The following is a 68,150-nucleotide window of genomic DNA, read 5'->3' as shown; positions in this document are numbered from 1 at the left end:
TCTGTCTCTAGGTCTGAAGTGGGTCTCTTGTAGACAGCCTATATATGGGTGTTTTTTTGGTATTCATTCAGCCAGTCTGTGTCTTTTGGTTGGAGCATTTAATCCATTTACATTTAAGGTAGTTATCAATATGTATATTCGTATTACTATTTTCTTGATTGTTTTGGGTTTGTTATTGTAGGTCTTTTCCTTCTCTTGTGTTTCCTGCCTAGAGAATTTCCTTTAGCACTTGCTGTAAAGCTTGTTTGGTGGTGCTGAATTCTCTTAGTTTTTGCTTGTCTGTGAAGATTTTAATTTCTCTGTTGAATCTGAATGAGATCCTTGCTGGGCAGAGTAATCTTGGTTGTAGGTTTTTCCCTTTCATCACTTTAAATATGTCTTGCCACTCCTTTCTGGCTTGCAGAGTTTCTGCTGAAAGATCAGCTGTTAACCTTATGGGAATTCCCTTGTATGTTATTTGTTGTTTTCCATTGCTGCTTTTAATATTTTGTTTGTTTTTAATTTTTCATAGTTTGATTTATAGGTGTCTTGCCATGTTTCTCCTTGGATTTATCCTGTATGGGACTCTCTGTGCTTCCTGGACTTGATTGACTTTTTCCTTTCCCATATTAGGGAAGTTTTCAACTATAGTCTCTTCAAATATTTTCTCAGTCCCTTTCTTTTTCTCTTCTTCTTCTGGGACCCCTATAGTTGAATGTTGATGGGTTTAATGTTATCCCACAGGTCTCTGAGACTGTCCTCAATTATTTTCATTCTTTTTTCTTTATTCTGCTCTGCAGTAGTTATTTCCACTATTTTATCTTCCAGGTCACTTATCCTTTCTTCTGCCTCAGTTATTCTACTATTGATTCCTTCTAGAGAATTTTTAATTTCATTTATTGTGTTGTTCTTCATTGTTTGTTTGCTCTTTCATTCTTCTAGGTCCTTGTTAAACGTTTCTTGTATTTTCTCATCCTATTTCCAAGATTTTGGATCATCTTTACTATCATTACTCTGAAGTCTTTTTCAGGTAGGCTGCCTATTTCCTCTTCATTTGTTTGGTCAGGTGGGTTTTTGCCTTGCTCCTTCATCTGCTGTGTGTTTCTCTGTCTTCTCATTTTGCTTAACTTACTATGTTTGGGGTCTTCTTTTTGCAGGCTGCAGGTTCATAGTTGCCGTTGTTTTTGGTGTCTGCCCCCAGTGGCTAAGGTTGGTTCAGTGAGTTCTGTAGGATTCCTGGTGGAGTGGACTGGTGCCTGTGTTCTGGTGGTTGAGGCTGGATCTTGTCTTCCTGGTGGGCAGGACCGCATCCGGTGGTGTGTTTTGGGTTGTCTGTGACCTTATTATGATTTAGGCAGCCTCTCTGCTAATGGGTCGGGTTGTGTTCCTGTCTTGCTAGTTGTTTGGCATAGGGTTTCTAACACTGTAGCTTGCTGGTCTTTGAGTGGAGCTGGGTCTTAGCATTGAGATGGAGATCTCTGGGGGAGCTTTCACTGTTTGATATTGCATGGAGCCGGGAGGTCTCTGGTGGTCCAATTCCTGGACTCAGCTCTCCCACCTGAGAGGAACAGGCCTCACACCCGGGTGAAACACCAGGACCCTGTCAGCCACCTGGCTCCTAAGAAAAGGGAGAAAAAAAAGAAAGAAAAAATAAATAAATAAAATAAAACAAAGTTATTAAAATAAAAAGTTTAAAAATTATTAAAAATTAAAAAAGTAAAAAAAAAGGAAAGAAGGAAGAGAGCAACCAAAACAAAAAACAAATCCACCAATGATAACAACTTCTAAAAATTATACTAGCAACAAAACAACAACAACAACAAAAAAGGACAGACAGAACCCTAGGTCAAATGGTAAAAGCAAAGCTATACAGACAAAATCACACAAAGAAGCATACACATACACACTCACAAAAAGAGAAAAAGAAAAAAAAAAAAAATATATATATATATATAAAAGTAAAGGAAAAGGAAGAGAGCAAACAAACCAATTAACAGATCTACCAATGATAAACTGTAAATACTGAACTAAGATAAACATAAAACCAGAAACAAATTAGATGCAGAAAGCAAACCCCAAGTCTACAGTTGCTCCCAAAGTCCACCCCCTCAATTTTGGGATGATTCGTTGTATGTTCAGGTATTCCACAGATGCAGGGTACATCAGGTTGATTGTGGAGATTTAATCTGCTGCTCCTGAGGCTGCTGGGAGAGATTTCCTTTTCTCTTTTTTGTTCGCACAGCTCCCGGGGTTCAGCTTTGGATTTGGACCCGCCTCTGCGTGTAGGTCGCCTGAGGGCGTCTGTTTTTCAATCAGACAGGACGGGGTTAAAGGAGCCACTGAATCGGGGGCTCTGGCTCACTCAAGCCGGCGGGGAGGGAGGGGTACGGATGTGGGGCGAGCCTGCGGCGGCAGAGGCCAGCGTGACATTGCACCAGCCCGAGGCACGCCGTGCGCTCTCCTGGGGAAGTTGTCCCTGGATCACGGGACTCTGGCAGTGGCGGGCTGCACAGGCTCCCAGGAGGGGAGGCGTGGATAGTGACCTGTGCTCGCACACAGGCCTTTTGGTGGCTGCAGCAGCGGCCTTAGCGTCCCATGCCCATCTCTGGGGTCCACACTGATAGCCGCGGCTCGAGCCTGTCTCTGGAGCTCGTTTAGGCAGTGCTCTGAATCCCCTCTCCTCACGGACCCGGAAACAATGGTCTTTGCCTCTTCGGCAGCTCCAAACTTTTTCCCAGACTCCCTCTCGGCTAGCCGTGGTGCACTAGCCCCTTCAGGCTGTGTTCACGGCGCCAACCCCAGTCCTCTCCCTGGGATCCGAGGTCCGACGCCGGAGCCTCAGCTCCCAGCCCCGCCCGCCCTGGCGGGTGAGCAGACAAGCCTCTCGGGCTGGTCGGCACCGATCCTCTGTGCGGGAATCTCTCTGCTTTGCCCTCCGCACCCCTGTTGCTGCGCTCTCCTCCGCGGCTCCAAAGCTCCCCCCTCCGCCACCCACAGTCTCCGCCCGCGAAGGGGCTTCTAGTGTGTGGAAACCTTTCCTCCTTCACGGCTCCCTCCCACTGGTGCAGGTCCTGTCCCTCTTCTTTTGTCTCTGTTTTTTCTTTTGCCCTAACCCAGGTACGTGGGGAGTTTCTTGCCTTTTGGGAGGTCTGAGGTCTTATGCCAGCGTTCAATACGCGTTCTGTAGGAGTTGTTCCACGTGTAGATGTATTTCTGATGTATTTGTGGGGAGGAAGGTGATCTCCATGTCTTACTCCTCCACCATCTTGAAGGACCACCCACGTAAGTTCTTTGTCCAAGTTTCTCCAAGGAATTCAAGGTGTGAATTGTAGGTGCTAACAATGACTAACACTTACTCTATGCCATATGCTGAACAAAGGGCTTTGGATGCATTATTTATTTACTACCGCACAACAATCTTTCTAGGTAAGTACTATTATTATTTCTGCCTTAAAGGCGAGCACATCAAAGCCTACAGGGGCTAAATCACTTGTTCAGTATCACAGGGCTCTTAGGGTAAAGTGTGCCCGAGTTTGACCCCATCTCTGTCTCTGATTCAGACCCCATAGCTGCTCTTAACCTTATTCTTTGTTCTTCAGACTGCAGGTCCCAGCTTACTATTGTGTCATGAGAACAATTTAGTGGGTGACAACTATAATTTTCAGAAATAAAGTAAAATAAAAATGAGCAGAGTACATTCCACATACTGTTTTTTGAGACTCCTGTGTGGACTGAGTCATGATGTTAAATGTAATGCTTAGTATGTGTTCGAGGCAAAGAAGTTTGAAAAGTACAGCCTCTCCGGGAAATCTTAATCAGGATTAAGAGATTTATTATTAGAAACAGAGATTTCTTATTTTTTTTTTTTAGTTGGTGGATGAAGAGGTTGAGGACCAGAAGGAAGGCAGGACGACTTTCTCTTTTTGGCACACCTTGCTGCATGTGGGATCTTAGTTCCCCAACCAGGGTTGGAACCCGTGCCCCCCGCAGTGGAAGCGTGGAGTCCTAACGACTGGACCACCAGGGAAGTCCCCCAGGACTACTTCTTAAAATGAGAAATATATGGAACTGGGACTTCAGTTTGGCTTCAGTTTTGACAGCAAACTCACTGTACTATCCTAAAGGCTATGGTGAATGTAAAGATATTAAAAGTGCTCCTTCCCACCCCTCCCCCACCCCGGCTTCCAGTCTAGAGGAACAGGTAATGTTAATGGGGAAAGAGATGATGCGTAAGAGGGGACTCTGAAGCATTATGAAGAGGCAGAGTACGTGTCACCTGAGTGACTTATTCTTTCGTGATTTGGGGTCTATTTGGAGAATGCTTTTTAAAATTTCATGGGAGGGAGTTAGGAAAAGAATATGTCTAAAAAGTCTTCTTGGGGGAGGCAATAATAAAGAGAAGGCTGTAAAACACTAATGTAGACCGGGGTAATTGGGAATGCAAAAACCTTAGAAGAAGTTATGGGTGGGGAGAGGTTGTGAATTAAAGGTCAAATTTAGTGTGTACAGAAAAAATTAGAAGAGACAGAAAGAAAGGAGCTAATAAGTCAATGGGCTTCAGGGAAAACATTCAGGGGAGTATAGCAAGTAAGACCCGGGGGATCTGTGGGGAGAGAAGAAATGAATGGAAGAGAAACAGGGAAAGGGGGTTAAAAAATATTAATGTGGATTTTGAGTAAAACCCCTTTGACGCTGGTCTAAAGAAGAAGTAAGGCTTAGAATTACACTTACTTAGTTTTGACTTTTGAACTTCAGTGGTGGCATTAAGAAGTCAAATCTTTGGGATGAATAATCTGTGCTTTTTAAATATTATGTAAAATGCTACAAAATGCTGTTATCATAGGTTCTCTGGCACCCTCCTGTAATACAACTAGCTAAGCCCATATTATTTAGAAGCCACAGCAATTGATTGTGTTTCTTTGAAAGCAGGATCTGAAGAGACTGGGCCTCGTGAACCCTGGACTTTATTTGGGTTATGGAGTTTATGTAATTATCTCAGAGTCATTTAGGCTGAATGGTCTGCAGGGTGTGTGGTTCATTTCTTTAGAGCTGCCTCAAAGACATTCAAGTGTATTTTGTGCAACTTTGAACACCTATCTGTATGAATGCCACTAGTCCAGAGAAGTCCAAAGATCTAGTGTCAGAGTATCTACAAGGGAACCGGGCATCCTCAGTTTTTTCTTGTCCTTAGGGGGGAGTCATGTCTTCTAATGGTGTAGAGAAATGATCCTTCAGAGATCTTGCTGCAAAATCAATGTCATTCTTGGGAAATGAGTTGAAGTCTACCTTGTTCCACTTACTAGCTTAAAATGATAGGATCTTCCTTTAAATGAATAGTAATATGGTCCATCTCCCACTGTCAGGGATGCACTCAAAATCATTCATTGTATTGTGAATAAAGTCTTTTTGTTATCAGAGAAGGTTTACTTCACTGTACTAAAGGATGAGGATGTTTGTTAAATGGACTACAAAACAATATGCCAAATTAGACTTCTCAAAAATAATGCCAGACCCCAAAGTCAGAAAGGCATAGGGCTTTTGCCTTAAATTAGGAGCATAGCTGTTTTAGTTCGTTTAATAAGGAATGCCTTACCAATGATAAATCCCTGAACTACCTGAATCAATTATATAAATTAAAGGAGCAGAATATAGCTAGAATTAAATGCAATTGAGTTCTTTCTTACTACCTTTAAAAAGTGTAAGAATATTTAACATGAGATCTAGCCTTTTAACAAATTGTTAAGTGTAGGATACAGTGTTGATAACTTAGACATGATGTTGTATACCCACCTCTCACCTCACATGACTGAAACTTTATACCTATCAAAAAACAACTCCCTGTTTCCCCCTCCCCCAGCCCCCAGCAGACACCAGTCTACTGTGCTTCCATGAGTTTTTTGAGACTATTTTAGATACCTCATGTACGTGGACTCCTTACTACCTTTAGGTTGGCATATGAGTGTTGGTATAGGAATGAGAGAGATAAGGGAGAAAAAGGAGCAAAATAATGGTCAAGGCCAGGCAGGGACTTCCCAGACATAGTTTGGAAATATTCCATATTGTGTAGTTAAAAATAAATAATGGTTTTTGTAAATTTCTTTTTCCCAGTTGTGCATCGTCTGATGTGATCATGACCTTGTCAGCAAGTTCTATTTTCATTGTGACTGGAAAATCTTTTACCTCATGCTCACTTTGGGGAAATTTTAGTCCTTATGGTTATAACTTCTTCTTTCACTAATTTGCCTTCTTCTCCTCTGTCTGAGAAGCTTCGTGGAAAGTTCAACTCATTTCTCTAAGAGTTTCCTCCTCAGGGCCATTCTAAAATTTCACTGTATTATATAAATTTTATTTTAGTAATTTCTATTTCCCTTACAATAAATATTGTTCTTTATTGCTTAGACCTATGTTGTGAAGCAATATAGCTGGCCCAACCTCAGTTCAGGTGGTACCAATATGATTGGAGTAGTGACAGAAGAATTCTGTCACTGGAACTGGAAAAAATAGCTGATATTTTAAAAATGGATTTTATGATATCCCCAGTTTCTCCTGATTCTATTAGGGAGTTACTATCAATTAAACTTTGCTTCGTTTTGAAACTTTTTCAAGAATTTCAGAAAGTATCTCAAAATGATTTAAGGGAATCTGTGAGGTACCACAAATGGGCCCAGAAATTAATGGATTAGCAATATAATAACCTCACTCTGATACTCTCACTATTTGCACATACCAGATTTGTGTAACACTGTCAATTATCCTATACTGGAGTAGTTAGGCAAGTGCATCAAGGTTAAGATTTACATTTAAAACTGGCTTCATTTTGGGGGGGAATGGGGACATTTATATGTAACTTTTGTACCTTCTTCTGCATTATGATACATAGTTAAGCTCTGTTCAATATATAATTAGTCCCATGCTTAGTGCTATAATAAAGAATATAGGAGTTGCAAAGAACTAAGTGGTTTTCTGCCAAGGAGAAAATTATCACTGAAAAGATAAGACAGCCCTCACATGAAACTGCTTCAGGGAATTAAAGAAACTTAGTTTCATAGCTAGCATACTCCTTTACATCACCCATGTGTCTTTTGGCAAAAACCTGAAACATGATGAGAAAATAAATTAACCTTCAGTTGTTCAATAGGCAGTATTTTTGTGACTGTCTACTGAATTAGACATGGTAGCCCCAGGAAGCATAGGAAATGAGGTGGGATAGAGAGTGGGTTGGGACGATGCTAGCTCTGTCCTACTGTGTGTCAGTGAAGTTTTGTATAAAGTGGGCTTTAGGATGTTTGCTGAAACCCACGTACGGGAAATGTTTGGTTTGAACTTGAGGTGAAATAAGCTGCCATGTCCTGGGCTTACTGGCTAGCCTCAGTAAGCCAGTCAGGAAGGAGCTATCTCCAGGAACCTCCCTGCCTCTCACCCACTGAAGAGGTCATACTTTTATTGCCCAACTAATACACCCCTTCTTGGCATCCTTAATCTTCTTCTTTTTTTTTTTTAATTTTGCCTTTTAAAAAATTTATTTATTTATTTATTTTTGTCTGTGTTGGGTCTTTGTTTCTGTGTGAGGGCTTTCTCTAGTTGTGGCAAGTGGGGGCCACTCCTCATCGCACTGCACGGGCCTCTCACTATCGCGGCCTCTCTTGTTTCAGAGCACAGGCTCCAGACACGCAGGCTCAGTAATTGTGGCTCACGGGGCCAGCTGCTCCGCGGCATGTGGGATCTTCCCAGACCAGGGCTCGAACCCGTGTCCCCTGCATTGGCAGGCAGATTCTCAACCACTGCGCCAACAGGGAAGCCCCCTTAATCTTCTTCTTACTCTTTGTCTATGGCCATACCACCCTGAATGTGCCCAATCTTGTCTAAATCTTCTTATTCTTTTATCTATGAGGAAACAAATATTAAAAATATAAGAAGTTTTCATAGCAAAAAGAAGAGACAAAGACAAAGTCCGTGACTTTTATACGCATCAGTGGAACCTGGTCGTATCTGAATAGCAGTGGTCTCTTGCAGGGCTGGCTCCGTGGGCAGGTGGCTGGCCCGTGCTGTCACACAGACCCCATACTCAGAAGGGACACACACTTGGTTTAATGCGCTGCTGTTGCCATCTTGAAATGCTTAATAATTATCTTTGAACTTGTGTTTTGTAAGTCAAGTTTGATGGGACAATGCAGCCTGCTCTTGAGCAGATGACCTGAACAGGAGAAAGAAGGAGCTTTATAATTGTGTACCTTTCCCCTGCTTTCCCTGCTTTCTGAATAAGAGGTCTTGCATTTTCATTTACATTGGGCTTCGCAAATTATGTAGCTGGTCTTGTCTCTGTAGATCTTTACAGTTTTTATTCTACTAATTATGAAATTAGTAGAAATTTTAGTAGAAAATTTAGTAGAAAATTAGTTGAAAATTTAGTAGAAAATTAGTAGAAGTTTTAGTAGAAAATTTAGTAGAAATTTAGTAGAAAATTTAGTAGAAATTTAGTAGAAAATTAGTAGAAATGAGTATGAAATTTTATTCTACTAATTATGAAATTTCGAGAGTTTTCTCCTGTAAGTGGTCATGTTCCTCTATTAAACTTGTATCGTAATGTTTTGTTGCAAACATTCTTGAGACTCATAGCTGGGAGTAAGTTTATTAGAATCATTGTCTTAGTCTGTTTGAGCTGCTATAACAAAGCTACCATAGACTGGGTGGCTGAAACAACAAACATTTATTTCTCACAGTTCTGGAGGCTGGGAAGTCCAAGATCAAGGCAAGATTCAGTGCCTGGTGAGAGCCCACTTCTGGTCCATAGACAGCCATCTTTCTGTAACTTCACATGGCATAAGGGGCAAGGGAGCTCTCTGGGGTCTCATTTATAAGGGCACTAAATTCCATTCTTGAGGACTCTGCCCTCATGCTTAACCACCTCCTAGAGGCCCCAGCTCCTAACACCTCACGTTGGGGATTAGGTTTCAACATCTGAAACATCACATTGTTTTCACTGTAATATGCAGCCATGGTAGCAAGGTTGTGGACAGAATTCTGCCATATACTTAAGAATTTATTAGCAAACCGACGAAAACAACCAAGGCACAAGAAGACCCCACTTTGTCGTTTTTGCCTCTCCGACAAGCACTCTGCAGGAAGGATTCGCTCTTACTTAGGCAACTGCAATAACATTCTGATGGCAGATCCAGCTAACCTTCTAGTTGGTTAGGAAACAGAATTCTCCATTCATTGGGAGGTTAGATGGCCTTTATCTAGAAGCATTAGGCTACTGGGTGCATCAGATTCTCTTCCTCTGTGCATTCAGAAAGGAGGTCCTTGTACGATCTCTCTAGCTTCATGTGTGTTTCTATGGGTTTACCTTGTCTGGGCTTTACTTATCTTTCTGAATCTGTAGGTATTATCTTTTGCCAAATTTGGAAAGTTTTTAGCTGTTATTTCTTCTAGTGCTTTTCCAGCTTTGCCCTCTTTTTTCCTCTCCTTGGATTTTCATGACACAAATGTTAGGTCTTTGATTATAGTCTCAACTGGTCTCTGAGACTCTTTTCACTTTTTCTCTATTTTCTCTCTGTGTTCATTGATTCTTTTCTCTGTCCCTTCTATTCTTCTACTGAGCTCATCCACTGAGTTTTTTTATTTCAGTTGTTATATTTTTTAGTTCTTAAATTTCTGTTTGTTTCTTTATATCTTCTATTTCTTTTCTGAGACTTCTAGTTTTTCATTTGTTTGCAGTGTGTGCCTAAACTGGTCATTGAAGCATTTTATGATGGCTGCTTTAAAATTATTTGTTAGATAACTCTAACATCTCTGTCATCTCAGTGTTGGCATCTAGTTTTTCATGGCATGCCTTTTTTCATTCAGTTCAAGATCTTCCTGTTTCTTTGTATGATGAGTGACTTTCGGTTGAGTCCTAGATATTTTTATAATATATTCTGAAACTCTGGATCTCATTTCATTTCTGCGTTAACTGACTTTCTATGACTCCACACCAGCAGGGGAGGGGTATGCTCTGCCTCATCAGGGTCAGGTAAAGGTGGAAGCCCAGTTTTCTCACATGGTCTCTGGTTGACGTCGAGTGTGTGTGTGTGTCTGTGGTTCCCCATTACTCCAGGCAGGGATGAGATATCTGGCTCCCCATGTGGTCTCTACTGGCACCATGGGTGGGTGACACTATCACTGCTGGGTCTAGCGAATGTCTCAACTCGTTAGTAACCCTCCCCTGATAGCACCTCAGCAGGGAGGGGCTGGGTGGGAGTAGACCCAGGCTCCCCACTTGGTCCCCATGGACACCACAGGGCCAGCTTCCCACAGGCTGGCTGAGAGGAGAGTCTCAGCTCCCTTTCTAGTCTTCTCTTACCCCGTCCTGGGGTCGGGGTGCGGAGGGGGGCACCTCGTTACAGCCTCTTGAGTGTGGAAGTCTGGGCTCCCCTTGGCTTGCGTGGGTAGAGCCATTATTGTCTAAAATGTTCAGTCTTGCTCTGAGACCCCGTTCCTGTTCCTTTGACCAGACAGGGTAGGCTTTTGTTGGGGCTTTTTTTGGTCTACTCTGGTTATCATTTCTGGGTTGCCAATATCTTCAGCTCCAAGTCTGAGACATAGGAGGCAAAAAGAAAACCCAGGGAATTTAACACCTTGTCATTCCTTGGGTCCCAGGGTCCCTGGCCAGTCTGCCTAATTCTCTCCACCTTTCAGCGTTTTCACTGGTTTGTTTTACATATATGTCCATTATATATGTAACATATGTCAATATATACTAGTTGTACTCAGCAGGAAGAATAGGGAAAAGTACCTCTAATCCATCTTCACTGAAGTCAAAGTCATCTATTATTGTTATTTTAAAAATCCTTTTAAAAGAGCAGTTTTAGGTTCACAACAAAATTGAGAGGAAAGTACCAAGATTTCCCATATACTCCCTCTCCCGCCCATGGGTAATATCCCCCATTATCAACATCACTCACCAGACTGTACATTTGTTACCAGGGATCCACTTACATTGACCCATTACTCAAAGTCCATAGTTTACCTGAGGTTTCACCCTTGGTGTTGTACATTCTGTGGGTTTGGACAAATGTGTAATGACTTGTATCCATAATTATAACATCATACCAAATATTTAAACCACCCTAAAAATCCTCTTTGCTCTGCCTGTTCATGCCCCCCTCCCTAACTGACCTTATTGTTTCCATAGTTTTGCCTTTTCTAGAATGTCATATAGTTGGGGTCATACAGTACATAGCCTTTGCAGATTGACTTCTTTCACTTAGTAATATGAACTTAAGTTTCCTTCATATCTTTTTTTATGGCCGGATAGCTCATTTCTTTTTAGTGCTGAATAATATTCCACTGTCTGGTTGTATCACCTTGTATTTATCCAGTCACTTACTGAAGGACATCTTGGTTGCTTCCCAGTTTTGGCAATTATAAATAAAACTGCTTTAAACATCCATGTGCAGGTTTTTGTGTAGACATGTTTTCAACTTCTGTGGGTAAATTTCAAGGGGAGTGATTGCTGGATCATATGATAAGAGTATGTTTAGTTTTGTAAGATCTTGCCAAACTGTCTTCCAAAGTGGCTGTACCACATTGCGTTCCCATCAGCAATATATAAGAGTTCCTGTTGTTCTACATCCTGGCTGGGTTGGTGTTGTCAGTGTTCTGGATTTTGGCCATCCTAATTGATGTGTACTGGTATCTCATTGTTTTAATTTGCATTTCCTGATGACATATGATGTGGAGCATCTTTTCATATGCTTATTTGCCATTTGTATGTCTTCTTTGGTTGCACATCTGTTAAGGTCTTTGATCCATTTTTTAATTAGGTCATTTGTTTTCTTATGTTGAGTTTTAAGAGTTTTTTGTATATTTTGGATAACAGTCCTTTATCAGATGTGTCTTTTGCAAATATTTTCTCTCAGCCTGTGGCTTGTCTTCTAATTCTCTTGACATTGTCTTTCACATACCAGAAGTTTTTAATTTTAATGGTCTAGCTTATCGATTATTTCTTTCATGGATTATGTCTTTGATGTTGTACCTAAAAAGTCATTGCCATACCCAAGGTCATCTAGGTTTTCTCCTATGTGATCTTCTAGGAGTTTTATAGTTTTGCATTTTATATTTAGGTCTATGATCCATTTCGAGTTAATTTTTGTGAAGGGTGTAAAGTCTGGGTCTAGATTCAATTTTTTGGCATGTGGATGTTCTGTTTTCCAGCACCATTTGTTGAAGAGACTATCTTTGCTACACTGTTCTGTTTTTGTTCCTTTGTCAAAGATCAGTTGACTATATTTATGTGGGTCTATTTCTGGGCGCTCTATTCTGTTCCATTGATCTATTTGTCTAGTCTTTTGCCAATACCACACTGTCTTGACTACTGTAGCTTCTAGTAAGTCTTAAAGTCAGGTGGTGGTCAGTCCTCCAACTCTGTCCTTCTTCAATACTGTGTTCACTATTCTGGGTCTTTTGCCTCTCCATGTAAACTTTTGGATCAGTTTGTCAATATTCATAAAATAATGGTATGATTTTGACTGAGATTGCATTGAATCTATAGATCAAGTTGGGGGCTTCACTGGTGGTGCAGTGGTTGAGAGTCCGCCCGCTGATGCAGGGGACATGGGTTCATGCCCTGGTCCGGGAAGATCCCACATGCTGCGGAGCAGCTGGGCCCGTGAGCCATGGCCGCTGAGCCTGCGTGTCCAGAGCCTGTGTTCCGCAACGGGAGAGGCCACAACAGTGAGAGGCCCGTGTACCGCAAAAAAAAAAAAAAAATATATATATATATATATATATAGATAGATAGATAGATGATATAGATATAGATCATATTGGGAAGAACTGGCATCTTGACAATATTGAGTCTTCCTTTCCATGAAAATGGGATATTTCTCCTTTTATTTACTTCTTTTTTGATTTCTTTCATCAGAGTTTTAGAGTTTTTCTCATGCAGATCTTGTACATATATTGTTAGATTTATACTAAATGTTTAATTTTAGCGTGTACTAAATGCTATTAAATTTCAGATTCCACTTGTTCATTGTTGGTATACAGGAAAGTGATTAATTTTTGTATATTAACTTGAATCCTGCAACCTTGCTATCATCACTTATTAGTTCTGGGTCTTTTGTTGTTGTTGTTGATTCTTTTGGGTTTTCTATACAGATAATCATGTCACCTGTGAACAAAAACAGTTTTATGTCTTCCTTCCCAATATGTATACCTTTCCCCCACTTTGTTGCCTTATGGCATTAGTAAGGACTTCCAGTATGATGTATGAAAGGAGTGGTGAGAGGGAATATTATTATTTTTTAAATCTACATTATCACATTTTTGTGTAGTTTTGTTTGTACTATTCTGATTTTAATAATATTACTGATCTTATAGACTAGGAAATGCTGAAGAGCACAGGGGAGCCAACATCATCATGCAACAGGGCACTGTCCTAGCCTCCACCCTGTTCAAAATTCTTACAGATAGCTGAGATGAATGCCTAAAGATAATGATATATTGGCATCTCAAAAAACTGGGAGTGATAGTTAATGCCTAGGATCATAAAATCAAGGTCCAGAAAACCTTGATAAAATTGTATTATAAAATATTACATTAGGAATTTTGTTTCTGAAAATAAATTATATAATATGGTATAAAGGGCAGAGCTGATCTAATATTGGTTCTTATGGAGTAAGCAACAAGCAAACAAAAACAGAAGGAGGGTAGCACTTTTATAATTAGAAATTAAATAAGAAGCAAAGGAAACCGATATTAATTCAGCCTGCAAATGGGGCCAAGCACTGGCAGAGGCATTTTGTAGGTGCCAAGGAATCTAACACAATCCTAGACTATATTAACAGGAGTTAGTAGCCAGAATATGGGAGGTAACTGCCACACTGTGTGCTGAGAGGTGTAGGTGATTTGTGGACATGGTGCCCAACTAATTGAAGATGACCAGCATGGTGACAGGTCACACGAAAGGTCACTGAAAAAGGTTTAATTTGAAAGATGTCAGGTAGAGAAAAATGAATTATTCTGTCTAGAACCAGAAGTTCAAGGTAGTATGTTCCCTGTCAATGTAAGTGTTTAAGCAGTGGCAAAATGGCCAGCTGTTAAGGATGAAAGAAACTGATCTGCTTTAGGTGAGCATTGGACTAGATGACCTCTAAGGTTCCTTCCAAGAATCTAGGTACGTCTTTAGGCCAAGTTAGAAAAAGAATGGCAGAGCATTCATGTCATGGGGGTTTATCCTCACCAAACTGAGCACAGCTGGTCTTCAGCTTTAATGAGATTCAGACAGTGAGAAAGAAAAGAGGTATTTCCAGTTAAGATAAATTCCAGCTATTATCTTAGGAAACAGGAAATTCAGGGTTTTACAGGAGAAATGTGTGCCAATAAAAGCTGGAGTTAGTTTCTAGGGGGACTATTATTCAAACAAAAGAGCCCTTGTTTTTGATTATGGAGTTCAAAAGTAATAGGATATGGGCATTATAAAAGAGAGGCACCTGCTGTGTATTAAAAAAAATTAATTTCCTATGTGGAAGTATTGTCTCCGAATTTAGTCATGAAGGAGAAGGAAAAAGACTCAAGTGCTGTGCTTAATTTTGTGTTAAAAATAAAAAAGTGATGGAGGTTGCCACCTAGTGACTGTTTTCTGCTTTTCAATTTTAGCTCTTGAACATGGGTCCTGTGGCAGTGATTTCGAACCTGTCTGTGCATTAGTGTCGCCTGGAAGTTTTCCTAAACTTTTTATTTCCAGGACCTACCTGAAGCCGAAATCAGAATCTTTGAGGTGGGGCTCTAGAGGTTCTGCTCTATTTTAAAGATCTTCAGATGACTCTACTGGACCTAGTCTACCACCAGTGTTCGGAATTAGCTGCCCTGAGGACATATTGTGTGTGGGATGAAGTGTCACAGAGCCAAAGTGACACCAAATACTGCACTTATTTAAAGTACAGTATTTACCTACGTGCTGTAACAACTTGGTTTCAGCAACATGCAGCTTGGTGTTGCACCTTTGTACCTGAAACTTAAGGTAGGCTTAGCATGGCTAGAGTTTACCCTACTACTAAATACAAAGATACACAATCAAAGATGTTTATTATAACACTGGTTTTAATAATGATTAACAAAAAACTGCTTCAGTGTTCATCAATAAAGTTTGGCTAAAAAATAACAGTAAATCCAAACATTGAAATTCTATATATACAGCCACTTAAAAAGAATGAGGTACTTCTCTGTATGCTGACACCCCAGATGTATTATGTGCAGAAAGCAAGCTGTTATTTCTAGGAAAGAAGTGATTCTGATGTAGGTGGTCTGGAACTGATCTCAGAAACACTGCATTAGTAAGTAGAGGCAGTAATAGTTGTGACACAAGGCCATGAACGGGGTCCAGGGATTTTCATTTTTAACGGGTTTCTCAAGTGATTTTGATACAAATCAATGTCTGAAATCACTAGCTGGTATCTTTCCAGTGACCCTCAAATCAGTCTCCTAGTTCTCCTCTAGGTTTGTGGACAGTCCAGATCTTCCTCTGTGTTAACCTGGCCCTGTGGGGATGCTTTCAGTCTATGATGAAGAGATACTGTGCCTTGTGGCTTGTCTCTATCAGCAAATGGTGAAAATATGATTTAAAGTGATGTTATAAGATGTCTTTCAAACACAGACCTTTAGACAGGCTCTTGCAAAATGGAATATTTTCCCAGTTTGTGGGTGGGGCTTCCTCAATTCACCCCAATGTGGAAAGTAATCTGGTGGCTGTCAAGCTGTGGTGAGCCATCAGGTCATGTACAAATCAGTCGTTCTAGCAGGATATGACCACAGCATATGTCTCTGTAAAAGACAGAACAGAAAGTGTGACAAGGAAACAAAGAAGGAACCGAAGGAGCAAAAGTCAAAAGTGCAAAAGGTCATAAAGGGCTGATTGGAGATGTGTTTGCTGTTTTATGTTTCCCAAAGGCTTGGGTTCTGGAAGATTGTCCCTTGTTATTTGAATTTTCAGCTAGTATAACTTGCGAGCAATAATCCATGAGTCTGCAGTGTTCTCCTACAAAGTCGCCTTTGTGCCCTGTCCAGTGTTAGATTGGTGAAAGGAACCAGCCCCTTACAGGGAGCGTCCCTCAGTTGGGCTCACGTGGTTTATAACAAGGGGTGGGAGATTGGAGGGATCAATGAAGATGGAGAATATGACTGTGAAAGCCTCTTCGGACCCTCAAGCCTCCCTGCAGCCAGTGGAAATGAGCCTTTACTCTGACTCTTCAACACTTGGTGTTAGGGATTACATAGTTGTTTTTGGTTTTTTTGGATGTGGACCATTTTTAAAATTCTTTATTGAATTTGTTACAATACTGCTTCTGTTTTATATTTTGGTTTTTTGGCTGCGAGGCATGTGGGATCTTAGCTCCCTTACCAGGGATAGAACCTGCACCCCCTGCATTGGGAGGCGAAGTCTTAAGGACTGGACTGCCAGGAAAGTCCCAAGGATTATATAGTTTGTTTTGTTTTGCTTTGTTTTTGTTTTTTTTAACATCATTTTTGGAGTATAATTGCTTTACAGTGTTGTGTTAGTTTCTGCTGTATAACAAAGTGAATCAGCTATATGTATACATATATCCCCATATACCCTCCCTCTTGCGTCTCCCTCCCACCCTCCTTATCCCACCCCTCTAGGTGATTGCAAAGCACTGAGCTGATCTCCCTGTGCTATGCGGCTGCTTCCCACTAGCTATCTATTTTACATTTGGTAGTGTATATATGTCCATGCCACTCTCTCACTTCGTCCCAGCTTACCCTTCCCCATCCCCATGTCCTCAAGTCCATTCCCTACATCTGTGTCTTTATTCCTGTCCTGCCCCTAGGTTCATCAGAACCACTTTTTTCTTTTTTTTTAGATTCCTTATATATGTGTTAGCATATGGTATTTGTTTTTCTCTTTCTGACGTACCTCACTCTGTATGACAGACTCAAGGTCCATCCACCTCACTACAAATACCTCAATTTCATTTCTTTTTATGGCTGAGTAATATTCCATTGTATATATGTGCCACATCTTCTTTATCCATTCACCTGTTGATGGACACTTAGGTTGCTTCCATGACCTGGCTATTGTAAGTGGTGCTGCAATGAACACTGTGGTACATGACTCTTTGAATTATGGTCTTCTCAAGGTATATGCCCAGTAGGGGGATTGCTGGGTCATATGGTAATTCTATTTTTAGTTTTTTAAGTAACCTCCATACTATTCTCCATAGTGGCTGTAACAATTTACATTCCCACCAACAATGCAAGTGGATTCCCTTTTCTCCACACCCTCTCCAGCAATTATTGTTTCTAGATTTTTTGATGATGGCCATTGTGACCCGAGTAAGGTGATACCTCATTGTAGTTTTGATTTGCATTTCTCTAATGATTAGTGATGTTGAACTCTTTTCATGTGTTTCTTGGCAATCTGTATACCTTCTTTGGAGAAATGCCTTCTGCCCATTTTTGTATTGGGTTGTTTGTTTTTTTGATATTGAGCTGCATGAGCTGCTTGTATATTTTGGAGATTAATCCTTTGTCAGCTGCTTCATTTGCAAATATTTTCTCCCATTCTGAGGGTTGTCTTTTAGTCTGGTTTATGGTTTCCTTTGCTATGCAAAACTTTTAAGTTTCATTAGGTCCCACTTGTTTATTTTTGTTTTTATTTCCATTTCTCTAGGAGGTGGGTCAAAAAGGGTCTTGCAGTGATTTATGTCATAGAGTGTTCTGCCTATGTTTTCCTCTAAGAGTTTGATAATGTCTGGCCTTACATGTAGGTCTTTAATCCATTTTGAGTTTATTTTTGTGTATGGTGTTAGGGAGTGTTCTCATTTCATTCTTTTACATGTAGCTGTCCAGTTTTCCCAGCACCACTTATTGAAGAGGCTGTCTTTTCCCCACTGTATATTCTTGCCTCCTTTATCAAAGATAAGGTGACCATATGTGCGTGGGTTTATCTGTGGGCTCCTATCCTGTTCCATTGATCTATATTTCTGTTTTTGTGCCAGTACCATACTCTCTTGATTATTGTAGCTTTGTAGTATAGTCTGAAGTCAGGTAACCTGATTCCTCCAGCTCCATTTTTCTTTCTCAAGATTGCTTTGGCTATTCAGGGTCGTTTGGGTTTCCATACAAATTGTGGAATTTTTTGTTCTAGTTCTGTGAAGAATGCCAGTGGTAGTTTGATAGGGATTGCATTAAATCTGTAGATTGCTTTGGGTAGTAGAGTCATTTTCACAATACTGATTCTTCCATTCCAGGAATGTGGTATATCTCTCCATCTGTTTGTACCATCTTTAATTTCTTTCGTCAGTGTTTTATAGTTTTCTGCATACAAGTCTTTTGTCTCCTTAGGTAGGTTTATTCCTAGGTATTTTATTCTTTTTGTTGCAATGGTAAATGGGAGTGTTTTCTTAATTTCACTTTCAGATTTTTCATCATTAGTGTATGGGAATGCAAGAGATTTCTGTGCATTAATTTTGTATCCTGCTACTTTACCAAATTCATTGATTAGCTCTAGTAGTTTTCTGGTAGCATCTTTAGGATTCTCTCTATAAAGTATCATGTCATCTGCAAACAGTGACATCTTTACTTCTTCTTTTCCGATTTGGATTCCTTTTACTTCTTTTTCTTCTCTGATTGCCTTGGCTAAAACGTCCCAAACTATGTTGAATAATAGTGGTGAGAGAGGGCAACCTTGTCTTGTTCCTGATCTTAGTGGAAATGGTTTCAGTTTTTCACCATTAAGGGTGATGTTGGCTGTGGGTTTGTCATATATGGCCTTTATTATGTTGAGGTAAGTTCCCTTTATGCCTACTTTCTGGAGGGTTTTTATCATAAATGGCTGTTGAATTTTGTCGTAAGCTTTGTCTGAATCTATTGAGATGATCATATGGTTTTTCTCCTTCAAGTTGTTAATATGGTGTATCACATTGATTGATTTGCATATATTAAAGAATCCTTGCATTCCTGGGATAAACTCCACTTGATCATTGTGTATGATCCATTTAATGTGCTGTTGGATTCTGTTTGCTAGTATTTTGTTGAGGATTTTTGCATCTTTGTTCATCAGTGATATTGGCCTGTAGTTTTCTTTCTTTGTGACATCTTTGTCTGGTTTTGGTATCAGGGTGACAGTGGCCTCGTAGAATGAGTTTGGGAGTGTTCCTCCCTCTGCTATATTTTGGAAGAGTTTGAGAAGGATAGGTGTTAGCTCTTCTCTAAATGTTTGATAGAATTCGCCTGTGGGCTTCCCTGGTGGCGCAGTGGTTGAGAGTCCGCCTGCTGATGCAGGGGACACGGGTTCGTGCCCTGGTCCGGGAAGATCCCACATGCTGCAGAGCGGCTGGGCCCATGAGCCGTGGCCGCTGAGCCTGAGCGTCTGGAGCCTGTGCTCCACAACGGGAGAGGCCACAACAGTGAGAGGCCCGCATAATGCAAAAAAAAAAAAAAAAAGAATTCGCCTGTGAAGCCATCTGGTCCTGGGCTTTTGTTTTTGGAAGATTTTTAATCACAGTTTCAATGTGATTTTTAATCACAGTTTGTAGGTCTTTTCCTTCTCTTATGTTTCCTGCATAGAGAAGTTCCTTTAGCATTTGTTGTAAAGCTGGATTGGTGGTGCTGAATTCTTTTAGCTTTAGCTTGTCTGTAAGGTTTTTATTTCTCCGTTAAATCTGAATGAGATCCTTGCTGGGTAGAGTAATCTTGGTTGTAGGTTTTTCCCCTTCATCACTTTAAGTATGTCCTGCCACTCCCTTCTGGCTTGCAGAGTTTCTGCTGAAAGATCAGCTGTTAACCTTATGGGGATTCACTTTTGTGTTATTTGTTGTTTTTCCCTTGCTGCTTTTAATATTTTTTCTTTGTACTTAATTTTTGATAGTTTGATTACTATGTGTCTTGGCATGTTTCTCCTTGGATTTATCCTGTATGGGACTCTCTGCGCTTCCTGGAGTTGATTAACTATTTCCTTTCCCTTGTTAGGGAAGCTTTCAATTATAATCTCTTCAAATATTTTCTCAGTCCCTTTCTTTTTCTCTTTTTCTTCTGGGACCCCTATAATTCGAATGTTGGTGCGTATAATGCTGTCCCAGAGGTCTCTGAGACTGTTCCCACTTCTTTTCATTCTTTTTTCTTTATTCTGCTCTGCAGGTGTTATTTCCACTATTTTGTCTTCCAGGTCACTTATCCGTTCTTCTGCCTCAGTTATTCTGCTGTTGATCCCTTCTAGAGAAGTTTTAATTTCATTTATTGTGTTGCTCATCACAGTTTGTTTGCTCTTTAGTTCTTCTAGGTCCTTTTTAAATGTTTCTTGTATTTTCTCCATTCCTTTTCCAAGATTTTAGATCACCTTTACTATCATTATTCTGAATTCTTTTTCAGGTACACTGCCTATTTCCTCTTCATTTGTTAGGTCTGTTGGGTTTTTACCTTGCTCTTTCATTTGCTGTGTGTTTCTCTGTCTTCTCATTTTGCTTATCTTACTGTTTTGGGGTCTCCTTTTCTCCTGCAGCAAGAGAGGCCACTGCGATGAGAAGCCCGCACGCTGCAACGAAGAGTAGCCACTGCTTGCTGCAACTAGAGAAAGCCCACGTGCAGCAACGAAGACCCAATTCAGCCAAAAATAAATAAATAAAAATAAATAAATAAATAAATAAATATATTTTAAAAAGGCTGAGTGAGGAGACAAGGTTGTCTCTTATGGATTATAGCAGTTGCCCTTAGGTTGTCCCTACATCCAGTCTTCTGCCTTCCAACTCCCCCTACCCAGTCTTTCTTAAGCTCTAAAATATATATAGTATAATTTAAAGTCATTGACTATCAAGCCCTCATTTGCCCATTAGAGCTCACTGTCAGCAGCCCTTCTGCATGTGTAATACCTCAAGGAAAATGGATTTTACTAATCTTTGCTCTTTCCTTCAGCTAGAGTTCATCTCTTTCCTCAGAACTCCTATAATCACTTTATGTTTCTATTATTGAACTTACCACAGTCTGCCTTGTATCTTTTCTATCCCTTCTTGACTAAATTACAGTCTTAATAAGAGCCAGGAGCATCTCTTTTCTTCTGATCCCCATGTAGTTTTGTAAAATGTGGTCCTTCAGTAAATGTTCTTCAACTGACCTGAATGTTATATCAAACAGGATCAGGTATCTTGACTGGCTGGAGTTGCCAAGAACAGTTTAATTATGGCTACAAAATCAAGGTAGATATTTACAAGCTGAGAAATCTAAAACAGTGAGGTTGGAGAGAGTAGCAGATGCGAAAATAAATTCCATAGCCTGGTGTGATCTTTTCTTTTTGGGCACAAGGTGGCAGACTGTGCCCATTTCAGTAATTGCATGCAAGGCAGCTTAGTGAGGCTGAAATTTTCTGCCCTATTTTGGAAATCTATGTTTACTTTAAAGAAAAAAAAAGTGAAGCTAGTGCAGCTTGATGGCTGAAACCTGGGTTTGGATGAAGCACAGACCCACTATCTGACTGCAGGCTGTGCTCCTGGATCTCTGGTCCTTCTGTTTGGGACTCACCCCTCCATGTCTGCATCATCCCTTAGCAATGTATCATGGATATTGAAACATTTAGAGTTTCCCTTAAATGGATGAAGGAAATCAAACATTGTCAGTGTTTTGAATAAATATGCATGAACACTGAGGCTTGGAAGGAGGAAACAAAATCTGACCAGAGAATTGAAATGTACAGTTTCCACACTAGGTAGCAGACTAGGACAGACAATCTTTGGAAGGTCCCACCCATAATCACCCAAAGAAAACATTAGTCTTTCTCTATCAGCTCATTTTTTTGTCTTGACAACAGCAAGTGTTTTTCATGTGATCAGACCATTCACATGTAAAGGTCTGATACAATCTAGATATAACTAGCAGGTTGATTTCAATTCATTTATCTGCAATTTAAATGCTAATATAGTTTTCTTCACTTCATTAATTGCCCTCAGTTGTATGTGTGTGTGTGTGTGTGTGTGTGTGTGTACACCAAAACTGTCTTTTAAAAAAGCAAAGTACCTGTACTAGGAACAGTTTATTTGGGAATTCTGATTGTGACTAATTTATTAGGTGATATGTTAAGTCTTTCTATTGATACTGGTTTCTGTTATACCCAGGAGATGGAGAAGAACTGAGGGGGAAAAAGTATTACTTGTGTGCAGGTTCTAAGAAGCATTTCTTTCAGGTTCTCTCTCTCTTTAGAGATATATATGTATGTGTATATATATATATATATATATATATATATATATACACATACATATATATGCTTACATATTCATATATGTGCATAAATATATACATACACTCTCCATGTGTATGTCTATATATACATACATTCATATATATAATGTATATTATGTATTATGTCTGTGTGACATACATATGGTAGTACAGTGAGTGTTTAAGAGCAGAGACACTGGAGCTTGACTGCCTGGATACAAATCCTAGCTTACTAGTTGGATCATTTTCTAACAGTTCTATGCCTCAGTTTTCTCATCTGTAAATGGGGATAATAATACTACTTGTGTAATAAGGTGTCTGTGCAGATTAGAGGATTTAACAGAGCATGGCACATGTGAACCATTATTATTTGAGTGTAACTGATTTATTCCATAGCTTATACTACAGCTTTTATTTAGTAAAAAAAAAAAAAAAAAGTACCTTCTATCTACCCAATGTGGGAGTTTAGATTTTTTGAAAGCACCATAATGTTGCATTGACATTGACTTGTATTCGTTTGTGTTATATAGATTATTCAACTCGATAATTAAGGTGCTGTACAGAAAGTGCCAGTCATGATTTCTATTTGGGAACTTTTGTCTCAAAGAGACAAGAGAAATAATATGCACCTTGATTACTGTATTCCCTATCTCTCTCTCTTTCTTCTTCTCTTAGCCCTTCTCCTTGAGAAGAATGTCAAAAATGGAGAGGTGTATTCATTAGGAATTCAACTCAGCTATCAATAACCACCAAAAGAACAGTTGCTTAACAAATCGAGAATTGTTGAAGGAAAGAAGCTGATGGGGCTGGTTGAGAGACATCTCTGTGATTCTTCTGTCCTTTTGTGTTAGAAAACCTACACTCCTCCAATCTCGTTTACTCGGGTCTTTTTCCCCACACCAAGTATGTCTGTGACCCTAGCTGGGTGTCCCCAAATTTAACTCAGTTCTGACACTATCTACCCAGAGATAGTGTCTGATCCCACAGATTAGGGGCTCAGTCCTACAAGACTGCCTCCCTCCCCCACTTCAGATGCCAATGGCAAGTCCACGTTGTCACTTGTGCTTCCAACCTATTGCCTGTTGATTGGAGGTTCCCAGTACCCCCTCCTTGGGTTCCATTAATTTGCTAGAGTGGCTCACAGAACTGAGGAAAACAGTTTATTACTGTTTACCAGTTTATTGTAAAATGATGTGATAAAAGATAGAGATGAGCATCCAGATGGAAGAGACATATAAGGCAAGTTCTGTGGGAAGGGATGCCGAGCTTTCATGCCCCTCTGGGCGAGCTATTCTCCTATGATGTGTTCACACAACCTGGATGCTCTCTGAGCTCCACATTTTGGGGATTTTTATGGAGGTTTCATCACATAGGCACAATCAACTATAAACTCCATTTCCAGCCCCTCTCCCCTCTCTGCAGAATAGGGGGTAGGGTTGAAAATTTCAAGCTTCTAATCGTGGCTGGGTCTTTCTGGTGCCCACTCAGAGTCACCTCATTAGAACAAAAGACACTGCTATCACCCAGGAGATCCAAAAGGATTTAGGAACTCTGTGTCAGGAACTGAGGTCAAAGGCCAAATATTAGAACAAAAGGTACTCCTAGTGCTCTTATCACTTAGGAAATTACAAGGGTTTTAGGAGTTCTGTGCCAGGAACTGGGAACAGATACATATATGTGTGTGTGTGTGTGTCTGTGTACATATACACACACACACATATATATATGTATATATATATATTTTTTTTTTTCCTATTATCTCACGCCCTTCCTTCATGGTCACAAAATGGCTGCTGCACCTCCAGGCATCATGTTGATGTTAAGCAAAGAAGAATAGGGTAAGAAAAAAAGGACAGGTGGTACTAACTGTATACACTCTCTTACCAAGAAGACAAAAAGCCTCCCAGAACTCCACTCCTCTCTCTGACCAGGAGACTAGGGTTAATTTCCAGAATGGTGTCACAAGGCTATTAGCTGGAAAAGCATCTACGCTGAAAGTCAGAAAAAAGAAATAGGGCTGAGATGATTTGGAATCAGCCGATGAGTAATATCTGCCAAAGTAAGTTTTTGTCTTGGTTTTGCACTTGTGCTTCTCCTTCTCAAATTCTCCCTGTTGCCCTCCCTCCACCCCATTCACATCTTTGTCTAGAAGGAGGTAGAACTGAGAAAAGTGATAACCTGGAGAGTTGCTTCAGGAAATAAAATTTGCTTTACTAGAAGTTATAAACGTGCAACAGAGGAAAGAGCATAGGAGGACATGAAGCAGGATATCTTTATTAGAGCAGAAGCAAAAGGAACTACTGGCTTGAGCAGAGTGGGATGTAGGGAGGCTCTCAAGCTTTACCCAGTGGATTAATTTCATAGCACTGCCTTTGCCAGAGGCCAAACTAATCTTGTTGCGTCTGAAATGAAGCACCACAGACGACAGACTTCCTTATAGATCATTTAATTACAGATTATCATATGACAGAGATTGTTTTTCATGTCTACAGAGCACACAACAAAGGAAAGGTTTTGTGACACTCACAACCTATTTTTAAGTGATATCTATTCAAATGTTACCTATTCCATGAATCCTTAATGAATTCTTTTTCCTTAAAAAAGCGTCATAACTTTGATTAGAATTTCATAAAGCATCATAACTTTGAATAGGATTTCATACTGTGACCATTAAAATAGCAACAGTTCTCCCCAGGAGGCCAGGTTTCTTGGCTTATTCAATTCCTGACTCTGTCCATCTGATCTACTATCAGGTGGCTCCCCTTTATACTGTTAAGTCACAGTTGACCAAGTATTCAAATCTTTATCCTGCTGGGAATTTCTAGTCACCATCGCTCTCACTGGAACTGCCACTGTCGGATGATTCACTACCGTCATGCTTTTTAGGGGGGCGAAACCTCCTATTGGAATGGGACTTTCTGTAACCCCAGGAACCTTTGCTTTGTGACACACCCTTGTTCTGCATAGAATTATTTTGTCTGTGGGGCACAGAATAAGTTTTCCTGCTGTGTGTTATTATGGTCCCTTCATTATTGGGATCATTATGGGAACCTATTTCATTTTTAATTTCATTATCAAGACCACGAGAAGGAATGAACTGGCCCTGACCTTTGCCCTTACTCGGAAATCTTTGTTTTTCATTTGAGGTCACTTGATTCCTTTTAGAATATTCAGTATCTTTTCTACTACTACCTTTGCCATTTTTCGGAATTTCATTAGCACTTTCAGCTCCATCACTACTGCCATCTTTTCTTTTGTCTTCTGTGGGTGCGTGAGGGTAATGAAACTCTATTTTCCCTTGATAAGCATTTTGGCTGCCCCCATCCACTCTGCTTCCTTCTTTTCCAGAGAGTTTCTTAAAATTGGTGCTACCTATGATGTTGTTGTTGCCCTCCACGAGGCTGACATCAGCAGCATTTGCCTTTGGGGCTGTTTCATCCCTGGTTCCAATGGTATTTCCGCCATTCCCTTCTTTCTCTGGGATCTCATTATAACCTGGTCCTCTTGCATCAGGATTAGTGGTCTCAGCTTCAGTTGGGCTGGGAAACTCTGTTTGAATATCTGTACCTTCTCGGTCAGGACGAATAGCATCTCCTTTACCAGAAATGTCCTTAAAAGGTGGACCATCTCCACTGAAAGGAGAGATATGATTGTCCTCCTGCCCTTGAAGATCTGCATAACCACTGCCTTCAAAATCACTGGAGACCTTTATGGCTTTGGGGAGCTGTTTTAGATAGTCCATGTTGTGTTGGATACGGTGGGTACTTTTGCTTTTTACTGGAATATTCTGGGCTTGGGAATCTCTTTGATGATTCTTCTTAATTTTTGAGGGGGCTTTAGCATAATTGGCACCTGCTGAAACTTTGCTTAAAACATTCCAGGGTTTGTTCTCTTTGTTTTCTTCCCTCAAGTGTTCAGTCCCTGGCTCCACTATGTGGTGCATGTTATTTCTGATGAGAGCTTTGCCACATTCTTCTTGGTCATGTAGTTTGCTAATAGCATTGTCTCCATCCTCAGTCCCATGATTCCCAGTCGATTCAGGATAAATGGACATCTTCAGGTCATTGTGGGCACTTTCTTTGTTACTAATCCTGTAGTCTTTATTCATTGCCTGTCTATTTTCCAGAAGATTTTGAGATTGAGTGCTTTTGTTATTTTCATTGGTTCCAGGGAGGGACAAGTCTTTCTCTTTTTCTTGGACAATGTTTTCTTTAGGCGCTGGCTCTTGATTTCTTCTCTTGCCAGAATGGGGAAGAGCAATATTGTCTTTGTTTTTTTCTTCCTGCTAAAGTGTAATTTTCAACATAAAGTGGTTATTTTATGTTAAATTTTTAAAATTTAATAATTCTTAGGCAATAATAATAAATTAAAACCCCCCGCCAGATACTTAATAAAAAGAGTCTTTTAACTCAATAGAGATTTGTTGGTAGAGATAATGCTGGAGTGGCCAAAGCAGGTTTCACAGAAAAAAGAAGAATGAGCAAGGCTTGAAGAGTGGGTAAGATTCAACTACATGTAAGGAAAATGGTGAGACTATCTTAAGAGTAAGTGGCATATTCAAATGTTTGGAAACAGGAAACATTTGAAAGATAATGTGAATAAAACTATAAGGCTGGAGTAGAGAAATCCTGAAGAGAATAATAAAGAAGAGAATCCAAATAAGTTTGGAAATATAGATTAGGGCCTGATTTTAAAGGAGGGCCTGACTTTAAAGAGGACAGAGTTTGGTCCTCATCTTGTGACTAGTGACACATTGCAAGTGAAATGAAGTTCATCTTTCAAACATGATTTTTCTTGCTCTCATTCTCTCTCTCTCTCTCTCTCTCCCTCCCCCCCACCCCCATTCTCTCTCTCTGCTTTTGCCCTAGTTTTCAAAGGTATAAATCTTTTCCTCTTCTCTTTTTTTCTCAACAGAAAATATACAGATAGAAGAACCTAGGTTCTGACATCCAAACAAAATATTTTGCAGCAGGTGTTGGCCACCCTAACTTTTGTCTGAAAAAGGATTCATTAATTTTATTTTTTTCCCTCTTTAGTCATGTAATAAATCAGATTTGATAGTCTGGGTCAATAGTTCTCAAATTTAGCATTTCTCATAACTATTTGGAAGGCTTACTAAAACAAAGACTGTTGGACCCAACGGCCAGCGTGTCTGATTCAGTGGGCTTGGGATGGGGCTCTGGAATCTGCATTTATGACAAGTTCCCAGCTAATGCTGATGCTGCTGGTCTGTGACCACCTTCTGAGAACCACTCTTCTGGATCCTAAGTTTAAGTAATGAGGTCCGGATGAGAAAAGTCCCTGAGAGAATAATGGGATGAAAAAGAGAAGGTGGAGAAGAAGGGTAGAGTGTTTATGCCTGTATCTCAATTTGTCCTTTTTTGGGGGGGGAATGGTCTATAAAATGCTGCTTCATAGGCTGCACCTTACCAACTCGAGGTACAGCCAAGGTGCAAGAAGCTTGAACAATGTGGTCAAGAAGAAAGAGGGGCTGAGATTGATTTTGCCCACACCGCTCACTGTTTCTCTGTGGCACAGGCTAGATATGGAAGCATCTGAGAATGGTTAGGAGCTTTCCAGAGGGAGTGAAGTGGCTCTAGAGGGAGCAAAGTAGATGGAGCCTATATACCAGGAACAAAAGTGAGTCCTACGCGAACAAAGAGGGGTCTACATTGTCCACGAGGGCCAGGAGAGCCTGAATCACCACTGCCCCAAGGCTGTACTGTTTGGTCCTAAGCTATTGTAGCCAGTGACTTCATCTTAGGATACCAGCAGGGCAAGCAGTACACAAGGGGTCGAGCAACATTGTCCCGTCCATGTCCGAGGATCCCATGTCTTCCTCTCCACTGTGGCTTGAGCCGTGTGTGTACCTATGGTATATGGTATATACTGGATGGTGTAAGCCACCCCCAACTCCCTCACATGCGTGCATGCCATCTTAGGGGGAGAAGGAGGATCTGAGCCTTTTTATCCAAAAGGGACTGAAGGGCTTCCTGAAAGAACTATTTCCATGATTAGATAAACTTAAGTTTAAACAGGTTGAATTTAAATTAATTTCTGCACACTCCCTACCCTTTCATTAGCCCACGGGTAGGAGATCTTAGCAACAGAACAATTATAGACAGAATAAATACCATACTCTCCCTCCACCTCAGACTTGTAGGGTGAGCTGAAATTTACAACACCGCTACATAGACCTCTGAACTGGCGGGTAACGTGAGATCAAAATAAGAGATATTTCTTGAGGAACTGGGACATGTAAGAAGGTGGGCTGGGCACCACACGTTCTAAACAATACCTGATGATTAATTGAATGGCAGAAGCAGCAGTCGTGCAGGGGTATGGAGGGTGGGCGTGAGGTGGTGTGACAGAGATCTTGTATTCAGTCAGGGTCTGCACAGACAGAGGGTCAGAGCTTTGTAGAACCTGGGACTCCAGGCCTAAGAATTTGGTTTTATTTTGCAAGGGATGAAGAGCTAGTGAAAGTGCATGATCAAGAGATTAACAAAATAAAAATCAGAGGGTTAGGAGAAATTGTGGTAAGAAAGGACAGCCAGGAGGATGCTGCCGTGTCCAGGAAGGAGATGTAATCGCTTGGATTAGGATTATGCCAAAGAAAAATGTCACAAAGAAAAATCGTCTACTGGTGCCCAAATAGAAGAAAGGTTAATAACTAGAACGTTGACATGTAAAAATGAAGACAAGAGAAAAAGAGAACTTTACTATGAGACGTGTTGATGTTGATGGGATATAGAACCTAAGCTCAAAAAGCAACATCCAGTTAGAGACAGAGTTGGGTGTCACAGCCTCCCCGCCCATGTCCTTTCCAGTTTCTGTGACCTATGGTCAGCTTGAACATCCTTGAACATTTTATGAGCTAATTGCTTGTTACTTTTCATGTCAGATCTTTTCATTTATGGATATTCTAATTTTTTCAAGTTTTTTTAAACCTGCAGCTAGTAACTAGTATCCCTTTTTTTCCTGATGCAGCAGTCCTTAGGGTTATTTCCTCTTTCATATAAAACCCTTTCAGGAAAGTCCAGGTTTTCTCCATATTCACTGGGTGCTTTCTCTTCTCCATGTTGACATGTGCAGATGGCTCTTAATAGGTCACTATGTTCAGATCCATCCTCAAATAGGAGTACTGTTCTACTTGGGAGACTGCCTGCTTTTATACATAAATTGTATTAATGTTGGAAGCTGTGGGGAATTGTTGACTCAGCTCACACTTGAACCTCAAGATAAAAATGGTTTACAGAAGTGCCCTCTGTTCTTACAAAGCTGGCTCATATGCAGTATACAAAAGTTCCAAAGTGTAGTATTTTTAAGATATAATTTGAAATGGCTTATTTGGGGGAGTTATCATTAGTCACTAATCTTTTGTATTGGCAGGTATATTCTGAAAATAGATAAGGTTTTCTCATGAGGAAAAGTATAATAGAAAAAACATTATAGTGAATTGTTTCTGAATAAAAAGTATTTTAAACATTTGACCTATTTTAAGACATTACATCTGGGAAATTTTTACACAGACATTTGTATTTTCCTTCGCAAGTAAGTTCATTTGCTCACTGCTATATATACACACTTTTGAGTTAAACAGGTGCATTATAATAATCCCTTCTTAATTTTTCCCCTCCCTGTTCTGAAGTGGGAAGTTTTGTTTTATATTTGGTGTTTTTACTGCTTTTAAAACAGTAACGTGTATACTAATGAATTGTGTACATTTCTTTAAAGACTGAAGAGTTTTTATAAGTAAAACATGAAACAGCTTTTAAATCGTGATGTGTGATGGTCAGTCGTTTTTGCACTGCTTATGTTAAATGACTTCCTGTGGCACTGTTGACGGTATGATGGTTGTACAGTCAACACATCAGTTGGCTGATCTGCTTTTCTGTCTCCATGCCTTAGCTCATATTATTCTTTTCATGGAGAACAGTCTCTCCCACACAAATGTTTGCTCAAATCCTACTCATCCTCCAAGGTCCAGTTCAATTATTTCCATTATGTAGCTTTCCCTGAACATCACACTAGGAACTAATCTTTTCTACTCCAAGCCCTAAAGCATGATTTTTTGGGTACCACTCACATAGCACTTTGCACATTCTGTCTCGGGTTATAATAATTTTTGTAAGCACCTTTTGTTTCTTTTCTAACTCTAAAATCCTGTAGAGAAAGAGTTAAGTCTTCTCCATCATTTTATCATAATATCTTGCACAATAGGAAGCTCTCAGCATGTATTTGTTACAACCAATAAGTTTAAAAGGCAGCTAGCCTTAGAGGTGCTAAGTCTTCGAGATGCGTATAAAGAATATTGAGCAGAACAGAATAACATTCTGAAGGAAAACTACCACTTTCATGGGGAATGAAGCCAGATTTGAAGAAAGTAAATAGTCCTTTTGCTGATGGCATTTTAAACTGTTTCTAGCTCTGTGGCCAGTGAATCTGCAAGAAAGGACTGAGTGAAAAGAATTATTGTTTTATTCCAGTGACAATGCCCTTATTCTTTCTCTTCCAAGCTTCCTGACACTGATGGCATCATCTGTGGAATGAATTTAAGGGACACTAAAATGTGCCACTTTTTAGGCCAAAATGATTTCTTTCTAATCCATTCCCCCCTGCCCCATTAGAGCATATGGTAGAATATGTCCAGAAAACCTCCTTGCAAAGGATCAAACTTTATTCAGAAGCAATAACATGAAAAACTCAATGGGTGTCCAGTATCCACCAGCACCACATCTGCTGTGGCAGGTCCTGAAGCAGGGCAGGGTTTGGGCCAGGGCATGCGGTAGCCCATCCGTGTCAGGAAGACACTGGGACACAGAGTTCCATAGCAGAGATGCTCCAGGAGCCTGGGACCGTGGGAAAAAGATAAAGGCACAAGCCATAGACAGAAACCCCAGAGAAGGCAAAAGTCAACTTTGTCTTCCCTACCTTTCTCCTAATGTTTCTCCAGAGTTTGGCTCATGGTAAAATCACTAGGATTCTGCTTACCTTCACATCAGTTTGATTTTTCCTCCCAGATGAGGTATAAACATACTTAAAAACATAATACCCATGTTTCTCATGGTGGCCCTTGTACATTATCTACAAAAACACAACATTATATTAAGGTGGGTTTATCTCTTACAAAGAAGTTTTCTAGCTCTCTTTTTGATAGTACAACGTATTTTTAACTTGGGTCAAGTCGTTTCTGCATCTAACAAGTGGTAGTACATCTGATAGCCACAGGACGGCGTGTGCCAGCCAGTCCTGAAGAGAGCAGTTTAAACGTTCCTTTCTTTTCTATCTCTAAGTCTGTTTTCCCTGAGGATGACTGTCAAACAGTTCTCTCCCCCGGGGTGTATCAATTTTATTACCAAATTTCAATGGAAATGGAGCACTTGGAAATATTTTCAGGTAGCAGGAGGCAGAGGGTTGAGGAGAAAGGCAGATTTTACAGTATTCATGCTGATGTCAAATTGGCAAAACTCACAGCCTCAACATTCAGGCTCTTAAGCTTGTGGTTTTTGCCTTTGCAGTTTTCAGCTGAGATAGAGAACGGAAGATTGTTTTTAGAACAGAATTTTCTGAGACTGCAAGAAGAAACCGTGGTAGGCAGAAGTAAGTTGCAATTTGGTGACACGAAAAGCTGAAGGTACTTATTTAACTTTCTGGTTGCATATGGAAAACTAACTCCATGTACACAGAATTTCCCCATGAAGACTTGTTAACTCACTTCGCTTTGTTTTCTCCCTCATTTATTTCTCTGTTCTCATGTACATGTGTGGGAAAATCTTGTTTGCTAATAACAATATCCCAGAATTTTTACTCATCCCTCTGAAGGAAGAAATCATTGAAGAGAAAGAATTCCCATTCAGAAGGCTCTTCTCTTTCCTATCACACATTGTGTGAATTAAAGTGCCAAAATTATGTTGTAGAATTTTCCATTTCCATTCTAGGTACACAAGAATATTTTGACAGTTAAAAATGTCTTCTTATTGACTTTTCTCTTTACAGAGTTGGAAGGGGTGTATTTGAGAAGAATAATTCTGTTTACCCTCTGTTCTTCCCCAGAGTCTTGCTTCATTTTCTCAGCCTGTGGTTGCAATGTCTGAAAGGAAACAAGAAATAAAACTTCACTAAACACTTCTTTCTTTCATTTCTTCAAAGAGTGAATGTTTCCTTTCTTTTTCTGTCACTGGGGTCTATTATTCAATGTGGAAAATCATTCTGACTCAAAGACGATGGGCACACACATCACATTTGTTTCTGTATTGAAGGAGGATGATGACCTTCCTCCCCCAGAGGGAGATAGTGCCGGCTCCACTGCGGAACCACGTTCAAGTGCGCGAGAACAGCTGAGTTGGGAGGGGTAGCACTCCAGGTGAAAAAGCTTGGTTGTCATTGGTATCTGCTGAAAAAGTTTTCCCTGGCACACTGGGAGTGTTTAATATCAGTGAACCCAAATCAGAGTTGAGTGATGTGGATTGTATGTGCATTGATTGTGTAAATTCAGTCCTTGCTATTCGAGTTAAGGTAAGATGATCCTGATGGTCCAGCAAGAGTGAAACCATAGCCCTGCACCTAAGGGGAAGGAAAACACCTGAGGATGGGACTTCATTGTTGCCAGTTACCTGGGCAGTTTTTTCTATCAGGAAAAGGGATAATGATATTTTGAAAGGTTGTGTTTTATAGAATGTGAGATACAGAATGACACTATAAACCATTAAGCTTTCCATTACTTCCACTATTAAAAATCCAGAATTTTACCTAACATCAAAACCAAGAAAATGACCTCTTTTCAATTCCACAATAATTTTTCTCCCCTAACTGCATATTTTATAATTCTACCCTTTATTACCCTCTGCTGATGTCGGTTCTTGTGTGATCTTGTGCATATAAATTTAGAGCATTGCATCACTCCTCAGAAATATCAAAACAGTTAAAATAGTTCTGGAAATGGGGGTATAGGAAAGAGAAAATATAAAAAATGAGATGGGTAGATATTAAGCAAAAGAAAGAAATGACAGTTTGGGGTATTCGCTGTTTTCTTACAGAACACACACACAACATGTATTAGAAACATACTTGATGGTATGTTTAATATAGTTCACGATAATAAATCATGAACTTACAACAAGGTAACATAACGAAGTCTTTCTAGTCTAATTGCATATCAGTGAATATTAACTGAATTGCATGGCCCAACAATCATCTTTTATATTCTCGCACTTGAAGTTTTGTTTTTTAAGGAAACAAGAATGTCACCCTTACATATGTCTTTTTGACATAAAAATTATTTTGAGCTGAAGGCAATTAAGAAGTAGAACATGTGGAAAAACCTTCCCCTTTTCTGCCTAAAGGCAGGAAATAAATTCTCCTTTCACTAGAGACAAACTCTTATCAGTCCAGAGGTGGCACAGAAGAGTCTGCAAACAAATCTTGTCAAACTAATCCTAATCTTCCTAGTTAAGGAAGAGAAGGACTCGCTAGTCCTAGTTGGACTTCCCCTAGCCCCTTTATCTTGTCAATTCTTCACAAATGTATTCTTTCGTTGTCTAAAAGGTAGAAAAGCTTCCTGCTCTGGTCACTTCTTTGGGTCCTCATTCTCTTGTGAAGGCTTTCATGTACATGTAAAACTTTGATAACATTTGTGTGCTCTTCGCCTGTTAATCCGTCTTTCTCAGTTGAATTTTCAAACCCAGCCAGGGACCCAAAGAGGGTGGAGGAAAACCTTCTCCTCCCCTAGAGTTTGAATTTTGATTATGATTCCAGAACCTATGTAAGTGGCTTAGTACATACTAAGTTCTGCTACCACCCATCTGTCATTAAGTACTGTAGGTAATTACTCAGATAGAATCCATATCTGAAAGAAAACATTACAGTTAGCCCTTCATCATTCCAAATCTGTCTCAGTGTCCTTGCCGACCCTCTTTCATTTGAAATCTGACCCCCTCCTTCTCCGCCCACCACCCTACACACCCACTTGGCAGCCCTCCTGCCCTTGAACGTGGCCCTGAAATGGAGACGGCATTGTTTTCCTCGGGTGAAGAAGACTGGCATCCGCTCTTGACCGGTGGTCACTGGGGTTGGTGTTGACACGGCACATTTCCTGGAAGATGGTCGGAGATGTCACTGCAGCTCTTCTTCGGAAGGTGGCGCTCCAAACAGGCTCGTCCTCGGCTGGTGGGACGAGCTGGGTCCGCGGGGCCCACGCCATCCTCCTCATACCTAAACCGGTGACTCGGTGGCCCCCATCGAGCAAAGTCAGTCTTGTGCGTTGGGCCTGGCAGACGTCTATTTTAAGCAATACGTCCCCCAGAGGACCGCTGGGGCACATGTGCTGAGAGGGGACACGCTTTCCTCAGCTCTGGCTCTGCTCGCCGGCTGGCACAGCTCGCGCTCAGCAGTGCGTTTCCCAGTTGGTTGCCCACTTGCTCAGGACCTATGTGTAAGTTCTTCTGAGAACAGAATGACCACTTGCTTCCACGCTTTTCCAACTGAATAGGCTCCTCCGAGAAGTTAGGAAGTTTTTCAGACACTATCTAATTAGCGCTGTGTCTCCTTTGCAGAAAATATCTGTAGCACTCAGCATTTTCACAAGAAGGCTTAGTCACATCCTGAGCACTCATCTGGGTGAATCAGAGGCCAGAAAAGACACAAAAGGAAATTGGAGCTTGATTTGGGTTAAGCTGAGGGGGACTTCTTCCCATCTTTAGCCTCGCTGATGAAGACTAAATCCCTACCAGGACCTCAGTGTTGGAGTATTGCAACAACTACAGAAAAGGTCTGGTCCCTTCATGTTATCGTGTAGTTATAAGGCCTAGTTGCTTAGTCATGGAGCATTCAAGTCAAATTCTCTCAGTTTTTGGTAAAATATTGAGAAATTCTTTTGACAGGTTATAATTTGGGTATATTTACTCACTAGCATTAGCTGATTGAAACACTGTGGCTGGCTATTGGTTTTCTCAAAAATATTTTTACTGGTGTTTCTCCAAAGGCAAAATGTAGCCATCTTGTAATTCTTCTCACATGTTCGTTGAGGGCTTCCCTGGTGACAGACATTTGTGTCAATTGTTGGATGCGTCCTCTTTGTGTGGTACTTTATTGTAACTGAACTAGGTAAGCGCTACTAATTTAAAAAGACATCGCTTAAAAGAAAAATAGAAGAAGAGAGCAAGACATTATATGATGCATAACTGAATCTGTAAATGCTTACTGGTGCTGCCAGGGTCAGACTGAAAAGGAGCAGTCCCAAACAGATGATTCGCATCTTTGAGAATCTCTGTAAAAAGACAATAATATTTTACCCTAAAGCATTGCCAGTTATGAACTGCAGCCATAGCAATAAATAAAACAGAAAAGTCTATACAAACCTCCTTCCCCTTAGCAGTCCATTTCCTCGTTTAAAAAAAAAAACTACATATAATTTATATCCAAGTGTAGAAACTTTAATCTGAGCTTTCATATGTCTAATTATTCCAGTGTGAAAATGAAAATTGTCCAATATTATGAAAACAATGAAGTTGGATAGAAATGGAGTTCACAGACATATTTATTTGCTCTATTGTCAGCTCAAACTTTTCCCTTTTACCTTTAGAGAGAGACCATTTAATTGAATTATTTATATAATTCAGAATAACATTAATCAAAGAGTCAGTAAACTTTAAGGTAGATCAATAGAAATGATGTAATTTGAACAAGAGAGAGAAAAAAGGGTTTTTAAATGACCATTCTTTTCTTTCAGTCCTTTATAAATATATTCTACTTCCTCAGGGACCTGTGTGATGGTAGTAGTGGTCAACCCAGAATTCTATCTCTCAGAAAGGAAGTAAAGCGAAATTGTTAAGAAATAGGGTTTTAAAGTTAGATATGGGTTTGAGTTCTTGGCTCTGTTATTTAATAGCCAAGGGACCCTGGGCAAGTCATTTAAACTCTCTAAACTTTGGTTAGCTCATTTGTAAGATCTGAATAATACTTATACTTGTATCTGATGAAAAAATTCTTAGTTCTTTACACAGAGCCACCCAGGCACATAGTAAGTGCTCAATAAAGGTTAGCTTTTGTCATTAAAAAAATAAGTAAACAGTTAAAAAAAAGAATAACATTAAGTTAGTATAGCAACTCATAACAGACTCTAAATGAATCTGCCAGGGTAGCAGGCTTTACTGTGAGGAATGAAATCTTGTTCACCACCGGCCCTGTGCCTGAATATGTATCCTCATATTCATTAGCAAGGTGTATGAGGTGGAAGCCACCTGTGGGCTGGAGACCAAAACAATTTATGTAATAGTTATGTTAATAGCTAACATTATTGAAAACAAAAATGGGTCAAGCAAGTTCTAAAAATTTGACATATATTCAATTAATTGAGCTATTAATATATTAATTGAGCCTCACAGTAACCCTGTGGAGTTAGGTGGCATTACTAGTCCTGTTTTACAGACTAGGAAATAGACACAAAGTCAAGTAACTTGTCCCAGAATTCCCAGGTGTTCAGGGGCAGAACTGGGATTAGCATCCAGCCAATGTAGCTCTAACGCCAGACTCTACAGCACCTTGAATAAGTTTCTACTCTTTTATCTTATGACAGAAAAATCTACATGTAGTTGATGTAAAGCAAATCATAGTATTTTACTGGGATCCACAAAATGATGTTTAAAACACTAACAGTTTCTTATGGATAAAGGTGCATGTTTATATGCTAAGAGGATCTTGTGAGTTCATTTAAGTCAAGTAGCCATTAGATTGAAAAAGAAAGTCATCATAATTTTGGTTGACTGATCTGTTGGTTTTGATATTAAGTATTTTACTAACTACCACACAGACATATAGCAACCAATATGAGAAGTAAAAATTTACACCACTCTTTGATATTACTTGAGAGAAAAGTACTTTTAATAGGAAAAATAATCTAAATACTGTTGCAATCTTTAACCAGTTCAAGGTAAAAGCTTTTATTTGGAGAAATAAATATAACTTTTAAATGTATTCTAAAATCCTGGGCTATTCTCTTCTAAGTTAATACAATTTTAAGGACCTTAATCCTAGCTATAATTTAGCTTCCAAGCATTTTAGAGTTTAGGACAGTACAAGTCAAGTATCAAATGACAATGCTGATCAGTAGAAATATCAGTACAGATGAGGTTTGAAAGTATAAGTCTGATCATATTATCCGTATTCTGTCTTATAAGCAAAAGTGTAGAGTAAAATTGAAGGCTTTGAGTTATTGTGGAGCTTGATAACGTTGGTAGTCAAATCAGAGGGAAAGCTGCGACCAAACCACCAAGTTTAGTTGATCATTTCTAGAGCTTGGTAACACACTTTCTTTTTCTAAAACAAAGCACTAAATAGTACACAGGTGTGCTCAGTAGAGAACACTTTCAATATGCATTCATTTTCAAAAGCAATCTCCCTACCTGGATGGCACGCATCATAAAAATGTGAACTATGTTATAATGTTGTTATCAAGAACATCAAGAGAGCCAAATTACCTGGGGATCTTTGACCTTCAGAATACCTGGTTTCTTCTGCAGAATTAACAGTGTCTGGGCATTCTGCTGAAATTTAAAGTTTGTTAGATTTCCCAATGGCCAATCAGCACTGGCTCACTTAGCGCTAGCAAACAATTTGTTACCAGTGCCCACAGATAACCATAGGGGGCAAAGTAATTTTAATCTAAAAATGTTTTTGTGGTAGAAAGCTGCTATCAAATGTTCCAGAAAGTGGAATAAACAGAAAATATAAATACCTCAGCTTGGTATATTGTGTTGTCAAATAATTAAAATTGATTTCAGAACTATTAATTAGGACTGGCTGAATAACTCACAAGTTTATAAATAGAAAGCAGTTCAGCTATCCTCTTATGTCAAAAGCTTATAATTTCAACTGTGTCTGAATGAACTTCAGCAACATTTAACAAAAGTGCATTGAGTGCCTATTATGTGACCAGCATTAGGGAAACAGCAGTGAATGAAAGACAGGGAAAAAAAATCCCTGTCTTCGTGGAATTTATAAGCTGGCAGGGAGACAGACAATAAATAATATGAGTAAGTAAAAAAATGTTATGTTAGGTAGTGACAGAGACTAAGTCTAGGAAGAAAAAGTGTTGCAGGGAGGGGACAATAACAAGCATTTAGAGTAGGGACATTGGGTTGAAATTTTATTTTTTTAAATTTTTAATTGCTTAATTTTTACTTTTGGGCTGCGCCACATGGCTTGCGGGATCTTAGTTCCCTGACTAGGGTTTGAACCCAGGCCCTCGGCAATGAGAGCGTAGAGTGCTAACCACTGGACTGCCAGGGAATTCCCTGGGTTGAAATTTTAGATAGCTAGGCCCAGGAGGGCCTCACTGAGAGAGTGACTTTTGAGTAAAGACCTGTAGACATCTGACTCTCTAGGGGAAGAATATTCTAGGCAGAGGGAAGAAAAGGAAGAGAACCCCTGGGACAAGAGCCTGCTGGCTTGTTCCAAGACAGAGAAGAGGTCAGGTTGGCTGAATGGACTGCAGGAAGGGAGTAGCAGGAAACGAGGTCAGAAAAGTATTAGATGGCAGATGATGTAGTGCCCCTGGGTCATTGCAAGGCCCCGACTTCACCCTGAGTGAGAGGAAGCCCTTGGAGGTCTTGGGCAAAGGAGGAACTGAAGGAGGGACTGGGTAGGAAAAGGCAGAGACTGGCGAGGGAGCCCTTGAAGTGATCTAGTCATGAGACAATTAGGACTTGAACCACAAGGGGTGGTGAAACGTGGTCATGTTCTGAATATATTTTGACAGTAAAGCCAGTAGGATTGGCTGACGGACCGGATGCGGCTGGGAGAGAAAATCAAGAAGCAAGGATGGCACCAAGGTTTTTGCCTTGAGCAACTGGAAGAACAAAGTTGCTCTTTAGTATTGTTATGGTGGAAACTGCAGAAGTGGTTTAGGGGGAAATATTGAGAGTTTGGGTTTGTATGTGAATGTTATAAAATGGTCAATGTAGGACGTTGACTTTTTCAGTGAAACGAGTAGCACACGCATACTGGAATAAGCCTTTCTAGGGCACTAGTTGGCCCAGTCTGGCTGCCAAAATCATGATCGCAGTAATTCAGGAGGTTCCACTCAGTCTAAAATATTATACGACCTGGAGGGGTAATTAGAACTTTATGGGAAACATCAATAAAAGATAATGTAAGAATTGTTTAACCCATACTAAGGGATAAGAACTACCTATAGCTAAACACAACTTTAACAGACTATAAATGATATTTAATGAGATTTAAATGTAAACTCCCAATTTCTCCTAACTTTCAAAACAGACAAAAACCAAAATAAAACAAAGAAAGCAGCCCTTAGGCAGCTTTAGCTGAGAGAATGGTTTCTTTTCTAGTTCAGGCTGAATCCCTATTTTTGAACTTCTTCTGAGTGTACGTAGCTGGTTCTTAAAACTCTTGCCAGGATTAGAATTTTAGCTTTTAGGTTGGGGACGCTGCTGACTCACAGTCATTCAACCATGGGGTTTAGAGTATTTGACATTGTCATTGACAGTGGAGACGTTTAACTGGTAGCTTTGGAGTCAAACAGACCTGAGTTCAAATACTGACTCTACCTCTTGTTTGCTGTGGTCAATTGCTTAAGCAACTAAATTGAACTTCTGTGAGCCTCAATTTCTCCATATGAGAATGGGGATCATAATAATAAGCTGAACTTTCATTGAATGATTACTATGATCCAAGTATTACTCTAAGTGTGGTTTATTAACTCATTTAATATTTACAAAAACTCTATATTGTAGCTGTTATTATCACCCTGATTTTAGTGATTAGACATAAAGCAGTTAAGTGACTTGCTTAAGGTCATATATCCAGCAAATATAAAAAGCCAGAATTTATAATTAGGCAATCAGGCTCCAAAATGAGGTTTGAAAACCACTGCACTGTACCGTTTCTTAAAGTCTGCATAAACATTAAATCAACAAATGTTCCTAAGTCTAAACTAAATGATAAATACATGATAGCTACCCATCCCACCCATTCTTCCCATCATTATATAATAATATGGCATTCAGAGGACATCCTTCTGTATCTCTTTTCTCTCCTCTCTTTATCTTCCAACCATGTCTTCTTTTATGACTCAATTGTTGAAGGGAAAAAAAATCAATGAAATGGTGAAAGAAATAATAGAGTTGAAGTTTAAGAGCAAACGGTGGGCTATTTCTCTAGACATCACAAATATTAATGACCAGAATTTCAGCAAAATGTAAAGGACTTGGCAGACATAGAAAAAGGCTAACAAGAAAATGGAAGTAAAGGAAAGGAATGGACAAGCAACAGTGTTCAGTCAACCGTAAGACTGAACAGAAACATACAACTATATAAACAGTAGACAGATGTGAATACCACAAAACTCCTCACTTTAATATTCTCTTAAAGCAATGAATGATTCACAGATTTCTATAACACTTAGAAAATCCGCAGCATTTTAAGGTTTTACACTCTTCCGTAACTTTATAGTTTATAAGTAACTTTATACTTTTGAATGGTCAGGTAGAAGTAAGCACCTGGTATGTGCCTCATACATGGTGCAGCTTTAGAAAATGTTAGGGTTTTTTCATTAATATTATAGTTTCAGATTATTTCTCAAATGTGCTTTTTCTTTGTGTTTCCTTCTTTCCAAAGAAATTTAGTAAGAGATTTCCCCTTTACTTAAGTGATGGGAAAGTGTTTAATTCTATCTAGATGAATCTGTGTTCTATAAGAGAAAATTCATAGAATGTTAAGAGAAAAGTTGACTTAGCTACCAGTCCTACCAAGGAGTAAACTGGCAGTAGCTAAATATATATATGCTTCCAAAGCTAAAATGAATTCAAAGCTCAAAAACTAAAACTGCAACTTGGGCTTTAAATTTAGAACCTACAATTGACTAAAGCAAGAAGAGAAAAAAGAAAAAAAAAATAAGCCTATCAAACTTTCTGTCTAAAAGTTTGCCGAGAAGAAACCATGGGGAGAAAAAGAGAGAATAATCATTTGCTAAGGTTCTGTGAAGTAGAGATGTTACTTCTACCCTCTTAAAGCTTGCCCCCTGGGTTGAGCTTGAACTTCAAACACTCAACATAACTTTCCTAAATGTTTTTGTATAATAAACAGTTTTGCTATAACATTTCTTAGGAATCAAAGATAAAGACCAGGGTTCTGTAAAAGACGGTAATCTAGCCTCACACTATTTCTATTTAATTGGAAAAGACAACAAAATAAAACAAAATTAAGAAGGACTAGAGAAGAACAGGAAATGGACATGAACTTTCTTCTGGTTCTCGGTTCATGGTTCAAGAACAGACATCTCCACCAATGATGCACCTAGCCTGAATCTCCTGGGCCAGGCTGACACAAGGAGTTGCTCCTCAGAGAGATTTTCAGATGAAAATAGTCCACGAAACTTGTTTCATCTTGTGCTGGCTTTTTCATTTCTTACCCTTCCCTTTATTGAGAACAATCATATAAAATATGAGCTAACTAGGAACCTACACTATCTGTTCCAGCTACTGGACCCTCATCCAGGAGTAAGGCTTTGTGTTTTTGTTTTGTCTTGTTTTGTTTTTCCATCTATTTCTGGAACCTCCCATCCATCTTCTCTATACTTGTGATCTAGGTCCAATTGTTTTGATATACATTTTTAAAAACTTAGGATCATAAGAACTCTTTTTATTTTCTGGGATCTTGGTCCCCAACTTATTCTTAACATTATTAGGTGACACATTTCTCTGTATCATCATAGGCAGTTAGAGATAAATATATACGATGCATATTTCCATAGGTTCTGACTAACTGAAATCATGCTCTATTTTCTAATTTATGTATGCAACAAATACTGAGTTTTCCCTTCTGAATCAGTGGGGGGGATCTCCACAGTGTTGTGAATGGAAAAGAAGGGCCCTCGTTGAGCATCTCCTCTTTACCATATGGACCCTTAAAGATTTGTCAAGGCTTTAGGCATTTCATAGAAGCATTTATTCCCCATTCATCTCCAGAAGAGAGTATGAAATGGGTGTGCTGGGACTTGCCCTGTTTTTAGCAGAAGGAAATGTTTCTGTTTTAAATACGTTCATTCATGAGGATCAATATTCATCCTGAGTTTAAAAAAGGTCACTTTTTAAAACGTCACTTACAACCAACTTTCTCATCTACCTCCAAATTATGTTTTTTTTTTAGTTTTTATTATTTTTTTCTCTTAGTGTTTGGGAATTTCAACAGAAGTACATAAACATTTCAGCCAGATACGGAACCACAAAGGGTCACGGAGTAGCATGAAGCTAGCTGTATTCATTTCTCTAGGCTATTTGTTTACCCATTCAGCTATTACTGGCAAAGGGAAGACATGTCAATATAATTTGCTTTTATTTTTATATTAGAAAGATGTCTTACTACACCTCAAAGTGTAATTAAGAGGGTGTAGTTAAAATGTAATTATAATGATACCAGGCTTTTCCTTCAGGACATGGTGACATTGCTGGAAGTAGCTGTAAGGCTTCGTTGTGTGACCTCAGGAGGGAAATATCTCTCATTCCCAAATAGTTCTTGCCATTTTGTTTTGCAGGACCAAGTATCCTCTTAAGAGACAGAACATGATGACATATACCAGACACAATACAATATGTGTCATTGTATTGGACACATACTATTTTCTTACCTAATTTTGGCATATCTTGTCTTCTCAGTTTTTAAACTTCGTGTTGATATGTATTGTGTTATCATTTTATTTTAGCTCTTCTCTCATGACTGTCTTAATTCTCACAGATTCTCAGATTTTTTTCTATGCTTGTCTGTTCTTGTTTCAGTTATCTATTGCCATATAACAAACTACCGCTAAACTTAGTGGTTTAAAACACCCATTGATTATTTTCTCTCAAGTGCCTGTGGGGTGACTTGGCTCAGCTGTGCCACCCTCAGATCTCTCATTTGGGACACTCAGATGGGATGGGTGCAGGACTTCTCTGAAGACTTGATTGGGCTGCATGTCCAAGACAGTGCTTTGGTGCTTCTTCATATGACCTCTCTCTCCAGCAGAACCAACTGGACTTCTTATATGGTAGCTCAGGATTAAAATACTCAATGGGTTAAAAGCTCATTAACTGGATTTGTTGGTCTAATAATAGAGGTTCCCATGCAAATTACATTCTGTTCTTTCTCAGGAGGCTTCCCCACTCCTGAGACCCTCTAGGGTCTCAAGAGCAGAGAGCAGAAGTAAGCTAAGCCTGGAAATGTTAGAGTCATTGTCATGATATTGGTCAAAGCAGTCAGATTCAAAGGAGTAGGTATATGTTCCACACCTTGGGGAGAAGTGGCAATGTCACATTGCCGAAGACTTGTGGAAGGGGAGATAGTGTCGAAGCTGTCTTTGGAGAATACAGTGTGCCTGAGTCAGTCCCGATAGCAATGCAGGTATTGAGAATTCATTGAAAATTACTCTTAAAATGTTTGGTGTACTTATATTAGTCTGTTTCTCTCCAGAGAGACAGAACCCATAGGTTATACATGTAGGAAGAGATTTATTATGAGGAATTGGCTCACATGATTACAGAAGATGATAGGTCCCATGATACACCATCTGAAAGCTGGAGACCCAGGAAAGCCAGTGGTGTAAATCCACTTAACCACTGGACCACCAGGGAAGTCCCGGATTGGGATTTTTTTTAATAAGAGGAATCCAAATGGAAAGAAAGTCAATGTTTTGTTTTTCAGTTCTGAATAGGCTCTTGAAACTCTCAGCAGAAGCAGTTATTTCGAAAACCAAAGCTTTAGTTTTGCAAGATGAAAATCTTGTTAAGAGAGAAAAGCGTGATAGGAAATCAACAGGGTCAGCCATGAAAGAGGCAGGGTATAGAATTTATGTAACAATAATAAATTGAAAAGGGGAAGGGGGATATTCAGCACTCCCTGCGGATTAAACATGGCTCACCCTGGTTGCCAGCTGGGGAGGATATTGATTGAGGCATCATGTTGGAGGAGGTAAGAGGGACTTGAAGTGAGGGGATAGGGCCTAGGGGGACCACAGGGAGAGGGGCAGAGTCATCCCTCAGAAGCAGCTACCCTGTGGCCACGCTAATACCCAAAGACCATCCACCCCTGGGGTGTGGCCTGAGCTGGGAGGCCAATCAGCATCCCATTGCTTGGTGAGGGCCTACATGTCACCATGAATCATTTTACATAAGTAGCCCTCTCTCGTGCTAAGCCCATCTGAACTCTCCGTGTGGTCAATGTTCTTTAAAGGGTCTAGGACACTCATAAGTCTCCCAAACCTTGGTATCTGGAAGAGACACATGGGGGAGCAGCTCTCTGACAACCTTGCATGGTCTCCATATAGACCATGTGGGCAAAAACTGACAGCAGTCCAACCCGAGTCTTAGCAAAGTGCCCTGTGGCTGGCCAAATCTAAGATTTGATGATTCTATGGTATATTGTGATAGTTTGTGACAATGTCACAAATAAAGAGTAAAGATTACCTATATTGCCGAATAGATAGTATTTATCACACTGTTCCCAAGGCTTCCATCTCATCAAAAGCTTTTGCTTACAGAGAGGCATTAGGACAAGAAAAAAAATGATCTGTGAGTTCACAAAAGACAATCTTTATGACCAGGTAATTCTATTACAATCAGATGCACCTAAATGTTAAGATGGAGAAAGGAAGGGACTGGAGAGGACAGAGGTGATGATCTGAGTAGCTTGTAATGGGTCAGACTCTAAACAGCAACCCACTGAGTATACTCCACATGTAGGAGGTGAGGGGACAAAGACTAGGGGAGGAAATTCATTTACTCTCAATAACACCATCATTCAAGCCCACCTAACTCCAGGGCTCATGCATTTTGCACAATACCAATCTACCTATATAGAAAGGTATACCAAAATACCTGAAAAGTATCAGAGGATCCTTGCTTTGAAAATATTCTTTAGGGCTCAAGTCATAAAAAAACATAGTTGGTTCTAAGAAAATTGTGATAGAGGACGTCTCGGTTTTTCAGCAATGCCTTATCATTAGAGATTTCCTGCCCACTCATGGCTCAACATCCATTCCTGATGAATATGCACTAATGAATATAGCATTCCTAATGAATATACACTAATGGTCAAGAGAACAGATCCTAAAGCTAGGCTGCTGCTTTGACGTTGTGACCTGGTGCAAGCTGCTCCACCTCTTTGTGTCTCAGCCCCTTTGTCAATAACATGGGCAATAACAATAAAACCTACCTGACAGAGTTTTGTGAGGAGTAAATGAGTTAGCAATAAATTACATTATTGGAATAATTGGGGAAATTTGAATATGGACTGTGTATTAGAAAATATTATCATATCTAGGTTGAATTTCTTGAGAATGAGAATAAGAATGGTATGGCAGCCATGTCGGAGAATTCCTTCTTCTAATACTAAATGCTGAAGTATTTAGGTGTGAACATTGTGATGCCATGTTGTCTGCAATCACTCTTTAATGGTTTGGCAAAGAAATGTATATATATATATGAAGAGAGGCACACAGAAATAGAAAGAGATAAATATGGCAAAATGTTAACCATTGGTGAATTTAGGTGCTCATGTACTAGTCTTCCAACTTTTCTGAACGCTTGGCATTTTTCAAAATAAAGAGCTAGGAGATGATGCGTTGATGTTTGTGCGTATGTGTAAGAGTTTTCTACCCCATGCCACTGCCATGCCACCTAGAGCCAAATCAATAAGAGTAGGGTTGCCAGATGTAACACAGGACAGTCAATTAAACTTGAATTTCAGATAATGAATCATTTATTTAGTATAAATATGTCCCAAATATTTCACAAATTGCATAGAGCATACTTATACTAAAAAGTTACTCATTGTTTATCTGAAATTCAAATTTAGGCATCCTACATTTTTATGTGTCAAATCTGGCAACTCTAATAAAAGCTGTTTATTTCCCTGATATATATGGCTGAGCCTGCCCACAAGCATGTCAAAATCTTAGTTATGTTGATTTATCCATGAAAAAATGTCTATCGTCCTTCTGAGTTTTAAGCCATAGAGGAAATAAGCTTTCATACTTTAGCTGAATCGTCATCCCACTGGTCTCACTTTTTTTCATTCTGAATCTCTCATTTTTCTTCTTAATTATAACACATTTGAAGGATTGCATTTTTATTTGTGATAAAACCCATAGATAGAATATACATACAGGTCACATCAAAATACATGAGGATGATAATTAAACCTAATATACAGTGATGGATAGGTAGTGTGGTTAGAAGACTACACATTTATTGTATACAGTGTTACTAATGTCAGTGAATCTCTTCTAAGAAGCACTGCTCGAACAAAGGGTATGTTTTAGCCATTAGTGCAAACACGTTAAAAACACTATTTATAGAACTACAACCTCAAAATATTCAGTCACACACAATCTCATGCATTAGTTAACTGCTTTGGAATGGCAGCACCATTCCACATTATAATATGCACATTTGTTATATTGCACCTTCCTGAGTTGAACTTTGAAAACAATAACCACACAAAGTGCCGGAACAGATGAATTCATCCCAGTCTGGGCCTTCACTGGTGGTAATAGTAATCTTGACCATCATAGCCGTTGTAGCTCTGCCCTTTATAGTAGCTGTACTCATCCTCATAGGCTCGGTAATTGTCCCCACGAGTTTCTCCATTTTCATTTTCGTAGATTTCATATCCATTGTCATACTCATTGGTGCCTGTTTGTTCATACTCTCCCTCATATCCAGGGGTGATAGTTTCCCCAAATGGTGATGGGGTAGTCCCGTAGATCTCCTGGGGTGGAGTTGTAGGTTCAAATCCATCATTTGCAGAGGTAGTTGCCTTAGAGCCACCATTGTCCTGCCCTCCAGCCACTGTGGTTCCTTCTGCATAGGCTTCAGTGACACCTTCTTCGCCTTCTTCCTCTCCATTGTCCCCACCACTGCTGCCATGGCCATTGTCTATCTCTGTGCTGTTGGCGCTAGTGTCATTTATGCCTTGCTCATTATCATCCACTTCTGCTTCATTTTCATTTTCTTCCTCTTCTTCTTCATTACTTTCCTCCTCTTGTGTAGCCTTCTTTCCTATATCCTCAGCCTATAAGGAAAAGTTTGAAGGAATCCAAATTTAGGTGTGAAAAACATAAAACTTAAGGCCATTATTTCATCCAACATAGGCTGTACTGACAGCCTTGTTCTACATGTAATTCTTAATTGAAGCCAATTTAAGTTACAAAAGAATTGGTGGGTTTTTATAAATTCAGAATTAGTACCTTTGTCATTGGGTTTTGAGGGAGAAAAAGGTACCTGATAAAATAAGTCTCTGTGGGAGATGCTTTCTATAGCTTTGCTACTCACTTTCTCTGTCTTGGAATCCTCTTCCCAGAAATGCTATGGCATCTCTCAGGACCTTTTATCCATTGCTAAGATGCTTGTCCTTAGTCTTCTGTGATAATATTGAAAGTCAGTATAAGAATATGGGAAGAGAACTTCCATGGGAAAAACCTTGCCTTATTTGTAAACAGGGACATTGTACCTGCTCTTACTTTTTCATTGAGTTAATGAAGATAATATAAAATACTGTGTGTAGAGTGTCAGGATAACCTCAGACTTCAGTAAAGCAATGAGAGCAGATTGAACACCTTTGAGGAATTGTTACCTTCGTGGGAAGCTGGATGGCAGCTAGACCTATATACCCTGTTCCAGGTGTGGTCTCCTCTCCATAACCAAGTGTGGTAATGGAGAGGGTGGTGTTCTCAGCCTCCGACTCTTCATCTTCATTTCCATCATAATCTTCATTCTCTTCATTGTTTTCTTCTTCGTTTGAAGTCTCCTGGGGTAAGTGTCCAGAGCAAGAAAATTTATTAAAGCTAGAAGATAACTCAAGATTTGTTGAAGTCGTGAACCATTACTGGAAAAAACGTCCTCCGTATCCCTCAGCCAGCTTGTCACCCAGTGTTGACAATTCTGCTTCCTCTTATGCCGTTTGCACTTCTCACTTCTCAGAACTCAATTCAAAGTTTTCTCATACTATTTACCTCACTATAGTGTGTTTTAGATATTTATGTATTCTGTGTAATCAATTCAAAAATAATTGTGTAATAATTTCAGCATATCTGACTATATGGTATCATACAATACATGGCTTAGGCTCTTGAAGTCTTGTTAATAGCTACTACGATATGATAGTTCATTAATTATTGTATTTGCTGACAAATAAGCTGAGAACTTTGTACCTATTTTTTAATTCCTTAGAGCAGTCTTTTAAGGTAGGGTTGTAACTCACACCCTTTAGAAAAAGAAAGTGAGCTCAGAAAAGTTAAATAACTTGTTTAAAGTCTCATAGTAAGTGATGAAACTGTATCTTTCTAATTAAAAAAAAAAAACCTGGGCCCTTTCTGTGCACCATGATGTTTTTTATGACAAGGAGGATTTATGTGAATTGTCCACATTATACCTAGGATATTTTTTCAGAAAAGAATTTTTTATAGAAGCCCCTCTCTTCAAACAAGTTGATTGCATGTCGTATTTACTATCAAAAAGAAGTGAATGTATTTCATTTACTTTCAGGAGTATTTAAAGAAAAAGAGACATATTAAATTCAAAATCCATCTGCCAATATATAAGCCAGTTTTGAGCTGTGTGCAGTATTCAAAAGATGTCAGGCATTTGACACACAATTTTTCTGTGCAAAGAGGAAATCAAACACTCCCAAGAAATCCTTAGCGATATATTATGTTATTGCAGGAAGATGTTTTTTTAAAAATTACTACTCTTCAATGAATGTTATTATCATCTTTAACATTTTACTATTTTGCCTTTACTCCATGTTGTTAGGCAATTTTTTGTTGATTGAGTTAATCTCTCAAAGTAATTCATAGCTAATATTGAAAGTCAGGAATTCATACACAGAATTTATTTACTTTAAATAAGTACTGGAAAACTGAATTTATTTCAATGTGTTTTTGAAGAGATTGTGATGTTAGGATAGCTTTAACTAGGCATCCTATATTTTAAGACTTCAAAACAAACAAACAAAAGCCAGATTTAGCCTGCCTTATTACTAAAACAAATGATGTTTCTTTCATCAGATTTGTAAATTCCACTGTTTTAATGAACTCTTGGGACTACTAGAGTACACCCCAAAACAGTCTCCAAGCTAACTGTGTCAAATATCACACTAACACCATACTATTTATTTTTTCATGTTATATGCTTTAGTCCAACAGACTAAATCTTTCAGGGAAGAAGGAGGAAAGATCTTTAGAGTAGGAGAAGATACAGTCTGGGTCCTGCACCATTGTTTCACAGGTGAAGAACCTGAGGTCCAGTGGGATAAATGACTCACATGAGGTCAAAGACATGGCAGTTCCTTAGCAGCAGGGTCATGAATACAGACCCAAACTCCCAACCCGAAGGATTCTCCATTTTCTCCTAACAACACCCTTTCTTTTCCTAGTACTTTATTTAAGGTTGTTCTGCTACAATGAGTTAAAAAGGAAAGTAGGTCAGTCTTTTTATGGGTACGAGACCTCAAATATCTTCTTGAATAGAAAAATTAGCAATCATTTGTGCTTAAAAAAAGTATTATGAACCCACCAGAATAGCTTAAATGACTGAAAGAAACACGTGTTGGTGAGCATGTAAAGCTACTGGAATGCTCATATATGGATAGTGGGAGTTTACATTAGTACGTCGTCTTTGGTTAGCTGTTGGTGGCATCTCCTCGGGAAGAACATATGTAGACCTTTCGACGTAGATACTTCATGTCTAGGTAAAGTGGCCTCCAGAAATGAAAGCATACGTTCACCAGAAGGAATACTAGAATGTTCACAGCAGCACTCTTTTGTTGTAGCCCAAACCTGAAAACTCCCCAACTGCCCTTCAACAGAAGGATAACATATTGTGGTACATTCACATAATGAAATACTGACAATGAGAATGAACAATTTTCAACTATAGAAACGTGAACCAATCTCTGAAGCTGAGAGTGGAAGAGGTCACATGCAAAAGAGTATATGCTGCATGATTCCATACATATGTATGTGTGTGTGTGTGTGTGTGTGTGTGTATATATATATACATATATATATATGTATGGAACACAAAAAGAGCCAAAAACAGTCTACCTGTTAGGAGTCAACATAGCAGTTGCCTTTGGTGGTGGTTGGTTAACGGATGGAATGGAGTACAAAATATGTGCTGCTTTCTTCTCTGGGTGCTAGTTACCCTTAAGTGTTCAATTTCTGAAATTTCAGTCATCTATAAACTTATGATAATTGTGTTATGTACATTATATTTCAATAAAAATTTTATAAATGTGAGACTGAATAATTTAGGAGAGGGGAAAAAATGTATGATCACCAAATAGAAAGTATGCCTAAGCACCTTCTCATGGGAATACAATTCCTGGAGATTCTGTATTTAATCTGAATTGCCAGTGAAATTTTAGGGAAGAGATGGGGAAAAAAGAGGTTCTAAACTCTCTGCAGGATGGAAGACTCCCAGGTTTATTCATCCAGTTTTCCACTATCACTTTGAATGAATGGTCTTTGGAGCATTTATTCCTCTGAAGTTTCAAAACCAAACCACCAAGTATTGACTGGGCACTATATATGTGTAAGACACTGGGCTGGGCAGTGTGAAGAGATGCAAAAGAGGGTACAGCACTGTTCATCCTCAAAGCAAGGATTGTTACCTATGGTCTCTAGTCTCCTGGGTCATGGGGAGTTTGCAGATAAGTTCTGGGAGGACCAGGAGTGTTCAGAGATTGTTGGTAAAATATGGAGTACGTGAGATTTCATCAGAGTTCTAAAGGAACCTTAATGTTTCTCCATCCCAACCACCATCGCAACAAATGAAGAACCATTGTCAAAAGATATGCAGTCTAACTGGGAAATCTAGCTGGTAAGGCAATTTTACAATCTCTGTACAGCAAGCAGCTGTAGTTAAATGGATTACCCTAGTTTAGTTCTTGTGTAAGATTGCTATGTGGAACTCCAGGCAAAATTTTGTGGGATTTAGTAGGTGGCATTTTTCCTGGTACTGGCTTGACATTCTTGTAAGTTACCCCTTTAAAAGTTATTAGGATAAATTGTGGTACTAAAAAAGTTACTTTTATGGTTAAAAAAAATCAGACTAATTATGCGTCACCTTTAAAGTTCCCACACCATTTTGTTTTCAAGAGAGCAGACATTTATCCATTTTGAGCAGACGTTTTGATCCATTTTGGACTGTCATTGTCCCTTCATAAATAGCATCTAAGAATACCTGAATTTAGAAGGTTCCCAAACCAGTGGATAGCTATAATTGACTATCCAGGAAAATGTACCTAATTACTATGTTTCTATGGGCAAGAATGTCAGTTATAAACATGTTAGCACAATTTCCAAGTTATATAGATGAATTTTAGCCATGAACTATACTAATTTATAGTACTATATAGGAAGGTATTTATACATCTTGAGCATTTGCATTTCTATGAAAACAGGAATTTTATTAGTAGGCAAAAAGACATATAAAATTCCAATCAGAAAGAACAGCCCTACTTTGTGAGTCAAGAAAGGCAGATGAATCACAATAACACTGTAGAGGATATGAGATTCGCTTTCTTATACTACCCACTGATTAAACTGAATTTTTAAAGTTTAGTCATTAAAACAAGTATTGCACTAAGTTTAGAATTATTGTATATTTGTGTTTTACCATCATGTTCTATCCACCTAAATGTAAATAATACTTTCTTTCCTTCTCTCAGAATTTACATTTCTTCCACTTAAAATGGAGAACTTTTGTACTCATATACAATTTACACGTAACTTTATCCCCAAACTGTAATAGTGTTTTAAGCAGGTCATTTTATTTAATCCTAATTTAAATAATATTCTCCTTGTCCAAAATAGAAGGCTGTGGGCAGTTGGTAACCTGGCAATGTCTATTTGCTGAGTGTAGACTACAGGAGACTAGTTTTCTATTTGTTTTTTGTGCTGCCTGGTTTGCTATGAAAAATCCTGCAGAAATTCCTTACCTCTTCTTCCTCCTCCTCTGAGCTATCACCATTTCCATTTTCTTCAGACAAGTCACTACTGCTCTAAAAAAAAATGTATACATGAATTCATAGACATATGAACATATATGTACATACATATTTATTTACTTAGAACAGTTCTCATGCTACTGTGAGAAAGATATGAGGAGATTGGACATATGCAAAACAAGGTTAGAGAGAAAGGGGCATTTTACAGTGATCGAGATATGCATTGAAATACTCCATTTTTAACCTCGAAAGCATTGATAGTGTGTTGAAATATTTTGTATGTAAAAATGAGAGCAATGAATGGCAGAATGGCTTAGCTCTGAGAGAATGAGAATTATCTGGTCCAATTTTTTTATTTTACAGAGAAAGAATCTGAAGCCCACACGGTTGTGGATTCTCCAACCAGTTCAAGGCAAGTCTTGAGCTAAAACATCGATCTCATTGTTTTATTTTTTTTATAAAATATGAATGGAATGATAACTAGGCTTATTACAAAATATAAGTTATTACTGGGTGATTTTCATAAATAATGAGCTCTCTTGGTGAATTTAACTTAGAATTTGACTCGAAATTAAATTTGCATATAATTTTTAGTACCTTTTAATCTAATTAAAGCTAATGCCTAAAATGAAGTGTGTGTGTGTGTGTGTGTGTGTGTGTGTGTGTAAAGTTATATAAGAGAAAAATTCATTTACTCATTTAGGAAATTTATGAGTAACATTCCTCTAAAAAGCTCAATATTTTTTTTTTTTTTTTTTTTTTTTGCGGTACGCGGGCTTCTCACTGCTGTGGCCTCTCCCGTTACGGAGCACAGGCTCCGGATGCGCAGGCTCAGCGGCCATGGCTCACGGGCCCAGCCGCTCCGCGGCATGTGGGACCTTCCCAGACCGGGGCACGAACCCACGTCCCCTGCATCGGCAGGCGGACTCGCAACCACTGCGCCACCAGGGAAGCCCTAAAAAGCTCAATATTGAATGAGAATAAATTAAACCAAGGAGTCTGCATATAAAAATAAAATTATAAGTTAATGAGCTTTGCTACTTTTTAAAAGGAAAGGTATATCTAAACATCTGTTATCTGAGCCTTTAAGACAGTGGAGGAGACTTTTCCTCTTTCTCCCAATGTTAATCCAAATTGAACTTTCCTTCTTTCTTCTGCAACCACTCCTTAATGACACTAAGCATACAAGTAGATACCTAACTTAAGATTCTGTCATTTTCTGCTCTGCAAATTTATCTTTGATTCTGGTGACTCAGTTAAGTACTGTCGGTCTTAGAAAACATAGCTGCAGAAGAACCTTAGGGTTAGAGATCAACATGAGGGAATATTCATGTCCCAACCCTGCTCAGGGCTCTCCCTGTTGGGCTCATTCTTCAGATGGCCAAGCCATCCACCCAAGGAAAGGAATGCTTGTCTCCTTGAGCCAAGAATAATCTTGGGTGGAAAAAAGAATAATTAGACCTGCTCTTCCACTGCTATGACCTTAATGGCTGTGCCTTCCCTAGCCCAGAGGTGAATAAAGCATTAGATTCTATTGGAACTATTTCTATTTGTTAGTTAAATTATATATATAGAGGACAGCATATTTGTGCAGCATAGTTTGTCTCAATGGGAATGTTTTAGTCATTTTACAAGCTTTCCTTACCTCTAGCTTTCATCTTACTCCAACCATTTCACTCTTCAATTAGTATCTGCAGTGAGGACAGTTTTAAAACTGCATGAAATGTCTTGAAGACTTAGCATTTCTTATTTTCCTTTCTTTCATTTACACCTTATTACCAACTTGTCCATAAGTCCTATTGATTCTTCTGGAAGTCTTTCATATACTCCTTCCAACTTCTATCCCTACTGCATTTATTCAGTTCCAAAATATATATTCCAGGCATTGTACTGAGAATGAAGGTCGTTGCAAGAGAGGAAGTTGGAAATATGGGCAGTTCCCTATGTCAAGTACTGTGATAACTGAGATGAGTCTGATAAAAGAAATTTAAGATAAAGTCCCTGCTGTCTAAGAGTTCACACACTAACCAAATATCATTTTAATCATAAAAAAAAACAATTTGCTCAGTTAAAAATGCTTAGGGTGTTAAGCTTATTTATACTTACATTTCTGTAGCCAAGCAGATAAGCTACAATAGACTGACAGCCTTGCAATCAACATAAGCTATTTCACACAAGTTGGTATTTTAGAAAAGATTATATAAAAACACAGATCAGTTTGAATAAAACATGAACTTCAAAGCCAGTGCAGCTTAATGCATTTGGAGGTGATAATCTGGGCACTAAATCCTTAACAGACTTAAGGAAATAAATAATAAGGAGCTATGGAAACATATAAGTAGACATGTAAGGAGAAAAATCTTGGAAATCAAACTTTGTAAAGTGGGATGATAGATCATCAATACTAGATCAGACTGTTGGATCGGGAGATATATTTTATTGGATTATATTTTGAAACAACTGTCTTATTTACAAATTCTACGTCAGTTGAGATAAATCTATCTGCATATAATCTGTAGAAATTTTATATATTAAAGATCTGCTTAAAAATCTGTGAACTTTGGGTCTATCAGTAAGGAAAAATATTACCTCTCCTACTGTCTTTTCACTACAGACATTTGAATTGGGCCACACGTAGATATCTATAAAAATTTTTAGGTGGGAATACCTCCAAGTATATGCTATTTTAGAAAAGTTGAAGAGGTAGTCCGAAACGTAAATGTATTATCATTTCCATTTCGTTTAAGAAAGACAGCAAAGTTTCAAGTGAGCAATGTTTATTTATGGGCAAACCAAAGAATGGAAGGCAATTCTGAAAACCCACAACCCTTGTATCATTTGTGCTCATATTTCTGTGGCCATACACATTCCCCATAATTATTATGGTGCTAGAAATACTTTAAGATGATCATTTCCTACCATTGTATGAGTTGGAAGTGGGTTAGTCCAACATATGGCAGGATACTATGCCAAGCCACTGTGCTAAGGCATCGTTTTCAGCGTTCTTACTACTTTTAGTGTCTCAGGAGACGGGGGTCAGATGGTGCATAATTGGTGCCCTGAGCCCAGACTGTATAGTAATAAAAATAGCACAATTCTGGTTTGTTGTCTATTTAAAATCAGCACCACACCCTCTAGTTTTCAGAACCCTCTTCACAGGTAACTCAGTAAAAACAGAAATTCTTATTTTTAGTGTTTAGTTATTTTTTTGTTAGTTTGTTTACAAATTTTAAAGATGTTTTATTTTTCTAACAAGTTTTTTAGTTTGCTTCATGGATTTCTCTCTTTCCTCTGCATTCTTGAGCTACACTTTCCATTAGAGTTACGCTCCAATATGATGTATTGTTCTAGTGAACTACACAGGTCAAAGGTTAAGAAACTCTCCAGCAAACCAGTGATTATCAGGAATTTTTTTTAATGCTCTTTGGTGTTTATGAAGTCAATTTTTTCCCCTAAATTAAAAGAGTCTAAATTATTGGATATAAAACAGCTATATGACTGTATAACATGGCAATTAGTGGCCTTATCACTGACTTAAATGTCAACAACTGATACAGTTGTCCACTTTTGTCAGTGAATTAGACAAAACACCTGAACTCAATGTTCTGCAGTGTGTGCTTTCATTATGTCCTTCTAGACTGGGCCCAAATGAGTTTACTCTCTATGTGTGTGGCTCTGCTTTACAAGAAAACCTTAGGAATAAATTTTATTTTATTATATTAAAAACAAACTGTTTGTAGTAAGTGGTCTTTCTGGCTGAATTTCAGGGAGAGTTGAATTTAGGTGTTTTACAGTTAAATTTGATTCCCTTTCAATTGTAATGGATGAGAAGGAAAATTAATTTTTACACTTACCTGAACTGGAAATCGTTTTAGAGGAGGATAAAAGTAGGCATGCTTGTAAAGATAATATCGGGTCCTGTACTTAAAGACCTGCATGGACACAGTAAATGATACATTCATGTTTCACGTGCAGTCAATCTAGAGGAAGTGTAGTCAAGCCAAGGAAGTATGCTAAGGTGAATTACCCCATTTTCTTCAGAATCGTCTAATTTGGCTCTTCGATGCAAATTTTTCATCTGTTTAAAAGAGCATTTAATTATTACATATTCTCTCAACATAAAAAGACAAAAATGGAAAAACTATAGGTTTTTAATAAAGAACTTACTGAGAGAGCACAGGCCATTCCCAAAATGCTGAGCAAAATTAGAGCCGTCTTCATTTTGCTTCTGGAATTAATGAAGTGGTAAAGTTAATGAGTAAAACTAAGAATGTACCCTTTTTTGCTCATACTAGGTGATGTATTTAATTGTTTTCATTTTTGTCCAATTAGAGTTTTGACTAAGTAGGACCAAATTTCTGCTTTTGTTCTAAAATTGTTCCTTCTGTTTAGGTGGTAGAAGACTGACTTTATCCATCTATTTGAATAACCATGAGTTCCATATTTGGTTTTAACCTATCTGCTCTGGTTTGTCAGTGGAAGACCATTTCATCACTGCCACGGGCTTGCATGTTCAGTGTACTTCATGTCGGGGCATGGAAGCCTCCTGATGCCCTTGACACAGGAACATTAGTTAGTGCAGTTAGATGACCTGTTTGTTTTGTTTATAATTAAAAACTAAGCAAAAACTGAATACATTCAGATGGTTGCTTTTATGTCAATTATCCTACAGGCTGTTTCCAGCTTCTCTATAGCTTTTGAAGTAAAAGTTTGTTTGTGGGCTTCCCTGGTGGTGCAGTGGTTGAGAGTCTGCCTGCCGATGCAGGGGACACGGGTTCGTGCCCCGGTCCGGGAAGATCCCACATGCCATGGAGCAGCTAGGCCCGTGAGCCATGGCCGCGGAGCCTGCGCGTCCGGAGCCTGTGCTCTGCAACGGGAGAGGCCACAGCAGTGAGAGGCCCGCGTACCGCAAAAAAAAAATAAAAATAAAAAAAATAATAAAAAGTTTGTTTGTAAAATGAAGACTAGGAGGCATTTTCCCATGGATATCTTAGAATACTTGATATTTTTTATGTGTGTGAAAAGATCCATGACATGTGAAGTATTATTCTCATAACATGTAGCACCCAACATCCATGTTTAAGGATGATTCTATGAGAAGAGTTATCAGAGTTCATCGTGGGATATCAGGGAGTCATTTTCTCAAGTTACATTGTCCTCCAGCTCCATTTAAGCTTTCCATCACTGATGTGGGAGGTTGTCATGGAATGGACGTGGGGCTCTCCAAGGTCAGGGTGACTGTCGTGATGGAGACGTCAATTTTATGGAAGAATTGAAGATGCAACTCTCAGAATAGGAATACATTGTGAACAGTCCTGGGGTTTGCAGCCAGGCCAAGATCTCAGTTCCACATAGATTCCTCATCGGTAAAAGGAAAGCGATTGTGAAATCGTATCTTAATTTTATTCTTTTGATAAAATCCTATTTTAATAGAAGTTGAACAAACTTAGCTGAAAGCCACAAACACCCAGCACTTGCACTGACAAACACATTTAACTGAGAGTGCTTTCTCCCCCAGAGCGACAGTTTGGGCAACATTTTAGAAGCAATATGTAATGGTAATGGGAATTTCCCCATAAACACACTGGGAAAAGTAATATTTAAAATGTATGAAATGCATGTCATATACTATACTCTGAAGGTAGATTCTGCATTTTATCGTCACTAGCCACGATTTATTGCATCCTTATTGAGTATCTGATGCTAAAATAAACATTACACAGAGTAAGGCTAGAGTCCTGGAGAAGCTGTCTGGGGTCCTCTGTCACCTCTCTTTGTGGCAGAGTGGGTCTTTGATTTTGATGCCTGCAAACTTGCTCACTGTCCTGTCTTCTTTAGCAAAAGTTCTTGATGGCCACGCGGGGATAAAGTGGTTTCCCCTAAAGGAGACCCATCTGTCTAAGAAGTTCTCATTGCTACTGAGGTGCTCTGAACAATACTTTGACCTTGGCCACCCATGATGTAGCCCATCAACAAACAGGAAGATTACTGCTCTGCAGCTTTATGAAAAGAGTTGGAGTAATTCCAATATCTTAAAGAGCTTAAAACTAAAATATGTAGAACCGTAGAAAGAGTTCAGAGTATCAAATTTTCTCATTACAAACCATAAAAACAACTAGATGAAAACACAACAGGAATAATATAAAAAGAACCAAGTGGTTCATGTAGGTAGCAATTGGCTGCCTACATAAGTCTCATTTTATTTACTTGGTGATTCATCAAAAACAAAGACCTCTATAGTGCCCACTACTAACCCAGACAACAACTTAAAAAATTTTTAAGGATTGTTTTGAGAATCTAATTGCAAGTTTTTATTGGGAAGAGTATAAACTAACGACATCTCTTATTTCCCTAGTACTATGCATTTTTCCATTCTGCTTTTAGAGCTCTAAGATATTAACACTGAAACCAAATATATAACATACTGAAAAATACTGTTTATAATTGAAGTACAGGTTAAGCATAATTGATGGAGAAATCAACATACATCGAGGCATATTTGTAAATGCAAAATAGTATTTCAGTCAGGTTATCTTGAATGCATCAGAATGAGTAAACAAACAGTTATCTGTGAGGTACAGAGGTAGAAAGTAGGAAGCATAATTTTCTAGTTTATGTACATAATAATAAGAACTTATCTACATGCTTAGGTTAATAAACTCAGCCTTTTGGAAAGAATCTAAAACATGAGGTACTAGTTTAATGATAAACAAGTGTTAAATTACATAGCAATTCTATACAATGTGTTAATATCTATATTTAAATAAAAAGTTCAAAACCAAGCCCGGAGATGTGAAATGTGGCGTCTTTGATTTTAAGATAATCAAGTTGTCATATTAAACCCTACCCTTTTGCAGTCCTGGAGTGAGAAGGCAGGCTCCCAGGAGTGAGGGACACAGATTGAGTATTTCCTCTGCTCTCTCACTCACTCATTCACTTGCTCTTTCAGGCTATAAACTCTTCTTTGCCTTCCCACAGCCAATCACTGTCATGGTCAAGGTGATGTCAGAATGTGGATTCTCACCAGAAAACCCCCGAATTTCCACACTTTTTCAAGACACAAGCTCAGCTGAATAAACATGAACTGTGGTTCTAGTGCCAAGAGGTTTGCATTGTGGAATTTAATTGAAGGTTTAGATGAAGATGAATAGTTTGAGTTCTGAATATATATAATAATATACTGGATTTGAATGAAAATAAATAGCAAAAGATTTAACCATTTAAAAATTTCATAATTATACAAATTTTCATTATGCTGAAAGGAAGGAAAACTTACTGCAATCAGATACAATCCTACATTATTAATTTAGTAAAAAAAAGAAAGATACTAAATAATAAAGGAAAGGACCTGATAAGCAAGTAATACTTTAATATCAATTATTTTATATTTTTTTCCTGAAATATGCTTCAGAGACTCATAAATTAAAATTGGTGTAATTAAATGTTAAAATGTGTAAGATATATTTCCTGAAACATATTGCTGAGTATAAAGGTTTTACACTAAGTTTTTGAGGATTGTGCTACTAATAGTAGCACAGTGTACCATACAGTGATGGTAAGTATGCCCTGGGTTGCATGGCTAGTAAATGGGGAAGCTAGGGCTCAAAGTCAAGTCTGTCTAATTCTAGAGTCTACTTTTTTTTTTTTTTTTTTTAGTTTCTGCTTTATAACAAAGTGAATCAGTCATACATATACATCTGTTCCCACATCCCTTCCCTCATGCATCTCCCTCCCTCCCACCCTCCCCATCCCACCCCTCCAGGCGGTCACAAAGCACCGAGCTGATCTCCCTGTGCTCTGCGGCTGCTTCCCACTATCTATCTACCTTACGTTTGGTAGTGTATATATGTCCATGCCTCTCTTTCGCTTTGTCACAGCTTACCCTTCCCCCTCCCCATATCCTCAAGTCCATTCTCAAGTAGGTCTGTGTTTTTATTCCCGTTTTACCCCTAGGTTCTTCATGACATTTTTTTTTTTAATTCCGTATATATGTGTTAGCATACGGTATTTGTCTTTCTCTTTCTGACTTACTTCACTCTGTATGACAGACTCTAGGTCTATCCACCTCATTACAAATAGCTCAGTTTCGTTTCTTTTTATGGCTGAGTAATATTCCATTGTATATATGTGCCACATCTTCTTTATCCATTCATCCGATGATGGACACTTAGGTTGTTTCCAGCTCCGGGCTATTGTGAATAGAGCTGCAATGAACATTTTGGTACATGTCTCTTTTTGAATTATGGTTTTCTCAGGGTATATGCCTCGTAGTGGGATTGCTGGGTCATATGGTAGTTCTATTTGTAGTTTTTTAAGGAACCTCCATACTGTTCTCCATAGTGGCTGTACCAATTCACATTCCCACCAGCAGTGCAAGAGGGTTCCCTTTTCTCCACACCCTCTCCAGCATTTATTGTTTCTAGATTTCTTGATGATGGCCATTCTGACTGGTGTGAGATGATATCTCATTGTAGTTTTGATTTGCATTTCTCTAATGATTAATGATGTTGAGCATTCTTTCATGTGTTTGTTGGCAGTCTGTATATCTTCTTTGGAGAAATGCCTATTTAAGTCTTCTGCCCATTTTTGGATTGGGTTGTTTGTTTTTTTGCTATTGAGCTGCATGAGCTGTTTATAAATTTTGGAGATTAATCCTTTGTCAGTTGCTTCATTTGCAAATATTTTCTCCCATTCTGAGGGTTGTCTTTTGGTCTTGTTTATGGTTTCCTTTGCTGTGCAAAAGCTTTGAAGTTTCATTAGGTCCCATTTGTTTATCTTTGTTTTTATTTCCATTTCTCTAGGAGGTGGGTCCAAAAGGATCTTGCTGTGATTTATGTCATAGAGTGTTCTGCCTATGTTTTCCTCTAAGAGTTTGATAGTTTCTGGCCTTACATTTAAGTCTTTAATCCATTTTGAGCTTATTTTTGTGTATGGTGTTAGGGAATGATCTAATCTCAAACTTTTACATGTCCCTCTCCAGTTTTCCCAGCACCACTTATTGAAGAGGCTGTCCTTTCTCCACTGTACATTCCTGCCTCCTTTATCAAAGATAAGGTGACCATATGTGCGTGGGTTTATCTCTGGGCTTTCTATCCTGATCCACTGATCTATCTTTCTGTTTTTATGCCAGTACCACAGTGTCTTAATTACTGTAGCTTTGTAGTATAGTCTGAAGTCAGGGAGCCTGATTCCTCCAGCTCCGTTTTTCGTTCTCAAGATTGCTTTGGCTATTCGGGGCCTTTTGTTTTTCCAAACAAATTTTGAAATTTTTTGTTCTAGTTCTGTGAAAAATGCCAGTGGTAGTTTGATAGGGATTGCATTGAATCTGTAGATTGCTTTGGGTAGTAGAGTCATTTTCACAATATTGATTCTTCCAATCCAGGAGCATGGTATATCTCTCCATCTATTTGTATCATCTTTAATTTCTTTCATCAGTGTCTTATAATTTTCTGCATACAGGTCTTTTGTCTCCTTAGGTAGGTTTATTCCTAGATATTTTATTCTTTTTGTTGCGATGGTAAATGGGAGTGTTTTCTTGATTTCATTTTCAGATTTTTCATCATTAGTGTACAGGAATGCCAGAGATTTCTGTACATTAATTTTGTATCCTGCTACTTTACCAAATTCATTGATTAGCTCTAGTAGTTTTTCGGTAGCATCTTTAGGATTTTCTATGTATAGTATCATGTCATCTGCAAACAGTGACAGCTTTACTTCTTCTTTTCCAATTTGGATTCCTTTTATTTCCTTTTCTTCTCTGATTGCTGTGGCTAAAACTTCCAAAACTATGTTGAATAAGAGTGGTGAGAGTGGGCAGCCTTGTCTTGTTCCTGATCTTAGTGGAAATGGTTTCAGTTTTTCACCATTGAGGACAATGTTGGCTGTGGGTTTGTCATATATGGCCTTTATTATGTTGAGGAAAGATCCCTCTATGCCTACTTTCTGCAGGGTTTTTATCATAAATGGGTGTTGAATTTTGTCGAAAGCTTTCTCTGCATCTATTGAGATAATCATATGGTTTTTCTCCTTCAACTTGTTAATATGGTGTATCACATTGATTGATTTGCGTATATTGAAGAATCCTTGCATTCCTGGAATAAACCCCACTTGATCATGGTGTATGATCCTTTTAATGTGCTGTTGGATTCTGTTTGCTAGTATTTTGTTGAGGATTTTTGCATCTATGTTCATCAGTGATATTGGCCTGTAGTTTTCTTTCTTTGTGACATCCTTGCCTGGTGTTGGTATCAAGGTGATGGTGGCCTCGTAGAATGAGTTTGGGAGTGTTCCTTCCTCTGATATTGTTTGGAAGAGTTTGAGAAGGATGGGTGTTAGCTCTTCTCTAAATGTTTGATCGAATTCGCCTGTGAAGCCATCTGGTCCTGGGCTTTTGTTTGATGGAAGATTTTTAATCACAGTTTCAATTTCAGTGCTTGTGATTGGTCTATTCATATTTTCTATTTATTCCTGAGTCAGTCTTGGCAGGTTGTGCATTTCTAAGAATTTGTCCATTTCTTCCAGGTTGTCCATTTTATTGGCATAGAGTTGCTTATAGTAATCTCTCATGATCTTTTGTATTTCTGCAGTGTCAGTTTTTACTTCTCCTTTTTCATTTCTAATTCTATTGATTTGAGTCTTCTCCCTTCTTTTCTTGATGAGTCTGGCTAATGGTTTGTCAATTTTGTTTATCTTCTCAAAGAACCAGCTTTTAGTTTGGTTGATCTTTGCTATCGTTTCCTTCATTTCTTTTTCATTTATTTCTGATCTGATCTTTATGATTTCTTTCCTTCTGCTAGCTTTGGGGGTTTTTTGTTCTTCTTTCTCTAATTGCTTTAGGTGCAGGGTCAGGTTGTTTACTCGAAATGTTTCCTGTTTCTTAAGGTGGGATTGTATTGCTATAAACTTCCCCCTTAGAACTGCTTTTGCTGCGTCCCATAGGTTTTGGGTCGTCGTGTCTCCATTGTCATTTGTTTCTAGGTATTTTTTAATTTCCTCTTTGATTTCTTCAGTGATCACTTCGTTATTGAGTAGTGTATTGTTTAGCCTCCATGTGTTTGTATTTTTTACAGATCTTTTCCTGTAATTGATGTCTAGTCTCATAGCATTGTGGTCGGAAAAGATACTTGATACAATTTCAATTTTCTTAAATTTACCAAGGCTTGATTTGTGACCCAAGATATGATCTATCCTGGAGAATGTTCCATGAGCACTTGAGAAAAATGTGTATTCTGTTGTTTTTGGATGGAATGTCCTATAAATATCAACTAAGTCCATCTTGTTTAATGTATCATTTAAAGCTTGTGTTTCCTTATTTATTTTCATTTTGGATGATCTGTCCATTGGTGAAAGTGGGGTGTTAAAGTCCCCTACTATGATTGTGTTACTGTCGATTTCCCCTTTTATGGCTGTTAGTATTTGCCTTATGTATTGAGGTGCTCCTATGTTGGGTGCATAAATATTTACAATTGTTATATCTTCTTCTTGGATTGATCCCTTTATCGTTATGTAGTGTCCTTCTTTGTCTCTTCTAATAGTCTTTATTTTAAAGTCTATTTTGTCTGATATAAGAATTGCTGCTCCAGCTTTCTTTTGATTTCCATTTGCATGGAATATCTTTTTCCATCCCCTTACTTTCAATCTGTATGTGTCTCTAGGTCTGAAGTGGGTCTCTTGTAGACAGCATATATATGGGTCTTGTTTTTGTATCCATTCAGCCACTCTGTGTCTTTTGGTGGGAGCATTTAGTCCATTTACATTTAAGGTAATTATTGATATGTATGTTCCTATTCCCATTTCCTTAATTGCTTTGGGTTCGTTATTGTAGGTATATTCCTTCTGTTGTGTTTCTTGCCTAGAGAAGTTCCTTTAGCATTTGTTGTAAAGCTGGTTTGGTGGTGCTGAACTCTCTCAGCTTTTGCTTGTCTGTAAAGGTTTTAATTTCTCCATCAAATCTGATTGAGATCCTTGCTGGGTAGAGTAATCTTGGTTGCAGGTTTCTCTCCTTCATCACTTTAATTATGTCCTGCCACTCCCTTCTGGCTTGTAGAGTTTCTGCTGAGAGATCAGCTGTTAACCTTATGGGGATTCACTTTTGTGTTATTTGTTGTTTTTCCCTTGCTGCTTTTAATATTTTTTCTTTGTACTTAATTTTTGATAGTTTGATTACTATGTGTCTTGGCATGTTTCTCCTTGGATTTATCCTGTATGGGACTCTCTGTGCCTCCTGGACTTGATTAACTATTTCCTTTCCCATATTGGGGAAGTTTTCAACTATAATCTCTTCAAATATTTTCTCAGTCCCCTTCTTTTCCTCTTCTTCTTCTGGAACCCCTATAATTCGAATGTTGGTCCGTTTAATGTTGTCCCAGAGGTCTCTGAGACTGTCCTCTGTTCTTTTCATTCTTTTTTCTTTATTTTGCTCTGCATCAGTTATTTCCACTATTTTATCTTCCACCTCACTTATCCGTTCTTCTGCTAGAGTCTACTTTTAATCACTATATATCCTTGCTGGCACACTCAGAAAACTTCAGTGATTCAGTAGATTGGAATATAGTGAGTGAAAGTGGGGACAGCTGAGGATGGTCAGATAGGCAAAGACCAGATGAGGGTATGGAGTCAGGCTGCACTAAGGAGTATGGACTCCATCATGGAAATGAGAGAATCCCAAAGGGTTAAAGCAGAAAAACAATATATTTAGATTTGCAAGTTGGAAAAATCTTTTGTTGATAAGGCAGAGCTGCGTTGAGGAAGGCAAGATTGTTATGCAGGAGAGGAGGTTCAAGAAGCTATTTTAGTGGTCCAGGAAAACAATGATAAAGGTCTAAACTAAAGCAGTAGCAGTGGGGATGGAAAGGATGGAACAAAGGAAAGCAATGTGAAATAGATAAAATTAACAGGACTTAGTAGAAGTAAGAGAAGTGGAGAAGCCTAGGATGATTTCTGGATTTAGGACTTGGGTAATTTTGAGAATGGTGCAGCCATATCTCATGCAATACCTAGCAGAGCAATTGGTATACTATAATCACTCAGTAAGTGATTAATAGTTAATAGTATAAGATATACTATTAAAGTTAATAGTGTTAAATTTAATATTAAAGTTAATAGTATAAGATATCATAAAAGGAGTAGAGAACTGAGAATCAAAAGATTGAAAGTTTGTTCTACGAATATGTGAATCACTCAACCCCAAGGAGTCTTCAGTTTAAGCCATCTTTTAAAAATAAGGAGATTTTCACACCAAAAAAGAACCAGCCATTGCATTCCTCCATCACCTGTGAAGTATTCTTCCCAAGCAATAGAACTTGACTCTGATGAAGCCTCTATATCTACCAGGTTAGAGAAAATACAGGGAACAGAAGACTATATAAAATGAAACCATTGAGATGCATTCAGCCAAATCCAGAAAGTGGGCAACTTCAATAGACCTATTACCTGGCTTCTATCTTATTAGCAGAAAAAATACAAAAGGAGGAAAGGGAAACTGTCGATTTAAGAGACTTCAGAGCATAGACATATCTAGAGAAATTATGAAACAACTGGAGAAATGTTGAGTCCTGACCAGATATTTTCTGGTATTAAGAAATTGTTAATTTTTTAGGTATGATGATATTATTATTATTTTAAAAAGAATGCTCATCTTTTAGAGATTCAACCTAAAATACTTATGGATGAAACAGATATCTTGGGGTGGGGATAAAGATGAAACAAGGTTGGATAAAAATTGATAATCATCGGGACTTCCCTGGTGGTGCAGTGGTTAAGACTCCACACTGCCGATGCAGGGGGCCTGGGTTCGATCCCTGGTCAGGGAACTAGATCCCATGTGCATGGCGCAACTAAGAGTTCACATGTCACAACTAAGGAGCCCACCCGGCACAACCAAATAAATACTTTTTAGAAAAAGGACTTCCCTGGTGGCACAGTGGTTAAGAATCCACCTGCCAATGCAGGGGACACAGGTTCGATCCCTGGTCTGGAAAGATTCCACATGCCACAGAGCAACCAAGCCCGTGCACCACAACTACTGAAGCCCACATGCTCTAGAGCCCATATGCCGCAACTAGTGAGCCTGTGTGCTATAACTACTGAAGCCCCCGTGCCTAGAGCCCATGCTCTGCAACAAAAGAAGCCACCGCAGTGAGAAGCCCACGCTCTGCAACGAAGAGCAGCCCCCGCTCATCGCAACTAGAGAAAGCCCATGTGCAGCAACGAAGACCCAACGCAGCCAAAAAATAAATAAAATTTGATAATTATCAAACTGATGATTAGTCAATGCAGATTCATGACACTATGCTCTTCACCTTTGTATATGTTTGAAGTGACCTATACAGTTTTTTTTTAATGGAAATGATTGAACTAAGTGATCTCTAAGACTTTTTCTATTTCTAATATTCTGTAATCTCTTATCTTCAATGAGTCATTTAAGCCTGATATATCCTTTCCAACAGCCCTGTAGCTACTCTAAATTGACTAGATTTATTCATGCAAGTTTATTGGAACATTCTTTCTAAGAAGTAGTGCTGGAGAAAAAAACCCCAAAGATTCTTACTGCTTTTTTGTTTGTGTGTTTTTTTATAACTAGGGCTGTTCCAACAACACCTTTTGTTAAGGTCTCATCATCACAATGGTCTTCTTTATTTAAACAGGCTGTTATGAACTGATTATCTTAGATGGCATATGAACACACATTCGCATCATTGATGCCACAACCAAGTTTCACTGTGTGATGAGTCATTTCTGGAAAAACCCTACACTCGTTGGGATATACTCTTCTTTCTTACCTGCCACATTTACTCAGTTATCAAATCTTATTAACACCACCTCCACAGTTTCTTTGAAATCCATCCTCCTCCCTCTTTTCTTGTTGCCTATGCCTTTGTTCAAGTCCTCGTTACCTCTTGCCAGGTTAGAATATCAGTAGTAATATTCTAATTCTGAGCATGTTGCATATTTCCCCTTACCAAAACTTCTGTGACCACAGGATTTAGAATCAAAGATTGAACTGAAGTCCTGGTGCTGTCTCTTGCTAGCTTCTGACCTTGGGTAAGACTTGCTCAGCCCAAAAAGTCTGCCCCCAACTTTCCTTTCCAATATCGTTTATTACTTCTTGCCTGCTAGAATATATTTCAAGATGCTCTGTATAGACTTATTAATAACTAAGTCTAAGAAGTAAATAAATACTTTTAAGGCATATTTTCATGTGAAGTCTCTTTGCAGCTCTTAATTGAAATCTTAATAACCTAAAATTTTCTGGAATAAATGACAAAATTTCCTCTTTTCTATCAGAAAAAAGCTAAACTTCCTGGCTATGCCAATATTCTAGTTCTTACTAAATCCTAAAGGGTTCCATATCTTTCTCATCCACTCTTTCTCTGTGAAACCAAAAGGTAGTATGTAGTTTGGACAACAACCTTCACACCTATAATGTTCTTCTGAGCTATCTCACCGTCAGCCTGGTTGCCTTTTTTTTTTTTTTTTTTTTTTTGCGGTACGTGAGCCTCTCACTGTTGTGGACTCTCCCGTTGTGGAGCACAGGCTCCGGACACGCAGGCTCAGTGGCCATGGCTCACGGGCCCAGCCGCTCCGCGGCATGTGGGATCTTCCCAGACCGGGGCACGAACCCGTGTCCCCTGCATCGGCAGGCGGACTCTCAACCACTGCGCCACCAGGGAAGCCCCTGGTTGCTTTCTGATACTTCATCTTTGGACCCTTTTCTGCCCAATCTAAGGTGTCATACCCCTTTAACCTTTTGATATTCAGTATGCATTTTGCCCTCCATCCAAGCCTACCTATTCAACCTTTGCCTAGTTTCTCCATCTGTAAGTCTCTGGATCCAGGACTTTATATAATCAGTCAACTGCTGTCTCTCATTTAGTAAGCTTGGGTGGTGGGGTCCAAAAGAGACAGGTTTTTTCCCCTTAGAGCTTGTAATCTAGTCAAGCTCTCCCTCCCCTCTTCCC

General features: G+C 38.9%; 2 protein-coding genes across 2 annotated transcripts; both read right to left on the bottom strand.

Moving 5' to 3' along the window:
- Positions 1 to 25,009: 25,009 nt before the first annotated feature.
- On the bottom strand, positions 25,010 to 35,576 carry MEPE (matrix extracellular phosphoglycoprotein; the record flags this gene model as incomplete). The annotated part of the gene is made up of 4 exons (XM_081242230.1): positions 35,390 to 35,576; positions 32,228 to 32,281; positions 31,183 to 31,275; positions 25,010 to 26,473 (listed from the first exon to the last, which is right to left on the bottom strand). Exons 1-4 carry the CDS (start codon positions 35,441 to 35,443, stop codon positions 25,010 to 25,012), a joined length of 1,665 nt encoding a protein of 554 aa, XP_081098356.1. The 5' UTR covers positions 35,444 to 35,576.
- Positions 35,577 to 46,719: 11,143 nt separating this feature from the next.
- Positions 46,720 to 56,412, bottom strand: IBSP (integrin binding sialoprotein; the record flags this gene model as incomplete). Its single annotated transcript, XM_081242242.1, has 6 exons — positions 46,720 to 47,253; positions 47,815 to 47,988; positions 52,183 to 52,245; positions 56,046 to 56,123; positions 56,219 to 56,269; positions 56,359 to 56,412. 6 exons carry the CDS (start codon positions 56,410 to 56,412, stop codon positions 46,720 to 46,722), a joined length of 954 nt encoding a protein of 317 aa, XP_081098368.1.
- Between the last annotated feature and the right edge of the window lie 11,738 nt (positions 56,413 to 68,150).

Source organism: Mesoplodon bidens (assembly GCF_964165515.1).
Source record: "Mesoplodon bidens genome assembly, chromosome: 1".
Lineage (NCBI taxonomy): Eukaryota > Metazoa > Chordata > Mammalia > Artiodactyla > Ziphiidae > Mesoplodon > Mesoplodon bidens.
Note: the sequence above shows the minus strand (reverse complement) of the source record. Positions and strands in the feature narration are given on the sequence as shown.